Consider the following 72,089-nt stretch of genomic DNA (forward strand, 5'->3'; position numbering starts at 1 on the left):
CTTTCACAGGTATGTTTTCTGTAGTAACAGGGTTGCTGTAAACCTAGACATAGACAGTCAAGTATCTTCTTGTGAGGCATCTCCCCATCTTTAAACACATAGCTACTGCTCAAGAACCCACCATGACCTTGTCTCTGGTTGCTGGTTATTAGGTAGGCCATAGATGATGCAGTTTTAAAGAAAATTGTTCAATTCCCCCATCAACAGATTTAGTGTTGATGGGGGAATCCCTCTCACTAAGCTATTGTGACCTCCTGGCGGGGGACCTGCAGAGCCATCCCTGCAGAGAGAACACAGTGATTATTGCTTGTGGCTATAGCCTCTGGCAATAAACGCATGCTAGAAATTCGGCATGCTAGTTGTACCCATGCCAATCAATGGATTGACCAAGGTACAATCAGCCTACCCATACATGGATGAAATCTTGGCAGGTTCAGCAGGAACCAGTAGATTTGAACCATCTATGGCCAGCTTTAGTGGGACAAATCAAAACCAGCTTTCTATACAGGCAAAGATCATATTGATTGATTGTTGTGCTAGAACAGTCAAGTCTAAAGATAACTGCAGGCAATAATGATTTAAAAGATTGTACAAACATACATGTTTTCAATGGGGGAATGTGCATGCTTTTTTTGTACACACTACAAATATCGCTGCTGCTGGCCTTTCTTGGGTGTAAATAATAGCAATTAGCTTGAAAAAATCAAGTCCAAACGATCAACTTTTTCTCCAAGAAGGTTTGGACAGGAAATGTCTGCCACAACCAGGGAGGATATTCAGGCACACAAACATTCCAAAATCAGATTTTAAATAAGTGGGATATGGAGAGGTTCTTTGATTTTTTTTAAGCTCCTTAATGAGTTGATCTTTTTCTAGATAACCTATGAAGTAATATATAGGTCAGTATGTTTCTTCTGGCATCCTTGTCCAGTCAGATCTGATCTTTTTCTATCACATACATTGAAGGCTTAAGACTGCATAGCTCTTCATATGCCATTCTAATTTGCCTAATGTTGGTCAAACTGGCTAACATCATCAGATCACTGAGTTCAGTTCTGAAAACACTGCTATGAGCCACTTCAGCACAATACAATACAGCCAGGTGTAGAATTTGTTTATTTGGGTACAAGAACATATTTGCAGATTTGTCAAGGAAATTACATTACAAAATAGTATGAAAGTAAAATTCATTGTGCACTTATGTTGCACAGATTTTTTCAGGGCCTGATTACGAAAAATTACATTTAGAACAAAGTAATTGATTGCCAACAAAATATTTTTTATAGGAAAACACATTTGTGAGGCAATGATAATAACCTACCTAGATACAGTTGATGGTATGAGTGGTATTTTGTTTCTAGTACATGAGTGGAGAATGAAAAGAATCTGATTGTTCCCTACGGGTAATGGTAACAGTTATTTTGATTGTAAGGGCCTGTGTGTGAAAGGATGGACAACCAAATAATAATTTTCTTTTTGAAGTCAGAAATTATTGGAAATTCATGGTTGTGAAATGTTGTCAGGCTCTGTTGTGGCCAGTATATTTTGTTGTATGTGGAGGCTTTGAGTTTAGGGTATACGTTTCCATGGGTCTATCCTCTGTTGTCATGTAGACTAGAGGTGTTAAAACGATTTGGGCAAGGCACTGTGCTATTGAGAGAACCAAATGTGGTCTCCAATTGATTACAGAAAAATGAATGGTCTTGTATGCTGGGGACCCCAGCTATAGCTTATGCATTTTTAGACACAGTGGTCACCAAAATAAGGTGTTATGACAATGATGGCATCAGTAAGAATAAGACAGTGTGTGATAAGAGTATGCACTAATTACAACAGGATTGAATGAATAAGATTTTACAATCAGTAGCAAAGCTGGATTTTCCACAAAATCAGTCCACATTGTTATTTTGATAGGCTTTACATCGCTTCTATTTCTTAACCTTGCCCTGGGCAGCCACTGCCTCCATAGCCTTTTTCACAGTCTCCTCGTCTCCAAGGAAAGCCATGGGTTTAAGAGGTTTTAAATTGTCATCCAGCTCATATACAATGGGGATTCCAGTGGGGAGATTTAGTTCCATGATGGCAGCATCAGACATTCCTGTAAAGAGATATGCAAATATGATGCAGATTTGATAACAGAAGTCACCAAAAAATATTCTCACACAGGAACAGTTTTTTTTATAAATTACATTAGGCACAGAGGTGGGTCTACTATACAACATCAAAAACAATTGTTTACTTCATTCTTCAAAAGTGATGATGTGAATGTTGCTGTAACCTCTAGCAGTGAACACTTTCTATGATAACTTTAAAGGCCACCTCAAGTAAAAAAATAAGTTATGGATAGAGTGAAACCTCTGCCACATTTTTCTTGTTCAATGTGTTTATTGGTTTTATATTCACAGCAGTAAATACAAGATAGCACAGTGTGGAAAAAGGAGGGTCAACTGTGGCACAAATGAAATAAAGGATTCAGTATACACTACATGGATAAGGTGGTTACCATCTGTAAATATGATTACAGGTATCCTTTTATAAAAGCAAACAAAGGAAAAATGGGGTTGCTGGGAGGATAACTTGAAATTATCCCAAAGGAGACCTAAAGCGTTACTAAAGGCTATTTTTTTATTAAGATAACAAACATGTTATACTTACCTGTTCTGTGCAATGGTATTGCACAGAATGACCCTGAACATCCTCTTCTCAGGTTCTCCGCTGGCACTGTTTGTTCCTCCTCTTTAATGTCTGCCCCCATAGCAAGCACCATAGAATAAGCATGTACAGTATGTAGCCATTGCTATTGGGCAGATATTTATACATCCACGAGCATCATACCCCCCTCTTCCTTTTGTAACATATGTTAAGCTGGCCAACTGTATCAAGCTGTATTCTTGATGCAGATGACTAATATAATGTATTCGGCAATATGCTGAACTAAGATGGTAGTTTGTTCGCATTGTGCATTGCATATACCGGTAGTTATATCACTTTCATATAAAAGGAAGTTAACTATGCAACCTATGTGTATGTGTCAATATGTGAAATCATATCTCACCAACTAACCTATCTTTACATTAACAATAAAAAATAGACCACACGAGGAAAGATTTGTTGGTCTATAACAGCAATGGGCAAACTACGGCCCGCGGGCCGTATACGGCCCGGAGGACCTTTTAATCCGGCCCGCGGATGTGGCTGTCAGGATGTGTGTAGGCGGGGCAGCGTGACGAACGTGAGGGGAGCTAGGCTCCTCTCACAGTCCGCCCTGAAGACCGGAACGGCGCGGGAACACGGCGAGAGGAACGCGCGGAGCAAAGGTAAGTGAATTGACACAGGGGGGACTTGGGGACTTAATATGGGGGATGAATTAATATGGGGAATGAATTACTATAGGGGGGATGAATTACTATAGGGGGGATGAATTACTATATTGGGGATGAATTACTATATGGGGGATGAATTACTATGGGGGATGAATTACTATAGGGGGGATGAATTAATATGGGGAATGAATTACTATAGGGGGGATGAATTACTATGGGGGATGAATTACTATATGGGGGATGAATTACTATATGGGGGATGAATTACTATATGGGGGATGAATTACTATATGGGGGATGAATTACTATAGAGGGGATGAATTACTATGGGGGATGAATTACTATATGGGGGATGAATTACTATGGGGGATGAATTACTATATGGGGGATGAATTACTATATGGGGGATGAATTACTATATGGGGGATGAATTACTATGGGGGATGAATTACTATGGGGGATGAATTACTATATGGGGGATGAATTACTATGGGGGATGAATTACTATGGGGGATGAATTACTATATGGGGGATGAATTACTATGGGGGATGAATTACTATATGGGGGATGAATTACTATGGGGGATGAATTACTATATGGGGGATGAATTACTATGGGGGATGAATTACTATGCTTACTATGGGGGAATATTACTATACTTACTATGGATGACACATACACATCATTCATCTACTCTTGGTCCGGCCCCCCGGGTCCAATATATGAACCCATTGCGGTCCTCAAGTCAAAAAGTTTGCCCACCCCTGGTCTATAAGGACAGTTCCTCAAATTAAATATCAGTCTCAAATTTACAAAAAAATATACAAAACAATTATTTATCCCAAAATATAACTACTTATAGAAAGGCTATACATTTGAAACCACTTAATCACCAGCCATCCAGGGTCTCAATTCCTGCCAAAAGAAATGTCCAAAAAGGAAAAAAGTGTAGAAAGTCCTGTTGAAAAGAACAAATCCTAGAATATCTAAGAAAAGAAGTCTTTCCATAATATGAAAATCTGTATCATCACACCATTCTTATATGGTTATTTCAAACTTTGATGTGTGTGTGTACCATTGAACCACATGCTCTTTCATATCTTCATATCACTCTCATACCTCTAGACCTTTTTGCTATCAATATAAAAGGGTCCCTGAAGTACATTTATCTGAATACTGTCTAAGAAAAGTGTCAGCAAGTATGCAATAAAGTTCAAACACAGATTAATTATTTTGACAGATAAGGGAATTTAAAACAAATTTTGAACCAGACAACTCAGTGATCAAGATATGAATTATCCAGTGAAAATTAATTTCTACAATGACAGCAGCTGTCTATTTATGTGATTAATATAGAGCCACCTCTATTGTCACATAAATTAAATGACTAAATGGTTCAGATTTGGCAGCAACAGTCTGGCTTAGTAGTTTTTTGGTATATACACTATATTGCCAAAAGTATTGGGACACCTGCCTTTACAAACACATGAACTTTAATGGCATCCCAGTCTTAGTTTGTAGGGTTCAATATTGAGTTGGCCCACCCTTTGTAGCTATAACAGCTTCAACCCTTCTAGGAATCAAGGGAAAAGAAGAATGGCGCCACTCTTCTTTTCCCTTGATTTCTTCACTGGGTCCTCTCTAGCTCTCTACCGGCTGGCGGTCTTCAAGTAACGCAACTTTTAAGGACTGCCATAGATCTATAAGGACAGTGTTTGGTTTACACCAGGACTTACATATTTTCATACTGTTCTTGGCTTATGCTTATCCTGCAGAAACCACTTCAGCCCTTTCTGAGTGTGCCGAATACCTGTTTTACTTTTTAACTCTTTTGGGAAGGCTGTCTACAAGGTTTAGGAGTGTGTCTCTGGGAATATTTGGCCATTCTTCCATTTGTGGGGTCAGGCACTGATGTCGGACGAGAAGGCCAGGCTCACAGTCTCCACTCTAATTCATCCCAAAGGTGTTCTATTGGGTTGTGCAAGCCAGTCAAGTTCCTCCACCCCAAACTCGCTCATCCATGTCTTTATGGACATTGCTTTGTGCACTGTTGTGCAGTCATTCAGGAAGGGGCCATCCCCAAACTGTTCCCACAAAGTTGGGAGCATGAAATTGTCCAAAATGTCTTGGTATGCTGACACCTTAAGAGTTCCTTCCACTGGAACTAAGGTGCCAAGCCCAACCCCTGAAAAACAACCCCACACCATATTCCCCCACTCCACCAAACTTGACACTTGGCACAATGCAGTCAGGCAAGTACCGTTCTCCTGGCAACCACCAAACCCAGACACTTCCATCGGATTACCAGAAAGAGAAGCATGATTTGTCACTCCAGAGAACACGTCTCCACTGTTCTAGAGTCCAGTGGCGGAGTGCTTTACACCACTGCATCTGATGCTTTGCATTGCACTTGGTGATGTAAGGTCTGAATGCAGCTGCTCGGCCATGGAAACCCATTCCATGAAGCTCTCTATGCACTGTTGTTGTGTTAATCTGAACATCACACGAGGTTTGGAGGTTTTTAGCTATTGACTCTGCAGACAGTTGGTGACTTCTGCGCACTGTGCACTTCAGCATGCTCTGACCCCTCTCTGTCATGTTACATGGCCTACCACTTGGTGGCTGAGTTGCTGTTGTTCCTAGTTTCTTCCACGTTGTCATAATACCACTAACAGTTGACTGTGGAATATTTAGTAGCAAGGAAATTTCACAGATGGACTTATTGCACAGGTATCATGCTTGATTTCACTGAGCTCCTGGGAGTGACCCATTATTTCACAAATGTTTGTGGAAGCAGTCTGCAAGCCTAGGTGCTTTATTTTATACACCTGTGGCCATGGAGGTGATTGGAACACCTGAATGCAATGATTTGGAGTGGTGTCCCAATACTTTTGGCAAGATAGTGTATCTTAACCCCTTTGGAGTGGGTATATGTGGCTACAGAGGGAGCAGTCATAGAATAAGGCATTCTTGTCCTAAACCTTTCTTTGACTGATGTTAATTATACAATGTGAAGATTTTTTATATTTAAGAATATGCCTGCTGACATAATTGGATGTCTTGGGACATGCATACCAAACGAAACAGAGATTTGTTTGTGAAATAAAGTGGAAAATATGTTTAAGAAGATATTTTGCTGAGAGTGCAACACTCCACAGCCAAGAAGGTATTATTGTGAGCCGTTGTAATGAATATTAGGTGCGTCACTCTGTTGTATCCTGAGTGATTACGCATTGTCATATTGCAGTTGTGATCTGCAATACCATAGCAGACCACAGGGTGGCAGGGTGAACAGTGGGAATCCAGAAAAGCAGCTGAGGATATTTATAACCAGTTGGACTTCTAGAATTGGTGAGATTTAAGAATAGTAACAGGATGACCTTCAGAATGAATGAGACATGGAAGGGCTGTGCAGTGGTCAGACCAGGGGGATAGAAGTATGAGCATTTGAAAAAAACAAAAAAAACAAGTGTTTTTAATTGTGCAACAAATACATACTTTAGGTGACTTAAATTATTACACAGTAAATAATACATGACAAAAAATATAATTTGAATCTGATGTGTGATTTGAGAACACAAAAATTATGTGGTTAATTTGCCTTGCAACAATGAATATTTATTTCTCTAAGTATGTTCTGGTTCATGTATAAAGTCAGAAATCGGACACATGATGGCCAGAGCCATATTTCCTGTGTCATGAATGGGCTAGCAAGGTTCCAGTAATGGGCCCTATAGGATGGGGAGCAGTAGGACCAAGCCCACTTCACATGTGGGCCTCAGTTTAGGCAACAGTACAGGGTGCAGTAAATATTACTCTTTAGCTTTGTATCTTCCAAATGTATGCTGTGAACTAAATCTATGACATTAAATAAAAACTTGTGGCACTAGTCCAAAGAAAATGTTGGAATGAATTCTAGAATCGACGTTGATCCAAGTGTTTCCAAACATGACAATTACAATATGAATATTTATATTATCTTGCTTCCCTAGCATCAGGAGAGGGTTCTTTTAGTGCTGTGTTTTCCAACTTTATTAACCACTTGACCTCCAGAGGATTTACCCCCCTTAATGACCAGGCCTCTTTTTGCTACTCGGCGCTGCACTAATTCAACTGATAATTGCGCGGTCATGCAATGCTGCACCCAAACGAAATGTACGTCCTTTCTTTTGGTGGTATTTGATCATCTGTGCGCTTTTTATTTTTCACGCTATAAACAAAAAAAGGCCAAAAATTATGAAGAAAAACAATATTTTTTACTTTCAGCTATAAAAAATATATAGTAAACTCAAAGTTGGTTATAAATTTAGGCCAAAATGTATTCTGCTACATGTTTTTGGTAACAAAAATCCCAATAAGTGTATATTGATTGCTTTGTGTGAAAGTTATAGCGTCTACAAACTATGGTATAGATACTGCAATTTACTCCATTTTTTTGCTATACAGCGGACAATTGCGCGGTCATGCAATACGGTACATAAATGAAATTTACATCCTTTTTTCCCCACAAATTGAGCTTTCTTTCGGTGGTATTTGATTGCCTGTGCAGTTTTTATTTTTTGCGCTATAAAAAAAAGGCTGACAATTTTGAGGAAAAAAAACAATATTTTGGACTTTTTGCTATAAAACATGTCCAGTAAAAAAAAATCTAATTTAGTCATAAATTTCTGCCAAAATGCATTCTGCGACATGTCTTTGCTAAAAAAAAACCCAATACGTATAAATTAATTGGTTTACGTGAAAGTTTACAAATGGCAGGAAAGATACTGGGATTTTTAGTTTTTTTTTATACTAATAATGGTGGCTATCAGCGACTTATGGCGGCGATCAGCGACTTATGGCGAGACTGCGGCGGACATTCTGACATTGGGGGGTACTGACTTGGGGTCACTGACATCCCCAGTGACACTAATACAGTGATCAGTGCAAAAAAAAAAAACACTGACACTGTACTAATGGCACTGGGGAGGAAGGGGTTAAGTTTATTTTTCAGTGAAAGGGTTAACTGTGTGGGGGGAGTGTTTTACTAGGGGGCGGGGTGTGTACTGCACGGGACACCGCTGATCAGGAGAGAGAAACTCTTCTGTCCCGATCAGCTTGTCCTGGAGCTGTCAGAGAACTGACAGAAAGCACAGCTACTGCAGCTGTGCTCTCTGCCAGCGATTGCCGCCGATCGCCGGGACATAGTCGGTAACAACCGGCTGTGACCCGGCAATTGACATCCGCAGCTATGATCAGCGGGACAGGTAGGGCGTTTTAAAATGTGGTTTTGCCCAGCCCTGCGGCCGTATTTATACAGTGGCTGGGCAGCATGTGGTAAATCTGCTCTCCAAGGCCCAACAAAGCCAAAGTGTGTAGAGTACTCCCTTTATATCTATTATACAGTATATGGGTTTTTTTGGGGGGGTGGTTTAGGTATAAAGCTATTTTAAAAAAAGTCTCTCCCCACTCATTAGCAAGCTCTTGCTTGTATATACAAGCACCCAGTAATACTCACCTTAATCCATAGTCCTGTGACTTTCCTCCCTGCCTGTTCCTGTTGTGATAACTTGCCTTGCTGCCACCCCTTTTAACCAATGCCATTACTTCTGCACTGGAATCAGTGCAGAAGGAATGGCCACGTTACCTGGATCACATGTGACCTCTGGAAAGAGTGCCTGTTTGCAATCCAGCACTGAAGAATGGAGGGCCAGATTGTTGGCTTTTGAGGGGTCGTAGCTTAATGCAGAACTAAACCCATCAATTTACAGTTTCAAAAAGCAGTTACATTCCTGCCATGCCAGGAATGATAATTGTCATACTGTATTTGCTTGTGTTCTCAACCAAACTGTCAAACCATCTAAAGGCTGGTGTCATAAATGATCATATGTGCAGCACCATTTCAGTTGCAGATCAAACTGAGGCTAAGATAGCAGCTTCCATGGCTGAAAAGGACAGGAGGGATTAGTTCACCTTTAAGATAAGTATTACTGTGTATTATAATCTTTAGCATAACAGTGGTAGAGTAACATGTTAGCCTTTAACTGATGCAGACAGTTTGGAGATTAAGAGTATCATTTGAATTCCAAAATGTCTGAGTTATTCTTTATCCTAAATGAGGTCAAACATTTGTTTAGAAGGGAGAACAATTTTTTTTTGTTGGTCAAAGTTCCGCTTAAACTGGTATTATTGTTACAACTAAAAAAGTAATACTATATGCAAAAGAATAATACTGGTCCATTTCACAAAATGTGGAATCCCTGGCTTGAACATGGTAATCACTTTTAAAACTGAACTCCTGCCTTAAGCCAGCCATGGGCGGAGCAACCCGTGGTTGCAGGAAAGAAAATTGCTCAGTTCTTCCATCAACACAGTCAGTGTTGAGGAGGGAATATTGTGTTCTCACGACGGGGGGGAGCTGTCCCCACCGGGAGAACACAGTGATTACTGATAGCAGCTATAATATCTGCTAGCAATAATCGCATGTTACATCCAGTAGGCTGGTTGTACCCAAGTTAATTGATCGTCCCTGCTGAACCGCCCGAGAGTGTAATCGTCTATGGCTGGCTTTACCTTATCTTTAGGACATGTATTTCTACTCCCCTTCTGAGCTGATTCTTACTATTCCTCTGTGCCTGCATACTTTTTATTACTAGATGGCAAAGAAGGTGCAGGACCCATCCTTAGACTCACCAACTTAGACCCACCTGGGGATCCTCTAGGGATTTCCTTGATTTGCAGGGATTTCCTCTTACTTCCTGTTTTGGCTATGGGACAGGAAGTGACGGAAAGTCTCCCCAATGGGACAGAGATGGCACAAAATAAACTTACAGGGGTTATGACCTTCTCTTACTCTATCCAAAATGAAAACAATATGCCTATAGTTCTACTTTAATGCATAGAATACATTAAGGTAAAAAACCTTCTACCTTTAGGACCACTTTAAGCTGGCCATACACTAATAGATTTGCATACTTCACATATTTGTTTGCTTTTGAAGTGAATGGTGCAACTCACATTCACTGTTTAGAAATTTGTTTGTTTGAAAAAAAAAAAAATTCCATCTTGCTCCTTCAAATTTACTTGTCACTGTGGTCAAAAACTAATGTCAGCTTGACCCCCCACTAACCTTTAGAATATCAAATGACCATTTTTAAACAACACTCTACTAGTGGATTGCCAGATTTAGTACTACAGGGGGTGAGGCTTTATCTTAATCTTGCTTACTGACTTTTGGATCAAGTGGGCTCAGGGGGGGGGATCATGGAATTGATCTGAAGACAGGCAATGTTACATTTATTTATTTATTACAGGTACTTATATAGTGCAGTCAATTTACGCAGCGCTACATATATGTTGTACATTCCCATCAGTCCCTAACCCTCAAGGGGCATACAATCTAACTTACATTCATCCATACACATACTTGGGCCAATTTTGACAGGATCCAATTAACCTGCAAGCAGGGGCGGACTGACCATTCGGAAACTCGGGCACTGCCCGAGGGCCCGGAGTCAGTAAGGGACCCCATGACATGCCCCTGGTACCTTTCATAGGCTTTTTTGGGTGTGGTTTCAGTCTGGGCAAGGACACAGGGGCCCCATGATCCCCTATTGCCCGGGGGCCCCATGAGTTGTCAGTCCGCCCCTGCCTACCAGCATGTCTTTGGAGTGTGGGAAGAAACCGGAGGAAACCCATGCAGGCACAGGGAGAACATGCAAAATCCAGGCAGGTGGCGTCGTGGTTGGGATTCAAACCTACAACCCTAGTACTGCCAGGCGGATGTGCTACCCATTTAGCCACTGTGCTGCTCATGCAGACACTAAAAGAAGCTTGTGCTTCAGCTCTGTTCTTCCAGGCTAAGTCAGGTTCATTTTAATTCAGTATCCAGTAAAGCAGTAGTATAGTAGTTAATTACATTCAGCTTGACTTGTTCTGTAAGTTAAAGACATTTTTCTGCTCATCCAAGTCACTTCTTCAGTTCTAATGAGCATCAGGAACATACACCAGCATTTTTAGCCACATGGTTAACTCAGATGCTGATTGTGTAAGAACATAACAGTAGACGAGAACATTTGTAAAACCACCTTGTTCTAATTGCATAATCAAATCACTAACGTGCCTTAAAATCTGTAACAGGTATAAATTGTTTAAGTTACGTGAGTGAAGATGTGAATTCTTAACAAAAAATCTGGGGTAGAGATGTTATTGGTATTATATGTGGATGACAGAGAATGTCGAAGGTCCCCACCCCTGTCTATAGCCAATGTGCTTCAAAGCTGAATGATGTATGTAACAGCAGCAACAAGATTGGCAACCTCTGATTATCTGGGCCACTTGTGCCACTTACCCCTGCAGAGCTTTTAGTTATGATTTGATGTTTACTGAACCGGTCAAAATGAGCTGCAGTGTGCAACTGAAAACAACATGATAGCTCCTTTATGGGCAGAGTTCACATTGGGTTATAAATTAGATACCTATTGATCTCTACACATCCATACTCTTTTTGGTAACCCCCTTTTTAACTTGCTATTACTGGTGACCTAACCTGACCCACTGTGTTGTACACACAATTCCAAATCAAAATTCAGTTGTAACTTTTTACACACACATGTGAAACTACCATGTTGCAGAAGCCAGCAGCCATGTTATATTGTATTGAAATATTACATAAATTTGCTTGGTGGAAGAGTTTATAAGAGAGTATTGTCATGTTTAAATAGTTACAGTACATCACTAGAGACTGTTGTCAAGTTTTGCAAGATGGTTAGATTTATAATGTTCTTAACCTAAGCCAAAGCCCTGTTTTCTTGCATATTAAGAATGTTAACTAAACATCAATCAAGTCGCAAACCAGTTCACAGTGGTACAGCAATCTGACCTACAAACTGATTTATTTAATTTGACCTGCCCAATACTTGCTCTACATTGTTAGTATTCCATGAGTATCAAACCCACACAGGGTCTGTTTGATAGCTTGTCAGTGTAGCACCCTCCTAGTTTAGCTAAGGGGAGCTAGATACTGATTGCTAGTGAGGAACTAATTAGGTGAGATAGTCAGAGGGGTCAAATTTTGGTCAGGACTGAGAGACTCTGCAGGCTAGCCCCTCTGGATTTCCCCCTGCTCTGAGGCTTTCGGAGGAGGGCCTTGGAGGCAGTGGGTGGATCTGCGGAGTGGTCAGCTGCACTTTTGAGGGATCTTAGCCAATCCGTAACAGAAGGCTTGGGAAGGGGCTGGACTCCCTTAAAAGTGTTGGAGCTTGCTCAGTGGTGGAAGAGAGTTGGGTGGAAGAAGGAGAGGGGGAAGATGTGAGGTTGAGGAGGAAGGCTGCCAGGAGGCCTAGTGGGATGAGGCCTGCCTGCGAGCCTGGAGCTGGAAATGAGGAAAACACAGGACTCACTGTCCCCCTAAGGGAGGTTCACCTGTATGGCAGGAAAGGAGCAGCCCAGCTGATAGGCCTGGTAGAAGCAGCTATTCCACAAGCGGTACAGAAGAGGATCTAAGTGAGTACACCAGCATCCCCTGGGCAGATAGGGGAAGGAGCACTCTGGTGGGAAGCCAGATTACCCTCTGCTAATGACTATTCCCGATTTAAAGGAACAGCAACCAGATCCCCTGCTCAGGAAGAGAGTCTCCAGATTGCTGGGTGAAGAGGAGTTCATCTAGGGTCTAGGGTGGTACAACTGGAGATGCTGGCTAGCACTCCAACAGAGACTGCATCAGAGAAGAGAAGCTGTGAATAGTTCAGGAAGTTGTCCTCAGATTTCGGTTCCCTTGGGCATCCCATTCACCCCTTACCCTATCCAAGTTTAATCCCCTTAATAAAATAACAAAACCAAATGCTCAAGGGCTGATTTCTGTCTGTGGATGAAAGCTGTGTGGAAAATGCAAAGTGACTGGCTGTGCAAGGCTATAGCGGGATAGCAATCCCTAAGGGGGTAGTGCTACATCAGATAGAGTTAGGGGTGAGTGTCATCTGAGCTGTGAAAACCTATTGCAACTTCTGTCTGTACCCAGAACCCCTACAAAATACCCATGTTGGCCATGTCATACCATATCAAGTAAGATAAGATATGTCATACCATATCAAGTAAGATACAGCTAGGTAGGATAGCCTCCATAAATGGAGCTTGTTTTTTTCTTTCTACTAAACAGCTGCGCATAGGGGGGGATTTACTAAAACTGGAGCACACAGAATCTGGTGCAGCTTTGCATGGTAGCCAATCAGCTTCTAACTTCAGCTTGTTCAATTAAGCTCTGACAATAAAACCTGGAAGCTGATTGGTTTCTATGCACAGCTGCACCAGATTTTGCTCCATTGCATTTTAGTAAACAATCCCCACTGTCTCTATGATCAAAGTAGCAGAATGCATTTTCGGTAAGAATCAAAGTACATTAATCCATAAGAGCTCATCAGATAGAGAAGAACAAGATGGATTCTTGTTGACCGCAATGAGTTCTGGGTTTCACACTTTGTCCTCACACTTTTTACTGAGACAGTTTGTTTTTTTTGCTTAGAGCTTCTTTTTTGTAACATTTTAGTGGAAACAGCTGTCCACTGTTTCTCTGTAAACAGATGCAAAATGGTGATATTCTTCCCGGTAGCAATTAAGTATACTGAAAAAATAGAACCCATGTGAGCTCACCCTAAGCAGATTTTAAGCAGCTGTTCAGCTGGTTATGTGAGAGAATATGAAAACCTTTTATCAAGCAAGTTGTCTTTCAGCTGTTGTCTTAAAACTTCTTACACCTGGTCTGCAGTTGTCAGTGATTCGATCTGGGTAAAATTAATCAATAGGACTAAAGCACAAATCAGCACAGATAGTGAAAACAGAGAGATTTTTGGGTAACACCCCAGTGCTATGTGTGGATGCTATAATCCCCATGGGGGCAATATAGCAAGCTACATTTGGAAATGTGTAATATCAAAGTCTGTATTGATAATGCTGTGCACAGTTGATTGGAGCAGTAATGCAACTGATCACGCTTTTTTGACAAAAGTTTCCCTTGGAAGTGATTTGGAAGTCTGATCACCACAGGCAACTGGAACACACTGCCTCTCCTTACGCAACTCCCTTTCATTTATTCTGGGCTCTGCTGTCCTACCTGAGAGTCCAGGTCTGTAACCGGCATGGTGGTACTGCTGGATAGGGTGGTTTGCTGATCTCCCTCTGATTAATGAATCAATGAACATGTATGATGTCACTTTCTGGTTCAGAGCTGTCATTCCATGAGAGTGCTGGCAAGGGAAGCAGCTAATTGAGCATGATCTGTGCTACACTAGCTTCAGTTGAGTGCTGCAGAGACACCAGGGATCTAATCGACCCCTGATGTCTCAATAAAGAGAGCTGATCAATATATATTTACTATCACATAGGGCGCTATTGGTGCCTCATGTCATAGCCATAAAGTTATGTGAAAAAAACTAAAGTCTAAAAAAACTAAAGTGAAATAAAAAAACTTTGTCTGAAAACCTTCTCTGCCCTCATGTACATGCACATACATACATAAATGCATGTTCCAGGTCTGGTTACATATGAAAGCGATTATTGTACTGCACATGTCATATATTGCTGCACACATCAGAGTGAGAGCAATAATTTAGGTCCATTGTTCATGATTAATAACAGCTTTTAAAATGTTGCCCAAGGAGAATTTTGGGTACTAAAATTTTTTTCCATTTCACAGACACATAATTTTAAGGCTTTCCATGCTTGTTATTTACTCAACACAACCCCATCATTTTATATTTTGCCAAAATGGGTAATGTATTGCGTCTGTGTGCACTAAAATTTACTTTTTTTTTTTACTGAAAATAGGCATTTGATAAACCTGTGTGCTAATACATTGTGAAATAAAAAATTGGAACTACCATCAGATTATTCTCCAGGGCCTCTGATTTTGGAAAATGTCTAATGTTTTAACTAATCTTCAGGCTTAAAGGTGTACTTCACATTTGAGCTGCAACATATGTGCAAAACACACACAAAAACAGCTCTGCCAGCAAAGGGGTTGAATCAAACTTATGCTCACAGAAGTGTGGTGGCTGCCACTGCTGATCTCTCTTTCTGTATATGCTGTTTGCCTGGCTGTCATGCCAATACAATGGCTTAACTGCTTACTGAAACACTGATCTGAATCCAATAGGTACATACAATGGGGAAAATAATTATTTAATCCCCTGCAGATTTTGTATGTTTGCCCACTTACAAAGAAATAAAGGGTCTATAATTTTTATCATAGGTATATTTCAGATGATAGAGACAGAATATCAACCAAAAATCCAGAAAGACACATGATACAAATGTTATAAATTGAGTTGCAGTTCAGTGAGTAAAATAAGTATTTAATCCCCAAGCAAAACATGACTTTGTACTTGGTGGAGAAACCCTTGTTGGCAAGCACAGAGGTAAGACTTTTTTTGTAGTTGGGTACCAGGTTTGCACACATCTCAGGATTTTGGTCCGCTCTTCTTTACAGATCTTCTCTAAATCCTTAAGGTTTCATGGCTGTCGCTTTGCAACTCAAAGTTTCAGCTCCCTCCATACATTTTCTATAGGATTAGGGTCTAGAGACTGGCTAGGCCACTCATGACCTCAATGTGCTTCTTCTTGAGCCATTCCCTTTTGCCTTGGTGGTATGCTTTTGGTCATTGTAATGCAGGAAGGCCCATCCATGACTCATCTTCAGTGTTCTGGCTCTCAAGATTTTACAATAAATGGCCCTGTCCATTGGCCCCTCAGTGTAGCAAAGTCGACCTGTACCTTTAGCAGAGAAACAACCCATAAGCATTCTGTTTCTACCTCCGTGCTTGACTGTAAGGATGGTGTTCTTAGGGTCATAGTCAGCATTTTTCTTCCTCCAAACGTGGCAAGTCACGTTAATGCCAAAGAGCTCAATTTTGGTCTCATCTGACCACAGTACTTTCTCCCAGTCCTTCTCTGAATCATTTAGATGTTCATTGGCAAACCTGAAATGGGCCTGTACATGTGCCTTCTTGAGGAGGGGAAGCTTGCGAACGCTGCAAGATTTCAATCCATGGTGGCATATTGTGTTACCAAAGGTTTGTTTGGTGACTGTCGTCCCAACTGCCTTGAAATCATTCACAAGCTCTTCCCGTGTAGTTCTGTGCTGATCCCTCATTTTTCTCATGATCATCCTTACCCCATGAGGCGAAATTTTGCATGGAGCTTCAGACCAAGGGCGATTGATGATTATTTTGTATTTCTTCCATTTGTGAATAATCGCTCCAACAGTTGTCTCCTTCTCACCAAGTTTCTTGCTGATGGTCTTGTTGCCCATTCCAGGCTTGTGCAGGTTTACAATCTTGTCCCTGACGTCCTTTGACAGCTCTTTGGTCTTGTCCATGGTGGTGGCCAAGGTAGAGAATCTGTGTACAGGTGTCTTTTATACACATAACGAGTTGTCATTCTGAGCACCTTCCTAAATTGACAGGACTAATCTGTGTACCACATGAGCACATAGCCAGTCTGTGGGATCCAGAATTATTGTTGGTTGGTAGGGGATCAAAAACTTATTTTACTCACTGAACTGCTTCTCAATTTATAAAATTTGTGTCATGTGTTTTTTTGGATTTTTGGTTTATATTCTGTCTCTATCATTTAAAATACACATATGATACAAATTATAGACTCTTCATTTCTTTGTAAGTGGGTGAACTTACAAAATCTGCGGGGGGATCAAATAATTATTTTCCCCACTGTAAGTTTATGTGATTTCTCTCTGATTTGCTGGATGCATGTATTTTCCATGTCAGTGACTCAGAAAGTAGTGAGGTCCTTAAATCAGCAGACTGCAAAGCAAAAAAAGCATTTTGAGAAGATACTCAACAATGAGAGCCCCCTTACTTCTGCACAGGTTATCTTTGAGACAGACTTACAACATAAACTTATTGCATTGACATTGCACAACTGAATGTGGAAACCTGTCATACTGTATATGAAACGCTATTGGGGGGGATTTAGTAAATGTGGAGCATTCAAAAGCTGGTGCAGCTCTGCATAGAAACCATCTTCCAGATTTTAATTGTCAAAGCTTTATTGAACAAGCTGAAGTTAGAAGCTGTCAGGCTACCATACACATATGCACCAGATTCTGAGCGCTCCTACCTGTTGCCAATATCTAGCTTAAAAAGAAATGTCAGTATGTAAAATGTTGTACGCTGTATAAAGGCAGTTGTAAGGTTTTGCAGTAGCTGGATAGAAAAGGACTATGTTCAGCATGGCAGAAGGTTAGATATACTTAATTCTAACCCTTGTGGCATTCCAAGAGTAGGGTCATTTCAGAAATGTCACTGTAAGGTCATTGTGAAAAGGTCAGAGTAACTGAACCAGCCAGCTGGGGGGGGGTGTGCAGGGTCTGACCTAACAGGACACCTAAAACTGGCATGGTAGAGGTGTCACAGCCCAATAATGTGCACTATTTATATGTGTCCTTCAAGGCAAAAAGTTCCTTAATATTTCAGTTACAAGTACTGTGCACGTACATTGGAAGACCTAGTCATTTATACATGTATGTTTTATCAGATGCTAAAAGTGGATATTGCTGCCTACTTTGTTACATGTCCATAGTATGTTTGTTTGCATTTTCATGTCAGTTTTACCCATTCAAAGGAACCTGTGTATAGTAAAATATGTTTATTCTTTCATATGTTCATGAGAGTGGTTTATATTCGGTCTTACTCTACTCTCAATCTTTACACCAGGCAATATGGTCTGCTCCTGTGCACAATGCTGGCTAAGATAAATTAGTTGCTAAGTGAGGCACAGAAAGTTGCATTTACTAAAAGGTGTGGACACTGTTCACTTGAAGTGGTTCTAAAGGTTGAAGGATTTTTACCTTCATGCATTCTATGCATGAAAGTCATGAAGATAAAAAAACCTTCTGTGTTCAGCTCAACCCAACCCCCCAGCCTCCTCTTATTATTACCTGAGCCCGATCTCGATCCAGCTATGTGTACAAGAGCAAAGGCTCTCCAGGATCTCTACCTCCTCATTGGCTTAGAGCTCCCGCTGCTGTCAATTACAGCCAGTGAGGAGGGAGCGGGGGTGGGGGCATGGTAGGTCCAGGTCGATGGACAAACAGAGCAGGGCTTTGTATTTCAATAGTTTTTATTAGTTTTAAGCAGTATAAAACAGAGGTGACAAAACATGCCCCCACAGGGGCTATCAATTGCACCGATAAGATAAAAAACATAATAATAAAAGAAAAACAGTGGTCTAACTTCAACAAGGCAGAAGGTACGCCCACGCAGGGGCTATCAATGGCACATAGGTTACAATGACGGTAATGAAATTCTAACTGCAATTAAAGGCAACTGTCAATTATCACCCAAAAAATCTAACATAAATGGAGAGAAAGAAAGAGAAGAGAAATAAGAGGAGAGAAAAAGAAAAAAAAGAGAAGAGGGGGCAGAGATCCAAGAGCGCCACCATCAAACGCCAGTGCCTAACACCAGTACATCCCCATACTAGCCAAAGGAAGTGTGGGAAAGGCATATTGCAACCATGGTTCCCATATTTTCGAGAATTTACATTGGGAGTCGTTGCATATGCTTGACATCTGCTCATTAAGCATCATATTGGTCATACGATCCTGCACCCCCTGAAAAGGGACAAACGGACTCTTCCAGGCCTGAGCAATTGTTCTGGTGGCCGACAGAAACAAATAGGACGCCAGCTTCTGCTGATGAGCAAAGAGACCCGGTATGGGGCAATGAAGCAAGGCATACCGAGCATCCCGGCGTATGGATAGATGAAACAACGTGAAAAGGAGGCCAAATACACGAGACCAAAAACGGACCAGTCTCGGGCATGACCACCAGATATGCAAGACATCGCCACGATGGCCACAACCCCGGAAACATCGATCACTACAAGCGGGATTAGCCTGGGCCAAACGAACCGGAACCCAATACCAACGAAACAATACCTTATAGGCTGCCTCCAGCGTGGTGGTATTGAATGAGCATTTAGCTATGAGTGACCAGGCCCTATTCCAGTCCTCCGGATCCACATCCACCCCCAGGTCACGCTCCCACTGAACAACATATGAAAGAGAAGTATGCGACGGGCGTCTGTTCAAGGCTGCATAAAGAAGGGAGATAAGGCCCGGGGCGCCCGGGCGCTGCTGACAAAGCTGTTCAAAGGCCGATTTCTGGTATGGAAAAGAAGAAGTGCCCCGCAGCGAGAGTAGCCAGTGCCGCAATTGAAGGTATCGAAAAAATTCCGCCGGGGGAACATCCCGGGACTCCCGAAGAAGATCCCAGGTAGGGAAGGACCGAGAGACCAAAAAGTGTCGTACCTGCGAAAACCCATGACCCACCCACCAAGAGAACGCCCTTGGGTGATCTAAACCCGGTGGGAAAAGAGGGTTATTAACAATTGGAAGCAAAGGCAGAAAGGGTGACATCAGGCCACTGGAATAACGTACCGAGTCCCAGACTCGTAAGCCATGGAGCAACATCGGGCTCAGCGATATAGGGCGCAGGGCAGGGGGAAGCCATAGAAGCGCCGACGGTTGGATAGGGGCACAGTTAGGTAGCTCCAGCAAGACCCAGAGAGGGACGTCAGAGGAAGCGTGCAACATAGACAGCGGGGCAATCTGGCTCGCCTGGTAATACTTAGTTACATTGGGCACCCCAAGGCCACCCTGGAGTCTATGAGCAAAGAGCGTATTTCTAGATACTCTGGGGTGCTTATTGGCCCAGATGAAATGCATAAGCTTCGCCTGAAGCAACCGAAGGAAATGAGGGGGAACCCGCACCGGGAGAGTACGAAAATAATATAACAATTTCGGCAGGACGGTCATTTTCACCGAATGAACCCGCCCTATCCAAGACAGGTGCGGAAATTGCCAGGAATGCAGAAGAGAACATAAAGAACTAAGCAATGGGTAATAATTTGCAGCAAAGAGGGAGTCATAAGTGGGGGTCAAGCGGATGCCCAAATATTCAAGAGAGGAGGAAGCCCATTTATAAGGGAAGTAGGATTGAAGGCGTGAAACCAAATCGGAATCCAAAGTAATATTAAGAGCGACAGTCTTATCCAAGTTAATACGGAGACCCGAAATCAAAGAGAAGCGCTCAAGAACCTGTTGCAGATTACAGAGCAGGGCTTTGGAGCAAGCAAGCACAAGTGCCCCCATAGGTAGCATCTTGCTGTGGGGGCACTCAGCAGTGGGAAGGTGCTAGGAGCTCCAGCAGGGGACCCAAGGAGAGGAGGATAGGTGCTGCTCTGTGCAAAACCATTTCATAGAGCAGGTAAGTATGACGTGTTTGTTATTTTTAAAAAATAAATGTTATGCCTTTAGTATCACTTTAACTTTGTGATTAAAAAAAATGTGGACATTTAAATCATCCAATCACGTGCAGGGTAAAAGCTTGTTTTTCTGTTTGTTTTTTTGCACATGATTGGATATTCAAATTAAATACAACTTCACCTTATTCACTAAGATAAATTAATATTTTCTGCTCTTAGTAAATCAAGAATCTGTTTCTTCATTCTCTTCAAGAAGCAGAGAAAAATGTCATCACAATCGCTGTGCAGCATTACTAAACAGGAAGCATTGCCAGCATGTATAGTACGCATAAATGGCTGTCCCAATTACATCTAGAATTTTTAATTATGCACAGAAACTAGTTTTAATTTAGTTATATGATTTAGCTATGATACAGTAATTTACACATTCACGTACCTTTCAAAATAAGTTAAAAATTCTTTATAGTAGAGTGCATCCCAGTTTGCAGTCTACATTTTTAAAAGGAGCTGCTTGAACTACATTGACCTAGTTCTGTTGTCTGCTCAGCACGCTTCTCCACTACGTTGTCACCCAGCCACAGGTCTATAAGATTCAAACTGAGCAGTATTATTATTTCTAAATGTCCTTGTAATGTCAGTAGGATGATTTGATGGAAGCGTGTTGGGAGAGAGAAATATCTTCTACTTGCTCAACCCTTCCTGAGATGAAGGTGCTCTGCATGTACAGGTGAAACTCGAAAAATTAGAATATAGTACAAAAGTTCATTTATTTCAGTAATGCAACTTAAAAGATGAAACTAATATATGAGATAGCCTCATTACATGCAAAGCAAGATAGTTCAAGCCGTGATTTGTCATAATTGTGATGATTATGGCTTACAGCTCATGAAAACCCCAAATCCACAATCTCAGAAATTAGAATATTGTGGAAAGGTGCAATATTCTAGGCTCAAAGTGTCCCACTCTAATCAGCTAATTAACCACTTGCCGTCCGCCATTTCTAGCTGTGCGCGCTCCCTCGGAGCGCGCAGCACCGCGATCCGGTGCCCGCTGTGTCCTTCGGACACAGTGAAACACCGATCGTCAGACGGGACCTCTGTACGAGGTCCCGATCATGTGATCACTGATAGGCCAATCAGTGATCACATGCAAAGTAGTAAGCAAGATGTGACATCATTGCTTACTACGTGTGAAATCTGTGAATGATCACAGAGGTCACATGGTACAAGACTATTCACAACAGCCTTGTACCATTTCACAAGCTGTGACCAATCACAGCTCACTCAGTATTTCTCAATGGCTGCAAGAATGCAGACAGAGAGAAAGAGAAATGATTGCTTTTACATCCTATATGGGTGTAAAAGCAATCACTGTAAAAAAAAAAAATAAAATCTTCATCACCCCCCACATGTAGTACAGTATCACCATGGTGACACTGTACTGCTAGGGTGACAGTATGTAAAAAAAAAAACCATAAATAATAATATAAACAAATAAAATTAAAAATGTAAAAAAAATGTTTAAAAATTATCATTTTTGGTTATAAACTAATTTGGCTTATTTTTTTTTACTAAAAAGATAACGGAATACATTTCGGCCAAGATCTATGATGAAAGATTATTTATTTGCAAAATTTTATAAGAAAAACACTTTTTTTCAAAATTTTTGGACATTTCATTTACATAGCAAAAAAAAATAAAAATCCCAGCGGTGAATAAATACCACCAAAATAAAGCTTTATCTGTCTCAAATAAATGGTAAAAAATTCATATGGGTACAGTGTTGCATGACCGCACAATTGTCATTCAAAGTGTGATAGCGCTGAAAGCTGAAAATTGCCCTGGACAGGAAGGGGGTAAAAGTGTCCGGACAGGAAGTGGTTAAGCCATAACACCTACAAAGGGTTCAGAAGCCTTTAAATGGTCTCTCAGTCTGGTTCAGTAGCAATCACAATCATGGGAAAGACTGCTGACCTAACAGTTGTGCAGAAAACCATCATTGACACCCTCCATAAGGAGGGAAAGCCTCAAAAGGTAATTGCAAAAGAAGCTGGATGTTCCCAAAGTGCTGTATCAAAGCACATCAATAGAAAGTTATGTGGAAGGGAAATGTGTGGAAGAAAAAGGTGCACAAGCAGCAGGGATGACCGCAGCCTGGGGAGGATTGTCAAGAAAAGGCCATTCAAAAGTGTTGGGGACTTTCACAAGGAGTGGACTGAGGCTGGAGTCAGTGCATTAAGAGCCACCACACACAGAAGGGTCCTGGACATGGGCTTCAAATGTCGTATTCCTCTTGTCAAGCCACTCCTGAACAACAAACAACATCAGAAGCGTCTTACCTGGGCTAAAGAAAAACAGACCTGGTCTGTTGCTCAGTGGTCCAAAGTCTTCTTTTCTGATGAGAGCAACCTTTGCAACTCATTTGGAAACCAAGGACCCAGAGTATGGAGAAAGAATGGAAAGGCACACACTGCAAGATGCTTGAAGTCCAGTGTGAAGTTTCCACAGTCTGTGTTGATTTGGGGAGCCATGTCATTGGCTGGTGTTGGTCCACTGTGCTTTATTAAGTCCAGGGTCAATGCAGCCGTCTACCAGGAGATTTTGGAGCACTTCATGCTTCCTTCCGCAGATGAGCTTTATGGGGATGCTGACTTCATTTTCCAGCAGGACTTGGCACCTGGCCACACTGCCAAAAGCACCAAAACCTGGTTCAATGACCATGGGATTACTGTGATTGATTGGCCAGCAAACTCGCCTGACCTGAACTCCATAGAGAATCTATGGGGCATTGCCAAGAGAAAGATGAGAGACATGAGACTGAACAATGCAGAAGAGCTGAAGGCCGCTATTGAAGCATCCTGGTCTTCCATAACACCTCAGCAGTGCCACAGGCTGATAGCTTCCATGGCACGCCGCATTGAGGCAGTAATTGCTGCAAAAGGGGCCCAAACCAAGTACTGAGTACATATGCATGCTTATACTTTTCAGAGGTCCGATATTGTTCTATGTACAATCCTTGTTTTATTGATTGCATGTAATATTCTAATTTTCTGAGATTGTGGATTTGGGGTTTTCATGAGCTGTAAGCCATAATCATCACAATTATGACAAATCACGGCTTGAACTATCTTGTTTTGCATGTAATGAGTCTATCTCATATATTAGTTTCACCTTTTAAGTTGTATTACTGAAATAAATGAACTTTTGCACGATATTCTAATTTTTTGAGTTTCACCTGTATATGTACAAACTAATTCTGCAACACGTGCAGTATGTTTTCCAACTGGATTCCTTTTATAAATTCACTTTTTTTGAAATAATAATTCCAGTCCAAAGAAAATACATAGGGTTAAAAATTAGGCATGTGTGCTGTTCAGTAATGCAGCACTGAAATATTCTTTGACAGATGGTTTTTCATTTTCAGGCCCAATTCAGTGATCACTGAAAAAGACAAAATATTACATATACTGCTCACCTTCCAGGTGCTTGACGATGCCTCTCAAGCTGTTCCCATGAGCTGCAATTAGCACTCGTTTGCCGGCACGGATCTGTGGGGCGATCACGTCATTCCAGTAGGGAAGGGCGCGTGCAATTGTGTCCTTCAGACTTTCACATGATGGCAATTCAGATGCACTGAGGTCAGCATAGCGCCTGTCCTGAGGGGAAGAAAATGAAACATTGGTATTTATTTGCATAAACGCAGTTATATTGAAATGTAATTTTGGGAAAGTGAACAACTGATAAGATTGTTTTATGATATATTTAATGAATGAGCCCAGTGCCATTTTTATGTGTAATGGTCTAAAGGCACTACATTTAGGACTTTAAAGTGGAACTTCACCCAAAAAGGGGAAGTTTTGCTTATTTATATCCCCCCTTTAACATTTGGCACTTTTTGGGAGGGGGGGAGCAGGTACCTGGTTTTGACAGGTACCCACTCCCACTTCTGGTAGGATCTTTGAAGTTCACCCCCCTCCTTCCCCTGCAGCCTACTAGGACACATCACAGGTTCCAGAAAACCATTCACAAAGCACAGTGTAGCTCGCACATGCGCAGAGGAAAACCGGCTAGTAAGCCGCAAGGCTTCACTGACGGTTTCCCTTAGATAAAATGCCGTCTCCTGGACCCGAAGCTGATTGAAGAATCGGCTCAGGTGAGGACAGTGCTGGATCCCTGGACAGGTAAGTGTCCTTATATTAAAAGTCAGAAGTTACAGTATTTGTAGCTGCTGCCTTTTAATTTTGTGGGGGGAGACTGAAGCTCCTTTTTAAGTTAGTGGTAATAAGGTTCAATTTTTATTACTTTTATAGCACAGACTGCCAGTATATATATTTATATATAGTATACATTTCTCTGATCATGAGGATACTCTGTTGCTCATGCAAGCCTCATTTGATTTTAATGGTTCTAGACTTCACTGGAGCATTACCCAGAAGTAATTTTACCTAGAAGTAAATTTATTAGGTTAAATTAAAAAAAAAAAAAACTTATAGAAGCATAATTAGAAAATAACTTAGGACAAACGTGCCCTATCCCCAGCTTCATATGCTTTTACAGATATCCGTAGCATGTCATGAATGTCTATAACTACACGGGTGATAATGAGCATGTAGTGCACACGTAATACATAGCTCCTAACTGTTCCTGATTTCGAGTGATTGTCCCTCATTTGGAACAAAGTCCCTTTGTCCCTCTTTCCTCCTCATTTGGCCCTCATTTTGGTCTGATGTATATAGTGCCTTGAAAAAGAATTCATATCCCTTGAAATTTTCCACATTTTGGTATGTTACAACCAAAAATGTAAATATATTTTATTGAGATTTTATGTGATAGACCAACACAAAGTGTCACATAATTGTAAAGTGGAAGTTAAATGATTTTTTACAAATAAATATTTAGAGAGTGTGGTGTGCATTTGTATTAAGCCCCCTTTACTCTGATACCCCTAACTAAAATCTAGTGGAACCAATTGTCTTCAGAAGTAACCTAATTAGTAAATATAAATACAGCTGTTCTGTTGTTGAAAGAAAGCCAAAAGAAGTCCTGTTTGCAGTTTGCGAGAAGTCATGTGGGGACACAGCAAACATGTGGAAGAAGGTGCTCTGGTCAGATGAGACCAAAATTGAACATTTTGACCTAAAAGCAAAATGCTATGTGTGGCGGAAAACTAACACTTCACATCACCCTGAACAGATCATCCCCACCGTGAAACATGGTGGTGTCAATATGATATTGTGAGGATTCTTTTCTTCAGCAGGGACAGGGAAGCTGGTCAGAGTTGATGCGAAGATAGATGGAGCCAAATACAGGGCAGTCTTAGAAGAAAACCTGTTAGAGTCTGCAAAAGACTTCAGACTGGAGTGGAGGTTTACTTTCCAGCAGGACAATGGCCCTAAACATACAGCCAGAGCTACAATGGAATAGTTTAGATCAAAGCATATACATATTTTAGAATGGCCCAGTCAAAGTCCAGACCTAAATCCAATTGAGAATCTGTGGCAGTACTTGAGCTCTGCCAGAGGTCAAGCTATTTTGCAAAGAAGAATGGGCAAACATTTAACTCTCTAGATGTGCAAAGCTAGTAGAGACATCCCCAAAAAGATTTGCAGCTGTAATTGCAGCAAAAGGTGGTTCTACAATGTAATGACTCAGGGGGCTGAATACAAATGCGCGTCACACTTTTCAGATATTTATTTGTAAAAAATTTCAATGGGTATGAATACTTATTCAAGGTACTGTACCTTTATTAAAAATATACTATTTATCTATCAAAAAGTGTTTTACAGTGTTAAACCTTTAATCCAATTTCTAAATTGTTGCATTTGTACATTTCAAAAGTGAATAAAAAAAAAAATAGTGGGGTATAAAAAGACAATAATGTTTTGTGTATTATTTGTCCTTGCAAGGGGACATGGCAGGGGTTTGTCCTATGAATACATACTTTTACTTATAGTGTTCCTCATTCCCATCTCAGAAAGTTGGGCGGTATGGTAGTATCATTACCAATATCCCTCTGGAGACACCGAATTTTTAGAAGAATCCCAAAATGTAGATGGATACAGGATGTGAATAATAAAAATAGTGCTTATGTCAATTAGGCCTCATGCTTGTGACTGGCTTAAAAAAAACAATGGCACACTAGCCTCTTTGTAGTAAGAAGCACAGAATCGTAGAATAAAGTACAGGAATAGGAAGTACTTTGTAGTAGAAAGCACAACAGGAAGCCAGTAACCTTAAGGTCAGTTGGTATCGTGTTGTAAGAGTATGTTTTTCCATTTAGGCTTGTTAACCTGTCCTTGCACCATTAACATAATTGTTGTCCTGCGTGTGATACAGGTGTCCAATACCAAATTGGCAACCACCATGTTGCAGATCAGGCTAGGGTATAGAGTTGTACCCAAACCTCATCATTCTTTTGGCACCTTGAGAGTTTTCTGCCATTCAGAATCCATGAAAGTCTTGACTTGCCATTTGCGATCACAGCTGTCAAATAGTATTAGGTCCACTTGACCTAATGCTGTCAGATGCTTACTTTGTGTCAACCAATATAATGGAATACTGATTGGTTCGTCTACTGCTTAATGGTATTTCAAGAAACAAAAATCAGCTAAACTATACCTTCTCAAAGTGGGATAGCAGAAATCACAAGATGTAAATAGCATTTACAAAATATCTAAATTGGTCTCCTGGAGTAACTTAGTGGTGCAGAGGAATTAACTTGAATACTGTATATACTTGGTAATGGCCTTTTTATTTATGACTCAGAATTCCATTATGTGGAGATGCATATTTTATTTGGCTTTGCATTTATGTGCTAAACGTGATAATTTTGCTGCAGTCAATGATTTGTCTGGGCTTTTAACAGCCTCTTCATACTCACAGAAGTCCTTATCATTCCCAAAGGCTAAATGAGGGGGCTGTTGTCTAATGGGAAAACATCAAAATGCCTATGAACAGCCTAAGCAGTTGTGATGTAGACTAATGGCTTCTTTAAAGTCAGGAAATATTTGAATGGCTTCTACAGAACTTTTGAGTGATATATTTTGAGTGAATGTTTTACCCTGTAATTTGTCTTTGAAACATACTCTTTCTATACCACTGTCTTTATCTCTTGAGTGACATCTTTGTAATCATAATACCCTAATTTTAATCTGCTAGATGGTTCTTCAAATTAACAAGATTAATACTGTATACAGTATGCAATGCTTGTAATCTTGAAGTGTATGAGCACCTTAAATGGTCAATCTACCCAAACCTGATACTTCAGTTTTGTATAGATGCCAGCAAGTTAAAGCTGAAGTTTAATCTCCTTATACTTTGCCTCCTTGGTCCCCCTCCCTCCATCATCATCAACATGCTAATGCAATTGTGTAATAAAACCTTTCCTTTTCATTACATACATTTTTTGTGCAGGCAGATACAGCCTAGTGAAAAGCACTGTACATAGCTTCATAAAAACATCACAGTACACTACATCAGTACTCTCATCAAAAGTCCCTGGTCATGATGCAAGCAGTGGGATGACACTTGGGTGGAGTTATGCAAATATCAAAATGTTTTTATGGGTGGGTGTCAGCAAGGAGGAGTGGACATTCCTGGAAAGGCTTCCTTGTGCATGCAGACTGCTCTAGGTAACGGCCACTTGTGATGCTGAGCCTCCATGGTCGAAAGACATGAAATCCAGTGAATGAAAAGGGTTGGCCAGGGACAATTAGCCTTTGGAGGAAAGAGCTAAATGATGGTGGATTATCACCAGCCAGGAAATGGTCTTGCTCTGTGATGTGCTTCAGCTTCTAATACACACTGTGAGAAGTCCACAGTGTGCAGTGAAACCAGATTAAGCAATTTAGTACAGGAGAGAAGTATATACAAATGTGCAAGAATAAAGATAAGGCTTGAGTTTAGCTTTTTGTCTTTTTTAATCGGAAAAAAAGGTTTTATTAACCATTTCCATACAGGGCACTTTTACCCCCTTCCTGCCTAGGCCATTTTTCAGGTTTCAGCGCTCTCACACTTTGAATGACAATTGCGCGGTCATACAACACTGTATGCAAACTAAAATTTTATCATTTTCTTCACACAACTAGAGCTTTCTTTTGGTGATATTTAATCACCGCTGGGGTTTTTATTTTTTGCCAAATTAACAAAAAAATACTGAACATTTTGAAAAAAAAAACACGTTTTTCTTTTTTCTATTATAAAAGTTTGCAAATAAATAATTGTTCTTCATAAATTTAGGCCAAGATGTATTCTGCTACATAACTTACTTTGCTATAAGCAAGCATTTACCTGAATGACATCGGTTCATTCAGGGCTTTTTTTTTTGTGTGCTTAGCTGTGATTTGGCCACGGCTAATCACATGACACAGCTGGGCTGTGATTGGCCCAGCTTGTGCATGTGAACGCTGTGACCATTCACAGCTAGGCACTCTAGTATACAATGGATGGCATGAATGAAGCCATCCATTGTATACAACTGTAATGTGACCTGCTGTGATTGGTCACAGTAGGTCACATGGTACCGGCAACGGGGCCAGTACTAAGATCTGTCATCGGCCGTGTCCGAGATACACGGCCAGTGACAGATCGCGCTGCTGCGCGGCTCTGCAGGCGCACAAACTGCGCATGCCCGGGAGGATGCCGTATGGCATCCACCCGGAGCGCTGAAGGATTTTGCCGGCCATAGGCCAGGAGGGAAATGGTTAAAGAAGGTATTCAATTCCAGAGCAGGCAGTTTACAAGTAAGCTGTACACCGATTCACCAACTGTACTGCAATAAATCACACATAGGCCTCTTTTACACAGGCGTTCCATATGTCCATTTTTCAACTGTCCGTTTACGGATGAAAAACGGACACCCATGTATTTCTATGGACTTGTGGATGTAAAAGGATGCACATCTTTTTGCATCTGTTAACGTCGGCTTTTTTGAACGGAAGAAAACCCTATTTTTCTTCCGAAAAAAAACCCGGAACGGACGAAAAACAGATGTCAACGGATATCAACGGATTGTATGCCACCTGCAGGTCAGGAAAGGGGAAGGGATGAGCAAGCGCTCCCCCCTCCCTCCTGAACCATACCAGGCCACATGCCCTCAACGGGGGGGGGGGCGTTCGCTCGCCCCCCCCCCTTTCCTGACCTGCCGGGCTACATGCTCGGATAAGGACCTGGTATGGATTTTAAGGGGGGACCCCACACCATTTTTTTATAATTTTGGCGTGGGGGTTCCCCTCAAAATCCAAACCAGATCCAAAGGGTTTGGCATGGATGGAGGGGGGGACCCCACGCCATTTTTAAAATTATTTATTAATTGCTGGCAAATTTTTTTTTTACATTCATCTGTCAGTGGGGAACTCTGCTGACAGCTGATGACTAAAAACGGATGTAAACGGATGAAAAAAACGCATGTAAACTCATCCGTTTTTTCTTTGAAAAAACGTGACTGAACTGAAGAAAAAAACAGAACGCCCGTGTGAAAGGATCCATAAGTACATGTGTAACATTGTTCTTGCAAAGTGCCATGCAGATGTGGGGATATAACTATAACATATTGAGGAAGTATACTGCATTCCAAGTCCAGACAGCATCTTTAAAGCGGCGTTCCACTCAAAAGCTGAAGCTCCACTTGTTTGCCTCCCCCCCTCCACTGCCATATTTGGCACTTTTTGGGGGGAGCAGATACCTGGTTTTGACAGGTACCCACTCCCACTTCTAGCTCAGTTCGCCACGGCGAAGTGAGCCGGAAGTTCGGCCCCCTCCTTCCTCCCGCAGTCTCTTGAGGACCTTCACAGGTCCCAAAAGACTGCTGGACCAATCAGAATGTGCAGCGCAACTCACGCATACGCAGTGGGCACCCAGCTGTGAAGCCACAAGCTGTCACAGCCTGTTGCCCACAGTTGCGATGACGGTACCAAGGAGAGAAGAGGCAGGGAAGGGACAGCGCAGGTGAGCACATCGCTGGACCCTGGGACAGGTGAGTGTCTGTTTATTAAAAGTCAGCAGCTACAGTTTTTGTAGCTCCTGACTTTTAATAAACACAAAACTGACTGGAACTATGCTTTAAACAATCCTGCCAGTAACTAGCGGACTAAGACCTGGGGTATCAAGCCATGGAGCTCTTAGTTTCTCAAATTTCTCCAGGCAACCACTATGTTGCTAAATGAATGGTTCCAGTCTAACTGTATCCCCTATATGCTTTAGCCACTCTGCATGTGTGGGCGGGTCTACAGACATCCAGTGTATAAGGAAAAGCATGCGAGCTTGAAATAGAGCCCTTACAATAGCCTCTGAGAGAAGAAATCTCCAGTTCTATTTCTGTCAATAGACGCTGAAAAAGCGTTTGACAGGGTAGATTGGGGATTTATGAGGAGTACCTTAGAGGCGATAGGATTAGGACCTAAAATGATACAGTGGATAAACTATATAGTCATCCTTCTGCATCGGTGAAGGTCAATGGCCTATTGTCACAACCTTTTGAAATGTATAATGGAACAAGGAAGTCCACTTTCACCTCTTCTGTTTATACTATCACTGGAGCCCTTATTAGCAACTATGCAACAGAGTGCAGATATAAAAGGAATTCAAATTGGAGAAGTGGAACATAAGGTGGCAGCTTATGCAGATGATATGTTGTTTTATGTAGCAAACCCTAAAGTAACACTCTTATGAGAATGTTAAAAGTATACAGAGAATTATCAAATTTTAAAATTAATCTTTCAAAATCTGAGATTTTAGATATTCATACATCGAATGCAGAAAGACAGACATTTAAAGAAAAATTTCTCTTTATCTGGAAGGATAAAGAACTAAATTACTTGGGAGTAAAGTTGACCCCATCACTTAGGAGTATATATATCAGACAAATTACATACCACTATTAAATTAGATAAAGGAGGAGTTGAGAAAAATCTCCAAAAGTCCACTTTCCTGGATAAGACGAATAAACATGGTGAAGATGGTGATAGTGCCTAAAACCTTATATATGTATAATATATTATATATAATATCTTATATTTATATAAATTCCAAATGCTCCCATTATATCTACCGCTAACGTATTTTAGGGTTCTAAAAGAAATGATAATGAGATATATATGGGCAAATAAAAAACCAAGGGTGAAATATGAGGTATGTAAAGATGAAATAAATGGGGGTTTAAATGTGCCAGAGTTTAAAAGATATAATTTTTCTTAACACAAATAATGGATTGGGTATATAATGCACGGGGGAAAAGCTGGGTACTGATCAGGTAAGGACTGACAACTCATGGGGCCCCCGGGCAATAGGGGATTATGGGGCTCCTGTGTCCTTGCCCAAACTCAAAAAAGCCTATGAAAAATGTACCAGGGGCATCTCATGGGGCCCTCTACTGACCCCAGGCCCTCGGGCAGTGCCCGAGTTTCCAAATGGTCAGTCCGCCCCTGGTACGGATTGAACAAACAATGGGTGCAACACAATTAGATAAAATTATTTTGGTTCCACAACAGTACCGGACTTTGTCTGAAAACACTAGTATTCTAACAAGAAATGTATTTCGTATTTGGGATTTAATCCATAAACAAAATGGATGGGGGTTTAATTCACCACTAATACCACTGGAGGGAACACATTTTTTCCCACTGGGCAAGAGCACTATAGCAGGAGTTTGGATTAAAGATAGGAATGCACGGTTAAAGGGTATTATGAAAGATAGGGAAATAGGTACTCTTCAAGAATTGAAACAAAAAAAGGACACGTGTTATGAGGTAGATGATTCGCGGTACCGTCAATTAAAGCATTTTGCAACATCACTTTCACAGCCATTGAGAGGGGTTGAAAATATGTACCCATTTGAGCAATTGTTAAACTCAGATGGAATACAAAAACACAGCACTTCACTCATTTATAAGACACTGACCATGATATCTGAGCCAGTACTTCCAGCGTATATGGGTAAATGAGAAAGAGAGTTGAGAATGCAGTTAAGTGAACAACTGAGAAGGAAATTATTTAGAATTGCACATGAGGCAATTGATATAAACACAGTGGAGATGAATTATAATTTTTTATCAAGATGGTATGTTACCCCCAGTAGAGCTCATAATCAACAGCCGGAAAGTTCCTTGTATTATTGTCGGGGATGTGGGATGGAGGGTACAATAGTACACGTATCGTGGGATTGTCCCAAAATACAGGAATTTGGGCAGGAGATAATACAACAGATAGTTGAGATCATGAGAGAGGGAATATTAAAAGATCCATGGGTGTGCTTATTCCATAATACTGATTTAACAGTGAAACAATATAAGAGCATGATGATATCTCACTTAATTAATGCAGCAAAAAGGTTGATCCCTAATTTTGGAAGGCCCAAGAGACCCCTAAACTAAAGGATTGGATAAAGAGGGTAAATATATATACAGGAAAGAAGAGCTATACCACAGCGGAGAAGAAAAAATGGGTAAATTCACAAAAATATGGGAAAGATGGTGTGAGTTTAAAACTACCCAGACATTTGCAGAATTAATGGTGTAGAAGAATAGGGAGGAATGAGGTGTGGAAAAAATATGTTGATATAAAGATAAGAACATTCAATGGTGCAGGGGTGGACTGACCATTTGGAAACTCGGGCACTGCCCGAGGGCCCTGGGTCAGCAGGGGGCCCCATGAGATGCCCCTGGTACCTTTTTCATAGGCTCTTTTGAGTTTGGGCAAGGACACAGGGGCCCCATGATCCCCTATTGCCCGGGGACCCCATGAGTTGTCAGTCCGCCCCTGCAATGGTGTTAATGTGGGTTAGTAGGAGAGAGGGAAAACTACCAGTCAAAGAAATATGGGATGGGAGGGGGGTTCATTTGAAAAATTTCAATAAATGATTGATAATTATGTACTAAATGTTATGTTGGTTTTGTAAAAAACAATAATAAAAATATAATAATAAAAAACAATAACCTCTGAGGTGAATGCTTGCAATTGTAGGGCATCTAGAATGCTCAATACACATTATTTAGGACGGATGCTCGAAACACCGGGTGCATTGGAGCTCATCTTTAAATCATTTAAAAACTTATCATATCTTACAGGATATCACTGGTCTCAGGGCCCACTTTTTACTGCCATATTGAGAGGTGTTTTATTAGCTAGAATGTAATGTGAAAATTTTACATGTGCAATATAAAATGTTTTTGTATGTACTCACAGCATATACCGTTTTAAATGCCACTGATATACAGTGAAAATGTTGTTCTGCATCCTTAAACTTAAGAAAAATGTTGTGTATCTAATGGAAAAAAGCCATCAAAAGTGGGAAGTGCTATTAGTAAGCAAACATAATTTATTGCAGTTTCTTACCTTGCTAATGAGCTTGTAGTATGGGTGGTCTTCTCCCATTGGTGGTGGAGGAATATCAAAGGATCGCCTCCAGATCTTCACCTGTTCCTCTCCATGCTTTGCGGCTGTTTCTGCTTTGTTGAGTCCTGTCAGGCCCCCATAATGACGTTCATTAAGCCTCCAGGATCTGTACACTGGCAAGAACATCTGGTCTGTGCCTTCCAGTATATACCACAGGGTGCGCACTGCCCTCTTCAGAACTGATGTGTGGCACACATCAAACTCCATTTTTGCTTCTTTAATTGCCTCTGCTCCCTTTATAGCCTCATCTCTTCCCTTCTCACTCAAATCGGCGTCGAACCAGCCACAGAAGCGGTTCTCTTGGTTCCAGGAGCTTTCTCCATGTCTTACAATTACCAGACGGTGAGGCATGGTAGCTGTTAAGCTTAAATGTATAACTAATTTATGGATGAATAACCTGCGTACAGCTTTTTTCACAAGGGGCTAATATCCACTAAATGTACTCTGTGGCTTGAATGTGGGGAACAAACCTGTGGAGTAGTCAGCTAGATGTCCTGGTCCCTGAAATGGCCCCTTGTCACACTTAGTATATCAGTCTTATATACCCGGAGGAACACTATCCCAGTATCCAATCAAGCTGCAGCAACAGGTGTCCAATGGCAGCAGTAGAAAGGGGGGAGAGAGGACCTAAAATAGCTTTACCCTTACACTGACAGCTGAGGCTGACCTTTAACAGGACAACTGCAGAGATACCAACTAAAGGTCACTCTACCTTTATGCTGCAAAAAGCATGCAAGTAATCACATTCATTCTTGTCCTTAATCTAGTTTTACAGGGTAAATCGGATCGAATGCTATGGGCAATTGCTCTACTTCTTTTTGCACTCCTATCTATAAATCAGACCCACAATATTAACAATATAAATTACTGAAGGATTTGTAAGAGTAGACTTCTTTTTTTTAAAGTTCTGATGTTTTCCTGATTTGCCTGCTCGACTGTTTACCTTAAAAAGCTTGTCATAAGATAGAGGCCACCATTGCTAAGCTTTCCTTCTTAAAATATAAGTAACCTGGCTGCCATACTACATCTGAATGTTTGCTTTAAATCACGCACCCAGAACAACAGTTGTCCTTAGGAAAGATTCATAAAATAAATATAACAAAACTAGCTTCTTCGATAAGAGGTCAGCAATGGCAGCACCCTTGTATCTCCTTAATGACAGGTTTAAATTCCAGGTTTCAAATCAGAAGCTAGTGCAAGTAATAATCAAGTTTGTGTGTACTTGGATTGGGAAGGATTCACTGCTCAATTTGAGTGCATTTCTTATAAAGACAGCTTATCACAGAAACATGACATTGTGACAGACAGGCTTCATTTCCTGTTACAGTCCCAACATTTCATGGAAGAATATATTTATTTTCATAAGGCTCATCCTGCTGGGAAAAAAAAACACAGATAAAAGTAAACTGGTTTTACAAACGTATTACAGTTTTGTCTCCCTTATGAATGATAGCATCAACCAACCCACTTCCTGTGAGCACAGGCTGTCATTAGTCCACCACTAAGGACACATAGACACGTAACTGTTATAGTTTTTAAATTACACAAAGTACTTCCAGTGGCTTTTATTACATTTTAAATTCCAATTGCATAGTAGCAGGGGTTGAAGTGACCAAAAAAGTATTTGCTGGATCCTGGTATTGAGTCAGTAACTCATAGGGGAAGGGAGTTTTTATGTCACCTACATACCTTCCATTGGCAGTAAGGTTTGTTGCCCTGTCCCAGATTACCTTGTTTTAGGCATGTAGGTAGGAAACAGTATTAAAACACACAGTCACAATTAGAAAATACATTCTCATGTCCTTAATTGAATGAATACTTATCTTGCATGTTACCATATTGTTTAAAAAATGTGCCCCGGTAGTTCTCTCCTGTGCATGATGCCAAAAGAGGAAAAAAAGCTCCCATCTTCCTCAACGGGGCTAAAGCTAAACAGAAGTGTAAATCGGCCCAATTCTTGCTTGATGAATCATCCTATAATATAGATATTAGGGATGAGGGTAAGGATTGAACTGAAACTTGGCTGTTGAGGTGTTCAGAAGAAAGCCCAAACATTTACCCATTCAATGGGAGCTGAACATCACCTATAATAACAGTATTACTACCGCCAATATACATGACAGCTTCCCGTCATGTGCTTAACAATGATATCACCAACGTCACTTACTTACATGGCTGTAGGGTTTCTGATGTGAGGTCCTTCCCCAATTCTATACCAGACTCCTAGGGTCTGGTATGGATTTTAACAGGGAATCCCAAGCAAAAAAAATCAAGAAAAAAAAATCATAGGTTCTCCCCAATAATCCACACCAGACCCTTATCTGAGCATGCAGCTTGCCAGGCCAGAAAAGTGGGGCAGGGATAAACCTCCTAAACCATACCAGGCCCTCAACATATGGGGAATACCTTACCAGGGGGTCCCATGGTGATGAGGACAAAGACTTCGTTCCCAAAACTCTGGCCTCATGGTTGTCTGGGGGGGGCTTTAATAATAAAGGGGGACTCAAATACCACCCACTCCTCTCATTCACAAAAAAAGTAAAGTGTGAATAAACACACAGACAGTTTTTGACAAGTCCTTTAATTTAATTTTTAAAAAATCTGATAATGTACTTCCATCGTCAACCATGTTGACCATAAGATTGCTGTTTATGCGGATGATATTCTGATGTATCTCTCGTCTCCACTTGTTTCTCTCCCCACTCCAAAGTCAGTGGCTATGAACGTTTCCCTTCTCCAACCGCTTGTGACACACCTTCAATCCCAATTTCCGTTTCAATGGACCTCCTTTCTTCCTTATTTGGGAGTTAAACTTACACCTTCTTATGATTGTTGTATCAGGCAAATATTCCTCCTCTGCTTTCCCAGCTAACCTAGTTGCTCTCTTCTTGGCAGTCCATGTCCCTATCTTGGTTTGGTAGGGCTCAAGCGATTAAAATGACTTACCTTCCCAAGCTACTTTATCCTTTTTGAGTGCTTCCTGTTCGGATTCCACCCCATGTACTCTGTATTTTACAGCGCCAAATTTTTACGGTTTGTATGTCCATGTTTGTCTAAACAGTTGCTTTACCACCCGCGTATTCGGGGTGGTCTTGGTCTCCCGAACGTTCATCCTTACTATATTATGGCCCAAGTTACTCCTCTTATTCAGCGTTTTTCTGTCAAGGACTTACCCTTGTGGGTTTTGATAGATACTTTGGACACACATCTCCTTTTGACTTCAGCCTTGCCCTGGCTTCCTCCGTCCTCGCGGCCTAAACTGTTGAATCCTGTCCTGGCTTATTCTTTGAAAATATGGGACTCATGTAAGTATTCAGCGGGTCTACTTTCCCCGCATTTACCTCTTTTACAATTATTTGACTGCTTTTTCCCTCAGGGGACTCCGATAAGATGGCCTTTCGTTGGTAGATAACTCATGATTTTACAATGGTTCACTCGTTAATCACGGGTCAGGATATGTGTACGTTTGCACAGCTTCGAGAGAGTCATCTCGTTTGTTTGTATTAGACCAATTGCCTGTCATTTGTTATTGTTATCTAACAAATCTGTGATTCTCAGAGACAATATTGCCTTAAGAGGACGAGGCTCTCTGTGTTTTTTTTATTGCTGCCTTTCTTGAATGTAGCTTTTATATTTCTGAATGTCATTGTGGGCCTCGTGGCCCTCTGTCTCACACAGTGTTATCTAGACCCTGGTGTGGGTCTTATATGTGTATTTCTGTATTTTTTGTATGATGTTTCCCTATTCTCTATTGTCGTTCTGTATCATATGATTTGTCATGAATTGTATGTTTCTTTCAACATGCTTAATAAAATCTTTGGTAAAAGAAAATTTGTGCCAGACCTGAAGGGCCTGGTATGAACTGGAGGAAACCTTATTTTTTTTCTTTTTGTAAGGGACCTTGATTAACATAAGATAATCCCCGGCTGCTCTGTTTACTAGAATAACTAAATGGCATGGAACTTTCATTCTGCTAGTAATTTACTTTTAAATGTGTTTTATTAGTATTTTCAAAAAATAACATCTTAATAGACATACAAAAACAAGCCAACACCGTGGCCAATCATAACATAGACAGGTCTCAATAAGCCAAACATTATGGAAAAGGTGTAAAAGTAAAATAACAACGTTTACAAAATCTGTCAACAAGGAGGGGGGGGGGGTGTGAAGGTTTCTACCAAAATGAGAAGTGTGTCAAAGAGCATATACATTTCTTTATGGTGAGAGCAGAGACGACCCAAACCAGGGTAGCTTGCCCCCGCTAAACATGAAGTAAAAGAGCTTGACTACGAGACCTAAATTCTGCTAGCAATTTAAGCATGTTTTCTTTGTAAATGTCAATTTGGCTGTAGTAGGTTGTATACATGGTCAGGGGAGTATTTACCACAAGGCAAACAAGACATATGCCTAGGGCGGCATTTTTCAGGGGGGCAGCACTGGTGGGATCTGAGAGAGGCTGCACACTGCTTGATGGTGTATGCAGAGCTAGACTCTTGTACCCAGGGATGTCCGGAGCTGTGAAGGTGAGTGTCCTGCTCTCTCTCTCCGGGAAGAGGAGGGGGTTGTATGTTAGTGGAAGGCTCTCTCAGGTGGGTGGGGGGGGGGCAGGGGTGTCAATATCAGGCTCCCTCCATGGGGGGGAAGAGAGTTGTGGTGTTGGTTGGTGTCAGGCTCACGGGGGGGGGGGGCTACGATTTTTTTAAGCATTACTGAAATCGCTTCTCTCTGTTAATTTGTTAATTTATTTTTTGGTACATGTTCTTCAGGACAGTGCCAAACACCCCACATCATTTGCTTAACAATCCCTTGCCTGTTAGCCTTAAAAATGTCCATTACTATTTTTAAACATTTAGCTCCCATTGTGTCAGGGACATGTTGGCCATGGCATAGCTGAGGCTTGTAGCTGCACAGGCACGGGCCTGCAGGTGCTCGTACTGTTGTGTGTGGGCATGCACATATGTGCATGCACGGGCGTGCGTGCACAGAAATGCGCATTGGCTAATTCTGGTGCCTATTGGCCTATGTAGGTGCAGCAGCTGCACTAGTAAATTGCTGTCTGATATGCAGCTCTCCCTGTGTTCCTGTGTTCATTTCTGTATTGAAACCCCTAATTGACCTGGCTTATCCTGACCTTGCTTGAATTCTACCTGCACTGACCTTGGCTTGCTTGGATTCTGTCTCTGTGTACGGTATCTGCCTGATCTGCCTTTCTGCTGCTGACATTGGCCTGTGGCCTGACCCTTCTTCTGCCTGCCGTTTATGCTTACCTGCCCGCCTGTTACCGACCCAGCCTGTCTGACCCTGCATCCAGCTTCGCCTGCTACCAGCCTGCTCCGCTGTGTCATCTGCCTGCTGTCAGCCTGCATGCTACCAGCCTGCTCTGCAGTGACGTCTGCCTACAGCTCGCTACTTCACCCCTGGAATCCACTTAGCAAGTCATCAGCTATTCCTCTGCAGACTACTAGACTGATCAGGCACTCATATACCGCCGTGCTCTCGTGGTTGCTGTTCCACCTTCAGTGGCCCCTGAGCCAGAGATGTACGAGAGGCCTTCCTCTACACGTCAGGTTCCCTGACGAGGTATGTGACACATTGACTTCAGTGGGGTTCAGAGTCGACATCCGAACTTTACTAATGTTCACCAAACCTGCATTGGACTGAGCCAAGTGCGTTCAGCTCACCACTAATATACATGTTTGGTCAAATACCTGTGGGGAGGTGTAGCCTGGTGCGGGCAGTAAATCCCCAGAGTGTGGTTGCAGTAAAACTTGGAACTTCTATTGAATAGAATGCCAATGTTGCAAATACCCTAACGGAGAGCGCCGCTAAGGAAATAATTCACAGTTCAATGCAGTCAGATGTGGCTGAGGAGAGATGCCGACAGTGTCCATTTCAGAGGGTGAAGTGTGGCCTGTCCGGTCCAGTCCCAAGAGGGGCAACTTCTTTCAGGTTAGCAGATGCTATCCTTTTGCTCCTCATCAGGAATCTTTCCTTACTGCTAGTTACTCTCCCTAGCAAGTGGGGTCTCTCTCCCTACACTAGTCACTCACCAAAAGCATGCCAAAACCGTGGACTTTATAGCAATAGACCTTGCTGATCCAAGATGGCCACCAAGGGTCACATGGCCACAGTGTAGCCAACCAGAGCGCTGCTCCATTGACCCAGGAAACCATAGAGAAACAGTTTTTCCCTTGGACTTCCTCTCCAGACTGATACCACTCCGGTCGAGGGCCACGTACAGTGGAGAAAACAGACTGCACCTGCCTACATACCTGCCTACATACCCACTGCCACACCACTAAAATAAAAAACCAGTACTTTCAGGTATGGGGGAACAAGTGGCACTCCCACTTACTCCCCCTCTACAATGCAGTGCTTATTGCATAAGCAGATAATTGCCAGTCCCAAATTCAGTCACATAAGGGAAATAGGGGAGTGTGGAAAGCCCTATAACATTTTGACTTGCTTAGAAACTTATACAGGAAAATTTGCAGACTAATATCAGATACGATCGGCTAGGTACAAAAGTGTGGCCTGCATATGGTTCCTCCTGTACAGTCTTACCAATTGTTTTGTCTAGTATTGGTGCTGATTTACATCCAGCCCAACTCAATTTTGTAAGTATTTGGGACAAGAAGTTCCCACCCCACTGCTGGAACACAGCGCTGCATACTGTATGTACCTGCGAGCCGTAGCTGGGTCAACAAACTATTTAAACTTCACTAAAAGCTGGAGATCAGCTTTAATGTATTTGAAGATTTTACTTATGCACCCTCTTTTCCCTTCTTTCCTCCAGACTATACATATTAAGGCAAAGTTTAGCAAATTTAGAAAAAACAAGCATTTTCTCTATATATTTAGCGACAATACTTAGCCACATCAAGCAGGCAGTTGGATCCTGTAGAAATCTCCTGTGCAGGGGCCCAGTCCATTTTCTGTCACTTAACTTCAATGAAATTGTACAAATAATATTATTTAAGTCCATATGTTATCTCACAAAGGGATATTATAGCAGCACCTCTAACAGCTCCCTTTCCTGCTTTTCTCAATAGACAGATAATTCAAATCTCAAACAAGCTAAAGGCAGCCTGAAGGCAGCAGTATTTTAAAGGAAACCTCTACTAAAGCCTCATGCACACTGGGCAGCAAACAAATACCACTTTTAAGCACTTGACTTTTACAGACATTTAGAGGCAGGAATATTTAGAGGCAGGAAAAAAACACAAAGCAAGCACTTTCAGGAGAGGAGCTTTTTACCACGAAAAAATGCCTGATGCATGTAAACTCGTGTAAATGCATCTAAACGTACATTAATTAGAGATGAGCGAATCGAAGTATCCGAAGTGGAATTCGAGTCGAATATCGGAAAAATTTCGATTCGTGCCGAATCCGAAAAATAGCCTAATTCGGATGCGCGAATCGAAATTTTTCAGAAAATGGCGGCTGACATGTGCGGCGACGGAGCGGGGATGTCTGGGAAGGCGCGCAGACAAGGCGCGCTGACCCATAATGCATTCCTCAACTACATGTGATCGCATCAGCCTATCAGCAGCCAGCCAGCCAGCACTGTGTAATGGTCGAGCTATAAATAGCGGCCATTTTGGAATTCTTCATTTGCCTGCAGTTATTGAACAGAGGCAGACCGCTCTGTACTAGGGACAGGGACAGAGTTAGGGCCACAGAAACGATAATTGGGGACAGAGAAAAGTTACTTAGGGACAGAGAACCATTACTCAGGGACACAGACTTGTTAATGAGGGCCACAGAATCGTTATTTAGGGACAAAGAAACGCTAGTTAGGGCCACAGAATTCATAATCAGGGACAGACAGAATTGTTACTCAGTGCCAGAGAATTGTTACTTAGGGCCACAGAAACGTTATTAGGGCCACAGAATTGTTACTCAGGGACAGACAGAATTGTTACTGAGTGCCAGAGAATTGTTACTCAGGGACAGACAGAATTGTTACTGAGTGCCAGAGAATTGTTACTTAGGGCCACAGAAACTTTACTTAGGGCCACAGAATTGTTACTCGCACAGACACAGAATTGTTACTCGCACAGACACAGAATTGTTACTGAAGGCCACAGAACTGTTACTTAGGGCCACAGAATTGTTACTCGCACAGACACAGAATTGTTACTCGCACAGACACAGAACTGTTACTGAGGGCCACAGAACTGTTACTTAGGGCCACAGAATTGTTACTCGCACAGACACAGAATTGTTACTCAGGGCCACAGAACTGTTACTTAGGGACAAAGAAACGCTAGTTAGGGCCACAGAATTCATACTCAGGGACAGACAGAATTGTTACGGAGTGCCAGAGAATTGTTACTCTGGGCCACAGAAACTTTACTTAGGGCCACAGAATTTTTACTCAGGGACAGACAGAATTGTTACTGAGTGCCAGAGAATTGTTACTCAGGGACAGACAGAATTGTTACGGAGTGCCAGAGAATTGTTACTCAGGGCCACAGAAACTTTACTTAGGGCCACAGAATTTTTACTCAGGGACAGACAGAATTGTTACTGAGTGCCAGAGAATTGTTACTCAGGGACAGACAGAATTGTTACTGAGTGCCAGAAAATTGTTACTTAGGGCCACAGAAACTTTACTTAGGGCCACAGAATTGTTACTCGCACAGACACAGAATTGTTACTCGCACAGACACAGAACTGTTACTGAGGGCCACAGAAACTTTACTTAGGGACAAAGAAACGCTAGTTAGGGCCACGGAATTCATACTCAGGGACAGACAGAATTGTTACGGAGTGCCAGAGAATTGTTACTCAGGGCCACAGAAACTTTACTTAGGGCCACAGAATTTTTACTCAGGGACAGACAGAATTGTTACTGAGTGCCAGAGAATTGTTACTCAGGGACAGACAGAATTGTTACGGAGTGTCAGAGAATTGTTACTCAGGGACAGACAGAATTGTTACTGAGTGCCAGAGAATTGTTACTTAGGGCCACAGAAACTTTAATTAGGGCCACAGAATTTTTACTCAGGGACATACAGAATTGTTACTGAGTGCCAGAGAATTGTTACTCAGGGACAGACAGAATTGTTACTGAGTGCCAGAGAATTGTTACTTAGGGCCACAGAAACTTTACTTAGGGCCACAGAATTTTTACTCAGGCACAGACAGAATTGTTACTGAGTGCCAGAGAATTGTTACTCAGGGACAGACAGAATTGTTACTGAGTGCCAGAGAATTGTTACTCAGGGCCCCAGAAACTTTACTTAGGGCCACAGAATTTTTACTCAGGGACAGACAGAATTGTTACTGAGTGCCAGAGAATTGTTACTCAGGGACAGACAGAATTGTTACTGAGTGCCAGAGAATTGTTACTCAGGGACAGACAGAATTGTTACTGAGTGCCAGAGAATTGTTACTTAGGGCCACAGAAACTTTACTTAGGGCCACAGAATTGTTACTCGCACAGACACAGAATTGTTACTCGCACAGACACAGAATTGTTACTGAAGGCCACAGAACTGTTACTTAGGGCCACAGAATTGTTACTCGCACAGACACAGAATTGTTACTCGCACAGACACAGAACTGTTACTGAGGGCCACAGAACTGTTACTTAGGGCCACAGAATTGTTACTCGCACAGACACAGAATTGTTACTCAGGGCCACAGAACTGTTACTTAGGGACAAAGAAACGCTAGTTAGGGCCACAGAATTCATACTCAGGGACAGACAGAATTGTTACGGAGTGCCAGAGAATTGTTACTCTGGGCCACAGAAACTTTACTTAGGGCCACAGAATTTTTACTCAGGGACAGACAGAATTGTTACTGAGTGCCAGAGAATTGTTACTCAGGGACAGACAGAATTGTTACGGAGTGCCAGAGAATTGTTACTCAGGGCCACAGAAACTTTACTTAGGGCCACAGAATTTTTACTCAGGGACAGACAGAATTGTTACTGAGTGCCAGAGAATTGTTACTCAGGGACAGACAGAATTGTTACGGAGTGCCAGAGAATTGTTACTTAGGGCCACAGAAACTTTACTTAGGGCCACAGAATTGTTACTCGCACAGACACAGAATTGTTACTCGCACAGACACAGAACTGTTACTGAGGGCCACAGAAACTTTACTTAGGGACAAAGAAACGCTAGTTAGGGCCACGGAATTCATACTCAGGGACAGACAGAATTGTTACGGAGTGCCAGAGAATTGTTACTCAGGGCCACAGAAACTTTACTTAGGGCCACAGAATTTTTACTCAGGGACAGACAGAATTGTTACTGAGTGCCAGAGAATTGTTACTCAGGGACAGACAGAATTGTTACGGAGTGCCAGAGAATTGTTACTCAGGGACAGACAGAATTGTTACTGAGTGCCAGAGAATTGTTACTTAGGGCCACAGAAACTTTACTTAGGGCCACAGAATTTTTACTCAGGGACAGACAGAATTGTTACTGAGTGCCAGAGAATTGTTACTCAGGGACAGACAGAATTGTTACGGAGTGCCAGAGAATTGTTACTTAGGGCCACAGAAACTTTACTTAGGGCCACAGAATTGTTACTCGCACAGACACAGAATTGTTACTCGCACAGACACAGAACTGTTACTGAGGGCCACAGAAACTTTACTTAGGGACAAAGAAACGCTAGTTAGGGCCACGGAATTCATACTCAGGGACAGACAGAATTGTTACGGAGTGCCAGAGAATTGTTACTCAGGGCCACAGAAACTTTACTTAGGGCCGCAGAATTTTTACTCAGGGACAGACAGAATTGTTACTGAGTGCCAGAGAATTGTTACTCAGGGACAGACAGAATTGTTACGGAGTGCCAGAGAATTGTTACTCAGGGACAGACAGAATTGTTACTGAGTGCCAGAGAATTGTTACTTAGGGCCACAGAAACTTTAATTAGGGCCACAGAATTTGTACTCAGGGACAGACAGAATTGTTACTGAGTGCCAGAGAATTGTTACTCAGGGACAGACAGAATTGTTACGGAGTGCCAGAGAATTGTTACTCAGGGCCACAGAAACTTTACTTAGGGCCAGAGAATTTTTACTCAGGGACAGACAGAATTGTTACTGAGTGCCAGAGAATTGTTACTCAGGGACAGACAGAATTGTTACTGAGTGCCAGATAATTGTTACTCAGGGCCCCAGAAACTTTACTTAGGGCAACAGAATTTTTACTCAGGGACAGACAGAATTGTTACTGAGTGCCAGAGAATTGTTACTCAGGGACAGACAGAATTGTTACTGAGTGCCAGAGAATTGTTACTTAGGGCCACAGAAACTTTACTTAGGGCCACAGAATTGTTACTCGCACAGACACAGAATTGTTACTCGCACAGACACAGAATTGTTACTGAGGGCCACAGAACTGTTACTTGGGGCCACAGAAACGTTAATCAGGGACACAGAATTGTTACTGAGGGCCACAGAACTGTTACTTAGGGCCACAGAATTGTTACTCGCACAGACACAGAATTGTTACTCAGGGACACAGAATTGTTACTCAGGGACACATAATCGTTTAATTAAAGAGTATGTCAGACAACATGCAGAGGAGTGGCAGAGGAGGCAATGTTTTAGGAGCGAGCAGACGTGGCAGCAGAGGAAGGGGTCGAGGCAGCACTATTCGCAGCCAGAGGCCAGTGCTCCCGGTGTCATCCAGCGGTCGTGTCTCCACCGACAACCCTGCCGTCGTCGATTGGTTGGCTCGGTCGTCTTCCTCTTCCCAGGTCACCTCTGACACCTACAGCCAACGGTCGGTGGGTACGTCAGACACAACCGTTAGTTGGCATGGCCCGGGACCAAGCCCACTGAAATCACGTGTCCTCTACCTGCCCCTGTCCTTTGGTGTTCCCTCACCAAGCGAAGTATCGCATGCTGTGGGCTCAGCCCCACTGTACAGTGAGGAAGAGCTAACAGAGGGCGGTCAGGAACGGGGGGAGACATCCGCCTTTTCAGCAGCCAGGCGAAGAAGTAGTGGCGAGGAGAGTGGCTCGGTAGCCGGTCTAGAGACAGGTCTGTCTCCTGACCCAGACGCAGCCGAGGGGGCTAGTAGTGAGGCGGAGACCCTACTTGATGATGAGGAGGTTGATCGCACTTGGCAGCCTCGTCGTCATCAGGCAATTTCTTCCGCATCATCAGGAGAAGAGGGTGGCAGCTTGGCAGTGAGCGAAACAGTCGGTGGGTTGCCCAGGAGACAGCAGCAGGGTCGCAGCAGTGTCAGTGGAAGCAGTGTCAGTGGAGCCAAACGGCCACGGAGTAGAGCACCAGCTCCACTGCAGCCTACCACCACGGCCAGTAGTGGTGCCGGTGTGCACGGAGGAAGCAGCAGTCAGCCAGTGAGGAGTATCGGGGGCAAAGTTTCCTACTCGGCGGTGTGGCAATTTTTCGTCAAGCCGCCCGAGGAAGTAAACGTAGCCGTATGTCGACTATGTGGCCAGAAAGTCAAGCGTGGCCAGGGGGCCCATGTTGGGACTATTTGGGCCATGTTGGGACAATGGGAGACCTCCCATTGCTGCTGTCTCCATCGCCACACTCTGCCATGTGCCACTTTCAGGTCTCACACACTGCTGGTGTGTAGAATTTTTTGACATAGGGTGCTGGCAGATTATGGGCCTCCCATAGCTGCTGCCAGGCCCCTAATCTGCCATAGGCCCCTATATACCGCCTCCTCATGCTGCTGCCAGGTCCAGAGTCTGTCATGGGTCCCTGTACGGCCTCCCATTGCTGCTGTCTCCATCGCCACACTCTGCCATGTGCCACTTTCAGGTCTCCTCACACTGCTGGTGTGTAGAATTTTTTGACATAGGGTGCTGGCAGATTACGGGCCTCCCATTGCTGCTGCCAGGCCCCTAATCTGCCATAGGCCCCTATATACCGCTTCCTCATGCTGCTGCCAGGTCCAGAGTCTCTCATGGGTCCCTGTACGGCCTCCCATTGCTGCTGTCTCCATCGCCACACTCTGCCATGTGCCACTTTCAGGTCTCCTCACACTGCTGGTGTGTTGAATTTTTTGACATAGGGTGCTGGCAGATTATGGGCCTCCTATAGCTGCTGCCAGGCCCCTAATCTGCCATAGGCCCCTATATACCGCTTCCTCATGCTGCTGCCAGGTCCAGAGTCTGTCATGGGTCCCTGTACGGCCTCCCATTGCTGCTGTCTCCATCGCCACACTCTGCCATGTGCCACTTTCAGGTCTCCTCACACACTGCTGGTGTGTAGAATTTTTTGACATAGGGTGCTGGCAGATTACGGGCCTCCCATAGCTGCTGCCAGGCCCCTAATCTGCCATAGGCCCCTATATACCGCTTCCTCATGCTGCTGCCAGGTCCAGAGTCTCTCATGGGTCCCTGTACGGCCTCCCATTGCTGCTGTCTCCATCGCCACACTCTGCCATGTGCCACTTTCAGGTCTCCTCACACACTGCTGGTGTGTAGAATTTTTTGACATAGGGTGCTGGCAGATTACGGGCCTCCCATAGCTGCTGCCAGGCCCCTAATCTGCCATAGGCCCCTATATACCGCTTCCTCATGCTGCTGCCAGGTCCAGAGTCTCTCATGGGTCCCTGTACGGCCTCCCATTGCTGCTGTCTCCATCGCCACACTCTGCCATGTGCCACTTTCAGGTCTCCTCACACACTGCTGGTGTGTAGAATTTTTTGACATAGGGTGCTGGCAGATTATGGGCCTCCTATAGCTGCTGCCAGGCCCCTAATCTGCCATAGGCCCCTATATACCGCTTCCTCATGCTGCTGCCAGGTCCAGAGTCTCTCATGGGTCCCTGTACGGCCTCCCATTGCTGCTGTCTCCATCACCACACTCTGCCATGTGCCACTTTCAGGTCTCCTCACACACTGCTGGTGTGTAGAATTTTTTGACATAGGGTGCTGGCAGATTACGGGCCTCCCATAGCTGCTGCCCGGCCCCTAATCTGCCATAGGCCCCTATATACCGCCTCCTCATGCTGCTGCCAGGTCCACAGTGTCTCATGCCATGTGCCACTTTCAGGTCTCCTCACACTGCTGGTGTGTTGAATTTTTTGACATAGGGTGCTGGCAGATTATGGGCCTCCTATAGCTGCTGCCAGGCCCCTAATCTGCCATAGGCCCCTATATACCGCTTCCTCATGCTGCTGCCAGGTCCAGAGTCTCTCATGGGTCCCTGTACGGCCTCCCATTGCTGCTGTCTCCATCACCACACTCTGCCATGTGCCACTTTCAGGTCTCCTCACACACTGCTGGTGTGTAGAATTTTTTGACATAGGGTGCTGGCAGATTACGGGCCTCCCATAGCTGCTGCCAGGCCCCTAATCTGCCATAGGCCCCTATATACCGCTTCCTCATGCTGCTGCCAGGTCCAGAGTCTGTCATGGGTCCCTGTACGGCCTCCCATTGCTGCTGTCTCCATCGCCACACTCTGCCATGTGCCACTTTCAGGTCTCCTCACACACTGCTGGTGTGTAGAATTTTTTGACATAGGGTGCTGGCAGATTATGGGCCTCCCATAGCTGCTGCCAGGCCCCTAATCTGCCATGGGCCCCTATATACCGCCTCCTCATGCTGCTGCCAGGTCCACAGTGTCTCATGCCATGTGCCACTTTCAGGTCTCCTCACACTGCTGGTGTGTTGAATTTTTTGACATAGGGTGCTGGCAGATTATGGGCCTCCTATAGCTGCTGCCAGGCCCCTAATCTGCCATAGGCCCCTATATACCGCTTCCTCATGCTGCTGCCAGGTCCAGAGTCTGTCATGGGTCCCTGTACGGCCTCCCATTGCTGCTGTCTCCATCGCCACACTCTGCCATGTGCCACTTTCAGGTCTCCTCACACACTGCTGGTGTGTAGAATTTTTTGACATAGGGTGCTGGCAGATTACGGGCCTCCCATAGCTGCTGCCAGGCCCCTAATCTGCCATAGGCCCCTATATACCGCTTCCTCATGCTGCTGCCAGGTCCACAGTGTCTCATGCCATGTGCCACTTTCAGGTCTCCTCACACTGCTGGTGTGTTGAATTTTTTGACATAGGGTGCTGGCAGATTATGGGCCTCCTATAGCTGCTGCCAGGCCCCTAATCTGCCATAGGCCCCTATATACCGCTTCCTCATGCTGCTGCCAGGTCCAGAGTCTGTCATGGGTCCCTGTACGGCCTCCCATTGCTGCTGTCTCCATCGCCACACTCTGCCATGTGCCACTTTCAGGTCTCCTCACACACTGCTGGTGTGTAGAATTTTTTGACATAGGGTGCTGGCAGATTATGGGCCTCCCATAGCTGCTGCCAGGCCCCTAATCTGCCATGGGCCCCTATATACCGCCTCCTCATGCTGCTGCCAGGTCCAGAGTCTGTCATGGGTCCCTGTACGGCCTCCCATTGCTGCTGTCTCCATCGCCACACTCTGCCATGTGCCACTTTCAGGTCTCCTCACACACTGCTGGTGTGTAGAATTTTTTGACATAGGGTGCTGGCAGATTATGGGCCTCCCATAGCTGCTGCCAGGCCCCTAATCTGCCATGGGCCCCTATATACCGCCTCCTCATGCTGCTGCCAGGTCCACAGTGTCTCATGCCATGTGCCACTTTCAGGTCTCCTCACACACTGCTGGTGTGTAGAATTTTTTGACATAGGGTGCTGGCAGATTATGGGCCTCCTATAGCTGCTGCCAGGCCCCTAATCTGCCATAGGCCCCTATATACCGCTTCCTCATGCTGCTGCCAGGTCCAGAGTCTCTCATGGGTCCCTGTACGGCCTCCCATTGCTGCTGTCTCCATCGCCACACTCTGCCATGTGCCACTTTCAGGTCTCACACACTGCTGGTGTGTAGAATTTTTTGACATAGGGTGCTGGCAGATTACGGGCCTCCCATAGCTGCTGCCAGGCCCCTAATCTGCCATAGGCCCCTATATACCGCCTCCTCATGCTGCTGCCAGGTCCAGAGTCTGTCATGGGTCCCTGTACGGCCTCCCATTGCTGCTGTCTCCATCGCCACACTCTGCCATGTGCCACTTTCAGGTCTCCTCACACACTGCTGGTGTGTAGAATTTTTTGACATAGGGTGCTGGCAGATTACGGGCCTCCCATAGCTGCTGCCAGGCCCCTAATCTGCCATAGGCCCCTATATACCGCTTCCTCATGCTGCTGCCAGGTCCAGAGTCTCTCATGGGTCCCTGTACGGCCTCCCATTGCTGCTGTCTCCATCGCCACACTCTGCCATGTGCCACTTTCAGGTCTCCTCACACACTGCTGGTGTGTAGAATTTTTTGACATAGGGTGCTGGCAGATTACGGGCCTCCCATAGCTGCTGCCAGGCCCCTAATCTGCCATAGGCCCCTATATACCGCTTCCTCATGCTGCTGCCAGGTCCAGAGTCTCTCATGGGTCCCTGTACGGCCTCCCATTGCTGCTGTCTCCATCGCCACACTCTGCCATGTGCCACTTTCAGGTCTCCTCACACACTGCTGGTGTGTAGAATTTTTTGACATAGGGTGCTGGCAGATTATGGGCCTCCTATAGCTGCTGCCAGGCCCCTAATCTGCCATAGGCCCCTATATACCGCTTCCTCATGCTGCTGCCAGGTCCAGAGTCTCTCATGGGTCCCTGTACGGCCTCCCATTGCTGCTGTCTCCATCGCCACACTCTGCCATGTGCCACTTTCAGGTCTCACACACTGCTGGTGTGTAGAATTTTTTGACATAGGGTGCTGGCAGATTACGGGCCTCCCATAGCTGCTGCCAGGCCCCTAATCTGCCATAGGCCCCTATATACCGCCTCCTCATGCTGCTGCCAGGTCCAGAGTCTGTCATGGGTCCCTGTACGGCCTCCCATTGCTGCTGTCTCCATCGCCACACTCTGCCATGTGCCACTTTCAGGTCTCCTCACACACTGCTGGTGTGTAGAATTTTTTGACATAGGGTGCTGGCAGATTACGGGCCTCCCATAGCTGCTGCCAGGCCCCTAATCTGCCATAGGCCCCTATATACCGCTTCCTCATGCTGCTGCCAGGTCCAGAGTCTCTCATGGGTCCCTGTACGGCCTCCCATTGCTGCTGTCTCCATCGCCACACTCTGCCATGTGCCACTTTCAGGTCTCACACACTGCTGGTGTGTAGAATTTTTTGACATAGGGTGCTGGCAGATTACGGGCCTCCCATAGCTGCTGCCAGGCCCCTAATCTGCCATAGGCCCCTATATACCGCTTCCTCATGCTGCTGCCAGGTCCAGAGTCTCTCATGGGTCCCTGTACGGCCTCCCATTGCTGCTGTCTCCATCGCCACACTCTGCCATGTGCCACTTTCAGGTCTCCTCACACACTGCTGGTGTGTAGAATTTTTTGACATAGGGTGCTGGCAGATTATGGGCCTCCTATAGCTGCTGCCAGGCCCCTAATCTGCCATAGGCCCCTATATACCGCTTCCTCATGCTGCTGCCAGGTCCAGAGTCTCTCATGGGTCCCTGTACGGCCTCCCATTGCTGCTGTCTCCATCGCCACACTCTGCCATGTGCCACTTTCAGGTCTCACACACTGCTGGTGTGTAGAATTTTTTGACATAGGGTGCTGGCAGATTACGGGCCTCCCATAGCTGCTGCCAGGCCCCTAATCTGCCATAGGCCCCTATATACCGCCTCCTCATGCTGCTGCCAGGTCCAGAGTCTGTCATGGGTCCCTGTACGGCCTCCCATTGCTGCTGTCTCCATCGCCACACTCTGCCATGTGCCACTTTCAGGTCTCCTCACACACTGCTGGTGTGTAGAATTTTTTGACATAGGGTGCTGGCAGATTATGGGCCTCCTATAGCTGCTGCCAGGCCCCTAATCTGCCATAGGCCCCTATATACCGCTTCCTCATGCTGCTGCCAGGTCCAGAGTCTCTCATGGGTCCCTGTACGGCCTCCCATTGCTGCTGTCTCCATCGCCACACTCTGCCATGTGCCACTTTCAGGTCTCCTCACACACTGCTGGTGTGTAGAATTTTTTGACATAGGGTGCTGGCAGATTACGGGCCTGCCATAGCTGCTGCCAGGCCCCTAATCTGCCATAGGCCCCTATATACCGCTTCCTCATGCTGCTGCCAGGTCCAGAGTCTCTCATGGGTCCCTGTACGGCCTCCCATTGCTGCTGTCTCCATCGCCACACTCTGCCATGTGCCACTTTCAGGTCTCCTCACACACTGCTGGTGTGTAGAATTTTTTGACATAGGGTGCTGGCAGATTATGGGCCTCCCATAGCTGCTGCCAGGCCCCTAATCTGCCATGGGCCCCTATATACCGCCTCCTCATGCTGCTGCCAGGTCCACAGTGTCTCATGCCATGTGCCACTTTCAGGTCTCCTCACACTGCTGGTGTGTTGAATTTTTTGACATAGGGTGCTGGCAGATTATGGGCCCCCTATAGCTGCTGCCAGGCCCCTAATCTGCCATAGGCCCCTATATACCGCTTCCTCATGCTGCTGCCAGGTCCAGAGTCTGTCATGGGTCCCTGTACGGCCTCCCATTGCTGCTGTCTCCATCGCCACACTCTGCCATGTGCCACTTTCAGGTCTCCTCACACACTGCTGGTGTGTAGAATTTTTTGACATAGGGTGCTGGCAGATTACGGGCCTCCCATAGCTGCTGCCAGGCCCCTAATCTGCCATAGGCCCCTATATACCGCCTCCTCATGCTGCTGCCAGGTCCAGAGTCTCTCATGGGTCCCTGTACGGCCTCCCATTGCTGCTGTCTCCATCGCCACACTCTGCCATGTGCCACTTTCAGGTCTCCTCACACACTGCTGGTGTGTAGAATTTTTTGACATAGGGTGCTGGCAGATTACGGGCCTCCCATAGCTGCTGCCAGGCCCCTAATCTGCCATAGGCCCCTATATACCGCTTCCTCATGCTGCTGCCAGGTCCAGAGTCTCTCATGGGTCCCTGTACGGCCTCCCATTGCTGCTGTCTCCATCGCCACACTCTGCCATGTGCCACTTTCAGGTCTCCTCACACACTGCTGGTGTGTAGAATTTTTTGACATAGGGTGCTGGCAGATTATGGGCCTCCTATAGCTGCTGCCAGGCCCCTAATCTGCCATAGGCCCCTATATACCGCTTCCTCATGCTGCTGCCAGGTCCAGAGTCTCTCATGGGTCCCTGTACGGCCTCCCATTGCTGCTGTCTCCATCGCCACACTCTGCCATGTGCCACTTTCAGGTCTCACACACTGCTGGTGTGTAGAATTTTTTGACATAGGGTGCTGGCAGATTACGGGCCTCCCATAGCTGCTGCCAGGCCCCTAATCTGCCATAGGCCCCTATATACCGCCTCCTCATGCTGCTGCCAGGTCCAGAGTCTGTCATGGGTCCCTGTACGGCCTCCCATTGCTGCTGTCTCCATCGCCACACTCTGCCATGTGCCACTTTCAGGTCTCCTCACACACTGCTGGTGTGTAGAATTTTTTGACATAGGGTGCTGGCAGATTACGGGCCTCCCATAGCTGCTGCCAGGCCCCTAATCTGCCATAGGCCCCTATATACCGCTTCCTCATGCTGCTGCCAGGTCCAGAGTCTCTCATGGGTCCCTGTACGGCCTCCCATTGCTGCTGTCTCCATCGCCACACTCTGCCATGTGCCACTTTCAGGTCTCACACACTGCTGGTGTGTAGAATTTTTTGACATAGGGTGCTGGCAGATTACGGGCCTCCCATAGCTGCTGCCAGGCCCCTAATCTGCCATAGGCCCCTATATACCGCTTCCTCATGCTGCTGCCAGGTCCAGAGTCTCTCATGGGTCCCTGTACGGCCTCCCATTGCTGCTGTCTCCATCGCCACACTCTGCCATGTGCCACTTTCAGGTCTCCTCACACACTGCTGGTGTGTAGAATTTTTTGACATAGGGTGCTGGCAGATTATGGGCCTCCTATAGCTGCTGCCAGGCCCCTAATCTGCCATAGGCCCCTATATACCGCTTCCTCATGCTGCTGCCAGGTCCAGAGTCTCTCATGGGTCCCTGTACGGCCTCCCATTGCTGCTGTCTCCATCGCCACACTCTGCCATGTGCCACTTTCAGGTCTCACACACTGCTGGTGTGTAGAATTTTTTGACATAGGGTGCTGGCAGATTACGGGCCTCCCATAGCTGCTGCCAGGCCCCTAATCTGCCATAGGCCCCTATATACCGCCTCCTCATGCTGCTGCCAGGTCCAGAGTCTGTCATGGGTCCCTGTACGGCCTCCCATTGCTGCTGTCTCCATCGCCACACTCTGCCATGTGCCACTTTCAGGTCTCCTCACACACTGCTGGTGTGTAGAATTTTTTGACATAGGGTGCTGGCAGATTATGGGCCTCCTATAGCTGCTGCCAGGCCCCTAATCTGCCATAGGCCCCTATATACCGCTTCCTCATGCTGCTGCCAGGTCCAGAGTCTCTCATGGGTCCCTGTACGGCCTCCCATTGCTGCTGTCTCCATCGCCACACTCTGCCATGTGCCACTTTCAGGTCTCCTCACACACTGCTGGTGTGTAGAATTTTTTGACATAGGGTGCTGGCAGATTACGGGCCTCCCATAGCTGCTGCCAGGCCCCTAATCTGCCATAGGCCCCTATATACCGCTTCCTCATGCTGCTGCCAGGTCCAGAGTCTCTCATGGGTCCCTGTACGGCCTCCCATTGCTGCTGTCTCCATCGCCACACTCTGCCATGTGCCACTTTCAGGTCTCCTCACACACTGCTGGTGTGTAGAATTTTTTGACATAGGGTGCTGGCAGATTATGGGCCTCCCATAGCTGCTGCCAGGCCCCTAATCTGCCATGGGCCCCTATATACCGCCTCCTCATGCTGCTGCCAGGTCCACAGTGTCTCATGCCATGTGCCACTTTCAGGTCTCCTCACACTGCTGGTGTGTTGAATTTTTTGACATAGGGTGCTGGCAGATTATGGGCCTCCTATAGCTGCTGCCAGGCCCCTAATCTGCCATAGGCCCCTATATACCGCTTCCTCATGCTGCTGCCAGGTCCAGAGTCTGTCATGGGTCCCTGTACGGCCTCCCATTGCTGCTGTCTCCATCGCCACACTCTGCCATGTGCCACTTTCAGGTCTCCTCACACACTGCTGGTGTGTAGAATTTTTTGACATAGGGTGCTGGCAGATTACGGGCCTCCCATAGCTGCTGCCAGGCCCCTAATCTGCCATAGGCCCCTATATACCGCCTCCTCATGCTGCTGCCAGGTCCAGAGTCTGTCATGGGTCCCTGTACGGCCTCCCATTGCTGCTGTCTCCATCGCCACACTCTGCCATGTGCCACTTTCAGGTCTCCTCACACACTGCCGGTGTGTAGAATTTTTTGACATAGGGTGCTGGCAGATTACGGGCCTCCCATTGCTGCTGCCAGGCCCCTAATCTGCCATGGGCCCCTATACCGCCTCCTCATGCTGCTGCCAAGTCCAGAGTGTGTCATGGGTCCCTGTACGGCCTCCTATTGCTGCTGTCTCCATAGCCACACTCTGCCATGTGCCACTTTCAGGTCTCCTCACACTGCTGGTGTGTTGAATTTTTTGACATAGGGTGCTGGCAGATTACGGGCCTCCCATTGCTGCTGCCAGGCACGTAATCTGCCATGGGCCCCCGTACCGACTCCTCATGCTGTGACGTTGCAACAAGGTGGAATTCAACCCTACATATGTTAGACCGCCTTTACGAACAGCGAAAGGCCATCACCGATTTCCTGATGTTAAAAGCGGATAAAGGTACTCCCTGTGTAACTTAGATGTCAGCCATTGGCAGCTCATGCGTGACACCTGCGCTTGCTCAGGCCCTTTGAGGAGGCCACGCTATTCGTGAGTCGGCAGGACTATGGGATGAACGACGTCATTCCTCTGTTGCACGTCCTGGAACAAATGCTGTTAACAATGGCTGGTCAGGGTGCGGTAGACGTGGCGCACAGATCTCAACGCCACATGACCCCTGTGGAGGCAGGACAGGAAGAAGAGGAGGAGGTAGAGGAGGACATTGGTGCTCAGGAATTATTGAGTGAAATGGGTGGTTTTTCCACTCAGCGGACAGGAGTGGAGGAGCAGGAGCATCTGGTAGAGGAGGAGGAGGAGGAGACAGAGGACCCAGACGCACCGTGGCAGTATGCTGTGGAGATGGAGGCAGGGAGTCCCTCGCATTCCTTGGCACAAATGGCCCATAGCATGCTCGCTTGCTTGCGTAGCGACAGCCGAATAATAACCATCAGACAGAGGGATGACTTTTGGCTGTCCACCTTGTTGGACCCTCGCTACCGTTCAAAAATGGTGGCCTTTTTCACACCTGCTGAGAGGGAGGCCAAAATAACGTACTATAAAAACCACCTATGTAGTCAGCTGGTCTCTGCCTGTCTGCGCCAACGTCCATCCTCAGACACTGTGGGCCCTGTGCGCTCGCGTTCCGCTGCCATGGCAGCAGGGGAGGGGTGGGGTGGTAGGAGCAGTGGCAGCTCCACCAGCAGCGGCTGCCTCAGTCTGCAGTCGATGATGAGTAGCTTTCTTCACCAGCGCAGTGAGGAAACTACTAACCAGCCGCAGCAGCAGCAGCAGCAGCATCAGGTGGACCTGGAGCAGGACCTCAAACAACAGGCTTAGGCCTACTTGGACAGCACCCTGCCAACCGAGGTAGACAATCCCCTTGACTACTGGGCAACGAAACTTGACCTTTGGCCCCAACTAGCTGAATTTGCCCTTGAAAGGCTGTCATGCCCGGCCAGTAGCGTGGCATCGGAGCGCGTGTTTAGTGCGGCAGGAGGTATTGCAACTCCGCGGAGGACACGACTGTCCACCCAAAGTGTGGAGAGACTGACGTTTGTGAAAATGAATCAGGCGTGGATTAGTCTGGATTTCAAACCACCAGTTCCTGACACAACTGACTAAATCCGCCATGAATCATGCCCCAAACATGTGCCACTTTCAGGTCTCCTCACACTGCTGGTGTGTTACATTTTTTGTCATAGGGTGCTGGCAGATTACGGGCCTCCCATAGCTGCTGCCAGGCCCCTAATCTGCCATGGGCCCCTATACCGCCTCCTCATGCTGCTGCCAAGTCCAGAGTCTCTCATGGGTCCCTGTACGGCCTCCCATTGCTGCTGTCTCCATCGCCACACTCTGCCATGTGCCACTTTCAGGTCTCACACACTGCTGGTGTGTAGAATTTTTTGACATAGGGTGCTGGCAGATTACGGGCCTCCCATAGCTGCTGCCAGGCCCCTAATCTGCCATAGGCCCCTATATACCGCCTCCTCATGCTGCTGCCAGGTCCAGAGTCTGTCATGGGTCCCTGTACGGCCTCCCATTGCTGCTGTCTCCATCGCCACACTCTGCCATGTGCCACTTTCAGGTCTCCTCACACTGCTGGTGGGTTCCATTTTTTGTCATAGGGTGCTGGGAGATTACGGGCCTCCCATAGCTGCTGCCAGGCCCCTAATCTGCCATGGGCCCCTGTTGTCGCTTGTTGGCATATTCCGCTCGTTCAGATGCTCCTTCTCCTGCTACTCCTCTTCACGGATTCCGTCAGCAGTCTTTCTTGGAATCCGTTTCCAAGAGACAACAGTTTGCGAGCACGCACCAGACGGTGCAGAAACTGAACGTCCTCCTGTCCAAGTTGCTGCTGCCAGGCTCGTAATCTGTCATGCGCCCCTGTACCGCCTCCTCATGCTGCTGCCAGGTCCAGAGTGTGTCATGGGCCCCCGTACCGACTCCAAATGCTGCTGCCAGGCCCGTAATCTGTCATGGGCCCCTGTACCGCCTCCCCATGCTGCTGCCACGTCCAGATTGTGTCATGGGTCCCTGTACGGCCTCCCATTGCTGCTGCCAGGCCTGTAATCTGCCATGGGCCCCCGTACCGACTCCTCATGCTGCTGCCAGGCCCGTAATCTGCCATGGGCCCCTGTACCGCCTCCTCATGCTGCTGCCAGGTCCAGAGTGTGTCATGGGTCCCTGTACGGCCTCCCATTGCTGCTGTCTCTATCGCCACACTCTGCCATGTGCCACTTTCAGGTCTCCTCACACTGCTGGTGGTTTCCATTTTTGTCATAGGGTGCTGTATGGCCTCCCATTGCTGCTGCCTCCACCGCCACACTGTGGCTCCACACTCTGGTTTTGGCCCCGTGACTGGCCAAATGAGTGAAGTGTGCGGTGATTCTAAGATCGACGGCACTCATCTGCATGTCATACTGCCTGACAGTATTATTTCTCTTCCCCAGCAGACTCCAAGGGCATTTAAATTAAAGGTACAGTGTTCAGCACTAATATTAAGTCTCTCTGAAGCCTAGAAACACCCTTTTTTAAGTTAAATTCACAGCGAATATATTCGACTCGAATCGAAATTTTTCTACGAATTCGCCGAATCAGTCGAATCGAATTTTTGAATACTTCGCTCATCTCTAACATTAATGCCAGGCGCATCAAGCTTTGAGTGTTCATTTATTTCAATGGCCATAATAAAGTGAATTTCTGGCCAATGAAACACATGAACACCCAAGCACTTGACTTAATTGTATTTTCAAAAAAGGTGGATTTAGGAGCATTTTTGACACTGCTTTTCTTCTGCAAGGAGAAAGGTGTTTAGAAGTGCTGGGCAGCGTGCATGGGGCCTAAGAGAACATAGAGGATGCCATTGCTCACCTACTTCTAAAAATGTAAGTAGTCGATGTCCCTGGCATCAATACTTTCCAAGTCACTGATCTGGAACAAGCCTGCAGCAGCCAAAGTCAGAGTCAAGTCAGTATTCCTGATCTGTATACTTGTGGGTCAGTGATTCAGAGTAATACAATCTTTGAACCAGGATAACAGCCAGGCAACTGGCATTTTTAGGAGAGCATCCACAGTACAAGCTTCTATTCTGGATTGCTAACATGCAGTAAATTCTGCATTCTAAAATCTGTTTCATTAATGGCTTTAGAAAATATAAAATCCATCTTTTCAAAAAAAGGGTTCATCTTTGGCTAACTAGAAATACTCCAGGCAAAATATGGAGAAATAACCTTCGCTGACTGTATGTACACGTAATAGAGCTTTCTTTGTGCTGTTTTTTTTAATATTTATTTTTGTCATATGTCAGTAAGCACAAGAAATATTCAGAACATTGTTTTCTGGTTCAGACACATCTATGGAAATGCATTGTAAACACATCTGAAATAAATTTTGACACGCCTGACAAGGATCTGTGAGAAATGAATAACATACTGGCAGGCTAATTGTGTTCTCTGACTTAAGTTTGACAAAAATGCAGAGGAACAGCATAGAGAGGAAATGGCAGTAGTAGCACAGTATGATGCTGTGCCATACACTTTGAAAGGCAGCATCACTAAAGCTGGCCCTACACTGCGAAGGAACTGGCTGAAATACGATCAGCGGGTGGCTTTGTCTATCCAGACTGTATAGCATGAATGGAGGAATCGGTTTGTTTGTTTTTTTCATTCAGCCTGCAGACTGAAAAAAAAATATATCAATGTATGGTCTGCTTACATTTTGCTACATCTCTGTTGTGTCTTGCAGACTAGGGGTTGGCAGGAGGCACCAGAATGGCCAGTGAAGATACTGGCTATTCAGCGCAACAGAGGCATAGGATAGTATCGGTGCACAGAGCCCAGCAAAAAAAAATAAAGCTTCAGTAAATCATAAGGCAGGTAGGTATAAACCTACTTTTTTCATGAGCTGCGATTATTTGGGTTGGTTTAAAGGGAATTTGTAGTGAGAGACTGAGGCTGCCACAGCACCTCTCTTTCTGAAAATGCTAGCTGCCTAGTTGTCATGCTGAACCATTTGCTTCAATATTTTGAGTCACTGCCAGAACAGATATGCACATCAGAAATTATGACTTCAATGACTTAACAAGTCTGGCAGGTCAGTGACTTAAAAGTTATTAAAGGCAGTGACAAGCAAGGGAAATGGCAAGAGGTTAGCAGCGGAAACTTTCTGTGTTGCTTTCAGTTTACCTTTCCTTTACATTCACCAGATGCAAGCTCTTTTCCTCTGAAAGACATTAAAACATGCTGCATTTCACTTGCCTCTGATTCTGACGCCCACGTACACTAATACTAAATCTAGAGGAGCTGTCACAGTAGCTATCTCTAAAATCTAACTAATTTATAAATTGTTGAAAAAATCCTTTAAAGACTAAGTTCACCTTTAAGTAAAAAATAATAAATGCACATATTTTTTCAGGTAAAGAAAATGTGCATGTATCATTTTATCATTTTTTTTACACAGGAGTCTACAAAGTATTGTGTCAGACTCCTGCATGCTCTCCCTCTAGCATCCTGTAAATACCTCTGTACAAGCCTCTGTACATACATAGAGGGGCCGAAAATCCAAAGAGCACCTTCAGACATTCCAGAGGCATAAATTACACATTTAATTTCCTGACTACCTATCTTGGAGCACCAGGACAGTGGAAACACCCACAAAATGACCACATTTTGGAAAGCAAACACTCCAAGGCATTTTCTGCAAGACAAAGGGAGACTTTTGAAAATGTCATTTTTTCCACACATTTTTGAAAAATGCAGTAAAGAAAATGAAAATTTATTTTTTACACAAAGTTGTCAGTTAATAAGATATTTCTAACACACACAATAGGTATACATAGAACTATACCCCAAAACACATTTGGCTACTCCTCCTGAGTGTGGTGATACCGCATGAGTGAGATTTTTCGCAACCTTGCCAAAAAGAGGGGCCCAAAATCCAAGCAGCACCCTCAGGCGTTTCAAAGGGATAAATTACAAGTGTAATTTCCTGACTACCTATCAGATATTTGGAGGCCCTGGAGAACCAGGACTGTGGGAACACCCACAAAATTACCACTTTTTGGAAAGCAAACAGACTAAGGTATTTTCTAACAGGCATGATAAGTATTTTGAAGATTACATTTTTTTTGCCACAAAGTTTTCTGAAAATGTGGAAAGAAAAGGAAAATAATTTTTTTACAAAAAGTTGGGAAGTTGACAAGATATTTCTTACACACATCATGGCATACTTAGAATTACAACCCAAAACACATTCTACTCCTCCCAAGTATGGCGATACCACATGTGTGAGACTTTTTCACTGTTTGGACGGATTATGTATCGGACATTGTATCTTGTCTATTACACAAATCAACCAGTTGTGTCAAAACCAATGTACTGTAATTTTCTCCTCTGATCAGGGACTATAGCTTAGTGAAGCATCACCTCCCAACAGTCCCAGTTCCTATAAACAAAGCAAGCCTAGTCTCCTGATATGTGGCTGCCCCCAGAAATGCCATGTTCAATGGTCAGGAAGTACAGGAAGCTGAAGAAAGAAAGAACAAACTGTGGTTCCAAGAGTGTATTTTTCCACAGGGGATGGCTGGGACTGGAGTCTCACAGGAATGTAGTCAGCAGGATGTACAGATGGGTCAGTTCAGGCTGCAGGCAGAGAAGTGGTAAGCATACAGGCAAAGAATCAGTCCAGGCAGCAGGCAGAAATATAGTCAATAAACAGACCAGGTTTAGTACAGTCAAAGGCAATGCTGCACTTGTGTGGCGGTGATCATGAACACTGCTGCTGACCTACACTAATCTAGTGACACTGGGACTGGTGTGGTGACAATCAGGGACATTGTTACCAGCATACACTGGTCTCATGACAGTGAAACTGGTGTGGCGATGACCAGGAACACTGTTGCTGCATTGGTCTGGTGTGGTGGCAATCAGGAACAATGATTATAGCGACACTGGTGTAGCTACACTATGGCTGGTGTTGTGGTGACCTGAGAACTGTGACTACCTGCACTATGAGGTTGAACTAGGGGATGCTGGTGGTGTGATTGGGATTTTCTATTTACACAGCACAGGGACAAAGAACTGTAATCCTATAACAAAAAGCTCCCAAACAACGACCTTTATGGCAGGATCACCATGCATTACTATATTTACAATGTATAGATATGTGGGTAGGAGGTATGAATATAAAGCACCACATCCCTTCATTGTAACAAAATAGAATTTGAAAGAGTAGGAATGGGATTTTGACGGTGCTATAGATGTATGTGCTGTGATGTAGTATAATAAAAGCTTTAGGTTTAAAAACAATGAAAATAACATATGAAATTACAGTAACCTGTATCCCTGGTCTGTAGCCAGCCAACCCTGGTTGTGACTACTGCCTAGCTGGCTCACAGACCAGTCTGCCACTGCAGGAATGTTTGATTCTTATCGCCTTGCGCCTGGGACATGTAGTTCTGGGTGTAGGACAGGTAGTTTTTTTTCTACCTTTAATCTTGCTGCAGGCAAGCAGCAGGGCTCACCTGTCAGGTGGAAGCATTCGGGTGGCAGTGGTGCCACCCGATTGCTTCCACACAGTGCCAGCCTCCCCCCCGTGAAGTCTCCTTGGCTCCGTTTGCCCATCTGCTGGCCCAGGACTGGCTCGTCGCCATCGGCTAGAGGGGAAGGAGGAAAGCAGACACATCTGCTCCCCTCCCCTTCTTGTCCTGACCCGGAAGTGACGTTATGACGTCACTCCTGGGTCCCCGTTGAGAGATTTCCAGCCATGGAACCCAGGAAAGAATGTAATGTGGTGTGATGTGCACCGCATTACATTCAGTGGAGTCTTTTAGACCCTGGATGCCTCAATAAAGAGAACCTGTCACCAAAAAATCATCACATGGGAAAATTTTTTTCTTTAATTGTAAAAAATGAAAGTTACACCCAAACACATACCACCCCACCCCCCAAAATTGAGGCCCCCCACCCCCACATATATGCACGTACAAACATAAAAGCACACGCTGGGGTGCCTACGCATGCAAAACGTCAATTGCGATACACATGTCACATATCGTCGTGCACGCCAGAATGAGAGCAATAATTCTAGCACCAGACCTCCTCCGTAATGCTAAACTGATGACCTATAAGAAGCTTTAAAAATTTCGACCTATAGAAAATACGGTGTACTGAACTTCATCGCCATTTCACGAGTGTGCACAAATTTAAGGTTTGACAATGTGGATATCTATTTACTCGGTGTAACCTCTTCTTTTATATTTTACAAAAAAAAGGGTAATTTATTGTTTTTTTGTGCCCTAAAATTAACCTACTTGTATTTTTTACAGAGCTTTTGCGGTAATATCATGCAACATATAAAATTGGAACTACCACTATTTTATCCGCTAGGGTCTCTGCTTTCAGAAAATATATACTGTTAGGGGGTTTTATGTAAACTTCAGACCTAAAATAATTTTTTTAAACTTGTGCAAAAAATGCAAAATTGGCTCTGGCAGCAAAAGGGATAAAGGATAAGTCCTGATCCACCTTTTCCTGAGGAGCAGCCAATCAGTACTCATTACACTGCAAGGTCTCTCCCCTCCCTACTAATCCCCGGGTGCGGTGCTGGAGACAGGCAGGGAGGGGAGTAGGAGATAAGGAGCGCAATGTTAAAAATATTAAACGTTTAAATCGCCATAAAGCCCCTTTTGTTTTTAAAAGCCCCAAACATTCCTAATATCACCTCCAATTTAAACACAGTTTTAATTCAAATTTTTTTTTTTTTTATCTGGACAAGTAGATTGTCACGAGGGACAAGTGGATTGGGGCATCGATTTAGTCCCTAGACAAGTAGTTTTTTCACAAATTTCCACACCACTACACTGTAATGGTGCAGTCACCCACACGCAGGTTATATTCCCTCTCTTTGGCTGCCAGTGAGCTGAGGAGAAGCTGTGGGGGAGAGGAGGAGAGAGTGATGGTGGCAAGACACTTTGGCAATAACCTGTGTTTGCAGCCACGTTCAGCGAGTAGAGGACACTGACCCAGCCTGGCAGGAAAAAAAACTTCAGGAGTTCGCCTGGAACTATGAGGGATGTAATTCCCAGGACACATCTTCTAGGAGGCCTAGTACTGGATAGGGCTACAATTCCCAGGAGGACAAGGAGCAGCAGAAGGAACACAGGAAAGAGAAGCTCAGACTCGGGGCAATGTCAGGGGGAATATTATTATTATTATTATAATACAGGATTTATATAGCACCAACAGTTTGCTCTGTGCTTTACAATATAAAGGGAGACAATACAGCAACAATACAGTTCAATACAAGAGGGTTAGGGGGGCCCTGCTCCTTGGAGCTTACAATCTAATATGCTTCTTTCTTACGGAGTAAAACATTTTTTTACATTTTTTTTACTGTTCCAAACACAAGTGCATTGTTGTCTATGGAACAATGCACACAGATACATCAGTATTACAGTAGTGAGTTTGTAAAATAAAAATAGAACATTTTACATTAAGGTGCACAGGAGCGAGCTCTCAAATGCTGAGCTCAGAGCTACTGCATCAGGGGAGAGGGGCGTTGAATCTGGGAAAAAGCTCATTCTGGTGATGGCAGAGGTAAGCAGTAAGATCTAGGAGTCTCCTAGCAACATCCAAGCAACAAGGCAGGAAAAGATAATGCGATCTCACTTTTTCAGTCAGACTTCAGGAGGTCCATGAATGGCCTACACTTATAGCATGGGCATTATTCAACTTTAGTCAAAGCTACACAGACTGTTTTTATCTACAGGTGCCCCTTACCTTCATAATCAGTTTTTGGTAAAGTCAACAAAAATAAAGATGAAAAACAGTGTGCACTGCCAAAACAACAAAGATATAATGAGAATAAAATCCAATGAAAACAAATAATAAAAAAGCCAAAAGAGTTGATGCAAAACACTTATAGTGTTCCCACACCAAATGAAAACCAGTAACTCACAATGACGAAGCCACGTGGGTTGGTGGTATAACGCGTAATATGGAGCTTGATATCTTCACTTCCGGTACGGAGCCGCAAACTAGAATTTCGAGTTTTTATACTGATGACATCTTGTACATTGTGTGTGCATTCATTGCTGTTTTTAATCTATGTGATTAATAAATGATATTACATGATTGCAGGCTTCCGTTTGCCAGTCCATATGGTGATGCTGAGTTGTAGTGAAGGAGAATCTGGGTGCTGAAAATCCATATGAATTAGCAACCAGTGTCGAAGGACATCTAAAAAGGGGGACCTGCTGCCACCCGGAGTTTGGTTTGGGAATTACATGCTTGTGAGACCTGTCCAATTGTTCAGGTGAGTGGTCACTTCTGGTGGTGGGGCACTTTTCTAGTTTTGGTGGTAATTATGTGTAGAGCACTAAGACAAGCAAGTTAAAAATTTGAAGCATACAAGACCGTTTATCATTATTTATGCATTTATGGATTCATATGGGACATTATGTGTTATATATTATATTGTGATTTTTGTCACAGGGTAGCGCAACACTAATCATTTGCTATTAGTTTTTGGTAAAGGGAAACTATGCCTTTAAGCATTTTTCTACTTGTTTCCCTACACCTGACCACGATCAACATGCAGTCCCATTCTTTTTAATTATCTCTTTTCACACTTGTACGCTCAGACGCCATACGCTCTATGCCCTACACTCAAAATGAATGCTGAAGATCTTCTCTCCTCCTTTAGCCTAGGTTCACACTACAGTGGTGCGGTAAATCCCATGTGATTCGCACAGGAACCGCACCGCATTGCTGTACAAATCATGCACCCGCACCCACACAAAAAATGTGCAGGACCCCTTTTTGGTCCGCAGTAGAATCAGATCGCATGGATATTCACACCTATGCGATCCGATTCTGCACATCGCACCACATTTTGCAACCAGTGTTGGTGTGTTGTTAATCTAACATACACACCTGCATCGGTTCGTATGAACGGGGTATGATTGTAATGCGGTGCAGAATTCTCACTGAAACTGCTGCGCATTCCGCACTGCATCAGTGTGAACCAGGGCTAAGAATGGCTCTCTTTCCTTGACCAGCCCAAGAAACAAATGCCTGAAGCTTGGTACGGTACACATGCAAAAATGCTTTTAAAACACCTGAAAAGACTAAAAAAAAAACACTTCAATATCACCAGGTGTATGTTTTGCTAAGGTGTGAATGCAGGCTGAATCTGGTCATATACTAGCAAATTTTCAAACGAGTGTTTGTTTAAATATTCCTATACATTTTGTACAGAAATTTTTAGTGCATTTGTTGGCTTGATGAATGTCTTTCGAAAGTGCCTAAAATGTTATTATTTCTCAAACAAAAAAACGCAAAAAAAAACTAAAATTGAATAAACATTGTTAAAGCAAAAATTTTTTAATGAAATTTTACTAGTGTTTGGCCACCTTTAGACCCGTATGCAGTAGCAATGGCGACTGGTGAGTTTGGACATAAACAAAGCATGACACAGTCTGATATACATTTTATTTTCTTGCTGACAATGAGATCTGCTTGCACATCCTTTTATTAATTATTCTATTAGCTCTAGTATAATTATTTCTATGCGTATGATCGCAGTCTTCTAAAGAGCTGAATGCTATGTAATAGGAGTCCTTTGGTGATCTGAAATTAACATGCAGAATGGATGCATGACAATGCAAGCTTGACATGAAATCAGACTGCTCCCTTGGTAAATTAGGGGTGTCAGTGACAGACTTGCTCAGTTTAGTAAACAAGCAGGACGCCAGATTACTGGGTAGGCTGTGGAAGGCTGATGATGATGTGTGCTGCAGTCATGGAAACCACATGCACATAGCACTATTCACATATGGAATGATCCTCTAAACCTGCTGCTTGGCGTTAATAAACATGCCATCTTTTTATGCTGACTATAGGGCACAAGGTGATTGGCCAGCTGTGAGCTGATTGAAAAATGGGGTTTAGGGCAGATTATGATTTGGCTTCAAATGTAAAGCAGTCTACTATAATGTTATTTAACAATGTCTTCAAATAAAATACAGTAATAAGAATTTGTCAGAACTGGAACAGCCAGAATCTGGAGCAGCTCTACATGGCAACCAATCAGTGTCTATCTTTGGCTTGTTTGGTCTAGCTTCAAAAATGAAAGATAGAAGCTGATTGGTTGTTGCGCACAGCTACTCCAGATTCTGGCTGCTCCATTTTTTATCAATTTCCCCCTCAGTGACCATGAACCTTTATCAGATTGGTCCTCCTGCCTCTCCCAATTACATCAATAATTAAGACAAGCCACTTATTGTAGCCATTGATTCAAAAAATTAGTATCCCCTCATCTTCCCGGCAACACACCACACACCACTCCTCCCTGCAAAAAATAAGTGCTGTCCCCAGCACAGCCTGATCCCCTCTCTGTGCCCTCTGTTCCTCCCTGATTCTCTGCCTGCTTGCAGTGGCGGAGACAGCTGCCTGTACCCAGTGGGGAGCATCCAGTGACAGGTGGGTGTCTCATACACCACTTTGTGTCCTTTGCACAGCCCACTGTCTTCAGAATTCCCAGCAATCCACCCAGCTGTTCTTCCTGCTCATAGTGGCAGAGGCAGTGTGCTTTGCTGGTAGGAAAGTGCCAGCATATCAGATGTTCAAGATGGCTATGGAAGCAAAGATTTGGCCATTCATATTTACTATCTCTTCTTTTGTGAATAAACAGGAAGCACTCTGTACAGAGCACGTCAATGTGTGAGTGCATCTTCAACTGCAATAGAGAAAGATTTAGGGCTCTATCCTCAAATCTCTTCCTATATTTCAAAAGGGAAATCACACAATCCCTGTCCCCTTGTTTACAGTCTGTTGCTGTCAACTGGGAATCCTTAGCTGACAGCTGAATGGTTGTTAGGACATCAGCAGCTGTCAGCTTCCTAACAGTCAGCCTAAAGGGAAGCTGTCACATCTAGCAGCAGTAGTAATACTGCTGGTAAATGTATCACTTCCCGCTGCTGTCAGAGGTTCGACTTGCCAAACACCAATTTAGTTTGCTGAACCTCAGAACAAGCAAAATTCAGTACAAACCCAATCAGCAACTCACCCCTACTGGTTGCCACTGTGAAATTCAAAATTGTCCTGGCATAAAAACCTCTACATCCTCTCTTAAATAATCACTAAAAAACCTGACTGAGACCCTACTCCACAATACATTTTTTGCACTTAGAAGGAATATAAGTAAGTTTCAACAATTCTAAATATGGAGACCAATAGAACCACCAAGTAGGGAGACTTTACTATCATTTTATACAAAAAAATTACAAAATGTGTTTGATATGACAAACAAAAAAGGTAAAAGAATGCTTGGCCAAGGTTAGAGTAAAAGAAACAAACACCCCTATGTTAGTGTACATATATAAAAACTAATGTATCCAAATGGTTTAAAGGTTACATATAGTAGATATAATAGATAGGACCCCTGCTCAATAAAGGCCTTAATAAAAGCCAATAAAAGTAATAACAAGATCACTGTATAATACGTTCCAACTTATAAGCAAAATGATTGAACTAAACTGTATGCCATATCACTTTCAAGGCTTGCAAAAATATTCGAAGGACATTCCACCCAAACCAAATGAAGTTATCCAGCAATTTCATATATATCAACAGGATGTCAATTCCATGGGCAGTGGAAATCTTCAACAGGCTTGATTATGTCTACAAATTGACCCAGGTGTACATCCAACATTTGAGTATACCTGTTGGAATACACCAACAAAGGATTATTGCACTCCAATTCAAAAAAGCACTGAAGATGCTTAGGGGAATATTTCCCATATGTTCACTCCCTCTGAAAGGACAATCTTCATAAAGAACTAATTTCCAAGCCATGTCTTATATAAGTGCAAACTCAATGGAGCATATAGATAGCATCAGAGTTAATAAAACATATAGAGCAGAGCTATAGGGACACTGGACAATCCCAAGAATATATCACTGTCCACTGGATATGCCAAAAGCCATAAGTGATACTTATTAGTCTCCCAGAGAGTCCAACAATGATAATGTGAAGCACTAGGTCCAACTGGAGGATGCATCTGTAAATCAAAAAATGCCTGACTGGTTTCGTCGGTTGTCTGGCTGCATCAGAAGAAAATGTGATACTCCTCATGACCTGGACCGATGGATAAATGCCCCAAATGGAGGGCCAATCGGTGCCACAGCAATGCACATAATGGTACAATGATGTCACGACACAGCATCAGCATGATGCGCACACACACACAGAGCAGTGACATGCACACATCATCACGCAGACATCATGTGTTCCTCTCACCATTAGCCGCACATTCAATCCAGGTCAAAAGGAGGGTGCCAACACTCCTGGTCAAGCTCAGAATATAATGCAAAACATTATAAACAATGCAATTAACAATTTCTAATAATCCAAAGAGTATCCCCTTAAGGTTATATCAGTCATACATATACAAAATTATACAATTAAATATGTTGGATATATTAATATTTCAAAATACATCCTTCCTTCCTTTGATATAAGTACACTAATATGGGGGTGTTGTCTGTTTTTTTTGCTCTAACCTTGGCCAAGCGTTTTATACTTTTTTTTTTGTGATATGAAAACATTTTGTATTTTTATATAATATGATAGTGAGGTCTTCCTACTTTCTATCAGTTTTGGTCACTTGGTGGTTCTGTCGGTCTCTATATTTAGAATTGCTCAATTTTATATAATTCCTTCTGGGTACAAAAATGTATTGTGGAGTAGAGTCTCATTCAGGTTTTTATTTTTCTGGATTTAGCATTTTAAATCCAAAACTGTACAGCTATCACCAAAACTGGAGGTATAGGGAAATCTTTCACTAGTTTCAGGGACAATTATCTATGTAATTTATGATTTCCACCTTTTGGAGAGATTTGCTTTCGCTTTTTATTGTATCTGAGAGGGGAAGTAAAGGTAATCTCACTCTTCCCCAAACAATCAGCACAAACTCATCTCCTTGGGATCAATACTCTATTGATCTGTCTGCTATGCTGGCTAATTTCCCTAGACAGCCCTGACCCTTCTGAACCCCCATAAGAGCTTTTTACTAACAGCCAGCTCTAGTGTTTCTTCCAAAACTGGCACAAAAATAGCAAGATCAAAAGGCTGTCTATCAAAGTTCCATTTATGAGTATTTTTACACACGTAATTGTGTATGTATTTATTAATCTGGAGAAATGATCTTTTGGTTATAATTTTAGTGGATCTGTTAAGGGACCAGTATCACACTGGCAGCATGACACATACAGTACAAGCATTGTTATATTGCCTCACTTAAGGATGAAAGTGGTTGTAAAGGTTCAAGGTTTTTTACCTTCATGCACTCTACCTCCTCATTGGCTAAGACAACAGTGGGAGCCATTGACTCCCGTTGCTGTCAATCACATCCAGTGAGCCAAGGAAGTGAGAGAGGGGGCAGGACCGAGCTGCGGATCTGTGTGTAAATGGACATGCAGAGCAGCAGCTCGGGAGCAAGACTGCTTGGGTGTCCCCATAGCAAGCGGCTTGATCTGGAGGCACTCGGCAGGAGGGAGGGGCCAGGAGCACCAGTGAGTGACCCAAGAAGAGGAGGATCGAGGTTGCGCTGTGCAAAACCATTGCACAGAGCAGGTAAGTATAACATGTTTGGGGTTTTTTTGGTTGTTTTTTTAATTGTCTTTAATATCACTTGAACTCTGGCATAAGCAAATATTGTCTAAATACAAAAGTCATGTATATTCTTTGAATCTTAGTGTACTATAATCCTCACATGTGTGCAGTAACTAGAGTGAAACGCCTTTGTTTAGGAGCTTCCTGTAATAAAGACTGGTCTCTCCTTGTGACAGCTGATGTGCTTAGGCAAAATATTAAACATGATAAATATTTGCTTCCAGCTGAAGTTCTGATCTTCATATGCCCCTTACATCCCACAGTTTAGAGCATATGCCTCTCCTCTTGTCAGCATGACCTGTAGACAGTTGCACACTGTGAGCCTCGGGGTGCCTGTTCACTTTAAAGGGTAAGGTAACCTTTGCACCTCAAAAGACAAGAAAACAAATCTGCTCATACATTTCATTTAGGCATTTAAAGTGGAAGTAAAGTCTATAATAAGGCTTATCTGTAGGTACATGTGATCATCTCCTAAACATGCACTATTTAGGTATGCAGGAGATATTCACATAACATGTAGCCGGTGACGTCACCGGTGCATGCCCTCTGAAAGGACAGCATATCGTGCTGGACCTTCAGAGTCTTGTCCCGTAGCTTAGGGCTCCTGCACGCATGTGTGGGAATGATGTCATCGCAGCCCCGACCATTCATATGACCGGAGCCTGCGAACCCGGACGGAAGACCAGGTGAAGATGATAGCACTGGGGAACCATGACTGGAGGGCTCCTTGTAAAGGTAAGTCTGTCATAATGTGCTAATATGGTGCATACTAGTGCATATGACCTAAACCTGCAGAGGACCATTTTTTTTTCTTGCGTTTTACTACTGCTTTAAAGCAACCTGACTCTTAAATGCTAAAAGTCTACTTGGATGGAAAAATAAAGAGTAATAGAAAGTAACAACACTAGTTTCCTTGTTAAAATGCTGTTCCCCAATCACCTAAGTACTGTCCACATAAACCAAAAATCTAGATACTCGGTCGTGTGATCTCTGCTGTAGGAGAAGACCAACCAAATATTATTCTTCCCAGAGATCTAATAATTGTTGGCTTTTGGGTTTGGTTATGTGGCTGGAACAGGAGCGAGTATGAAGGAGCATCAGGAAAGGTAAGTATTTCAGCTTTTCTGTTACGCTTTGATGATCATTTTATTTTAGCAACAGAGTTGCTTTCACTCCTGAGTTTTCCTTCATGTTTTAAAAATTAAACCGTACCGAGAGAAATATGAGGTTGCCATTGTTGACTTCCTTTAGGAAATGTTATTTGTCTAGCTACCTCTGGCTATAACACATTGCAGTCACAGACCCAGAACAAACATGCCAAATAGTAAGGCCATTGTATTAACATTAAATCCAAGACACTGGTATTTTCGTGCTTCCTTACTACAGATTTGCCATAAAAGATATAATGAACTAAAAATGGTCCCCAAACATTATGATGTGGTGGACAGTGGATTTGATACACTATATTGTAAAAAGTATTGGGACACCCCTCTAAATCATTGAATTCAGGTGTTCCAATCACCTCCGTTGCCACAGGTGTATAAAACCAAGCACCTAGGCATGCAGACTGCTTCTACAAACATTTGTGAAAGAATGGATTGCTCTCAGGACCTTAGTGAATTCAAACATGGTACCATGGCAGGTTGCCACCTGTGCAATAAATCCATCCGTGAAATTTCCTTGCTACTAAATATTCCACTGTCAACTTT

General features: G+C 44.0%; 1 protein-coding gene across 1 annotated transcript; it reads right to left on the minus strand.

Annotated features, from left to right (window-relative positions):
• Positions 1-1,099: 1,099 nt before the first annotated feature.
• On the minus strand, positions 1,100-34,499 carry PGAM2 (phosphoglycerate mutase 2). The gene is made up of 3 exons (XM_089692437.1): positions 33,912-34,499; positions 24,058-24,238; positions 1,100-2,098 (listed from the first exon to the last, which is right to left on the minus strand). Exons 1-3 carry the CDS (start codon positions 34,320-34,322, stop codon positions 1,929-1,931), a joined length of 762 nt encoding a protein of 253 aa, XP_089548563.1. The 5' UTR covers positions 34,323-34,499; the 3' UTR covers positions 1,100-1,928.
• Positions 34,500-72,089: the final 37,590 nt, after the last annotated feature.

The sequence above is a fragment of the Staurois parvus genome, unplaced genomic scaffold (assembly GCF_062004578.1).
Source record: "Staurois parvus isolate SC_StPar_1 unplaced genomic scaffold, SC_StPar_1.0 ptg000586l, whole genome shotgun sequence".
In the NCBI taxonomy this organism is placed as follows: Eukaryota; Metazoa; Chordata; class Amphibia; order Anura; family Ranidae; genus Staurois; species Staurois parvus.

Coding starts and splice junctions, on each gene's coding strand:
- PGAM2 (XM_089692437.1), bottom strand. CDS start 34,322: ATGCCTCACCGTCTGGTAATTGTAAGACATGGAGAAAGCTCCTGGAAC. Junction 24,239..33,911: donor ACTACAAGCTCATTAGCAAG/GTAAGAAACTGC, acceptor TCTTCCCCTCAG/GACAGGCGCTATGCTGACCT. Junction 2,099..24,057: donor CATCGTCAAGCACCTGGAAG/GTGAGCAGTATA, acceptor ATCTCTTTACAG/GAATGTCTGATGCTGCCATC.